This window comes from Eptatretus burgeri, chromosome 13 (genome assembly GCF_056783735.1).
Source record: "Eptatretus burgeri isolate ZD-2024b chromosome 13, Ebu_testis_v1, whole genome shotgun sequence".
Classification (NCBI taxonomy): domain Eukaryota; kingdom Metazoa; phylum Chordata; class Myxini; order Myxiniformes; family Myxinidae; genus Eptatretus; species Eptatretus burgeri.
This window is the reverse complement of record NC_140973.1, coordinates 50,589,451-50,661,539: the sequence shown is the minus strand read 5'-3', so window position 1 is coordinate 50,661,539 and position 72,089 is coordinate 50,589,451. Positions and strand designations below refer to the sequence as shown.

The following is a 72,089-nucleotide window of genomic DNA, read 5'->3' as shown; positions in this document are numbered from 1 at the left end:
CCTGCCCACCGAGACAGACAACAGATACATATTCACCGTTGTTGATGAATATTCAAGGTTCCCTTTCGCGTTTCCGTGCTCGGATATGACCTCGGGCACTGTCGTAAAATGTCTCTCTGACCTCTTCGCTATGTTTGGGAGACCTTCGTACATACATTCAGACAGAGGGCCGTGTTTCATGTCGGCCGGGCTAAAACAATTCCTATTAGAGCACGGCATAGCAACTAGTCGAACGACGGGTTACAACCCACAGGGTGATGGGCAGGTGGAACGATATAATGGAGTTATTTGGAAAGCCGTAACTCTGGCGCTGAAATCGAGAGGACTGGGCCCCGAGCGATGGGAGGTTACTCTTCCCGACGCTCTGAATTCCATACGCTCTTTGCTCTGCACGTCCACCAATGCAACTCCTCACGAACGTATGTTTACTCACCAACGACGTTATGTTGATGGTCAAACGGTGCCCAACTGGCTAACGCATCCCGGAACAGTGTTCATGAAATGCCCGGTCCGACAAAGCAAGTATGAACCCCTGGTGGAGGGGGTCGAACTCATTGACACTAATCCAGAGTATGCTCATGTCAGGCTCCCGGATGGCAGGGAGACCACTGTGTCGGTTCGCCATCTGGCTCCCTCAGGTACTCCTCCCGCAGGTACACCACCTTCTGGCACTCCTCCTTCTGACATTCCCCCCCCAGGAACTCCGCCGGGCGACGGGGCTGCCGCGTTCCACCCGAGAGCGATCGAGGAGTCATCCCCGGCACAAGTCGAGGCTCACCAAGAGGATCGGGAGTCTCCCTCAAGTGAAACTGCCATTTACTCCCGGAGAGGTCGACGAATAATACCCCCTCGACGACTCAATCTGTAAAGGGGATTATCGACATTCTCGCTGCTCATGCTCCTATATGCCCATTATATCATATATCGATGCTCATTTCCATGCTCCTACAACTCAAAATAATCACTGCTTGGCATGTATGCTTCTGTAGATCTATTAGTCCGCGTTGCTTGAAATGTATTCTCCTATAGTGCTAAAGCAATCATGGTGTGTAAGATGGGCCCCTAGTTACATTTTAAAGGTGGGGAGAATGTGGTGAATTAACGTGAATCAAGGGACATGACGCGGGATCACATGTTGTGCGTCTCGCGTATAAGGGGAGGTCTCCGCGGCACGAGTGGATTGTCCCCGGGGCATTGCCATTTACATCGGCTGTCCACTTGATGCTCGTTAACTGAAGGTGCTCATTGACTGGTGAGAATGGAGATTATATCGAACTCCGTGCTTACGCGGATTTAGTCTGCAATGATTAATCGCACATGTATACGTTACTGCTTATGTACTCCTAGCTGAACCTGTATTCCCCGGTGTGCCCGTAGAAGCGGCTCCAATCAAATGGAATAAAGCCTAAACTCTGAAGGTTCTTCTCTTGCTCTCATTTCACTGTGGTCCCTTCTCTGCGTACCGACGAACGTACGTAATAAATTCACGTCTTAATTGTGTTCTTTAAATATATGCAATTTAATTCATATGAAATAATGTTATTATACTCCTCAAAATTTGACTTTATAACCGAGCGAAATGTTTATTTTTTCCACGTTATGGAGAAGTCTGACGCTAATCTTACCGCCATGGTCATCGTACACTGTACAAGCAGTCATTGCGTGATCTTTTGCAGCGTGTTGTTTAATTCATTTGCTGTTGTTACTATTGCATTTCGCTAAGTGTTGACTTCTTTTTAAACACATGGCCGTCAAAGTGTTGGAGCCTCAACAATAAAAACAACTACTTCGTGTGACGAATCTGCGGAGAATAACTCGCTTTGTAAATTTACGATTTATCGCGAGGCATTCGAATCTCTGAACAGGAAAGCATTGATATTGCGTCCTTCTTCATCTGGGTGATAATGAAGAGGTGTTATTGAGCCGGGTTTGTGAAGAGTTTTCCTTCGAACGACGTTTTTGACACCATGTGGTCTCCGTCACGTGTTATTCATTGCTCCACGACCCATGCGGCCTTCAGGTTAAACGATTTTCTCAGTTCTTACTCGGATTCGATTAACTATGAAGCTGTTACGGATAGTGTCCCAGCTTGCACTGAATGTTTAAAAAAAATAACGTTTAATTAAAAAAAAAAAATGCAAGAGCCAAGGCTTTCATGGACTCGATGTAGACGTCTGACGCTAATCTTACCACCATGGACATCGAAAACTGCACAAGCAGGCATGACGTGATCTGTCGCAGTGTGTTGTTGTTTTTCGTTCAATTGATTCAATTACTCTGGTATTTTAACAAGTGTTGACTTGATCTTAAACACATCACTCTCACTGTATCGTAGCGGCGTGCAGTTAAGTTGGCTGTCTTGCGGACTTGCACTCACTTCTGCATGAGTGGAGCATGGGGCTCACCATCTTACTTCATTGAAACACTTGTTGGTGTATAAATAACATTGAATCTTTATGAATGCCTGTTCATAGCTTGGCATTCAGATCAGCCAAGCTACGTAGTCGGTGAAATGATTTGGAGTGATCAATGATCTCAACTGCTACCAAAGCAAGATGTCACCCTAACCCTAACCCCAACTGCTACCAAAGCAAGATGTCACCCTAACCCTAACCCCAACCGCTACCAAAGCAAGATGTCACCCTAACCCTAACCCCAACCGCTACCAAAGCAAGATGTCACCCTAACCCTAACCCCAACCACTACCAAAGCAAGATGTCACCCGAACCCTAACCACTACCAAAGCAAGATGTCACCCTAACCCCAACCGCTACCAAAGCAAGATGTCACCCTAACCCTAACCCCAACCGCTACCAAAGCAAGATGTCACCCTAACCCTAACCACTACCAAAGCAAGATGTCACCCTAACCCTAACCACTACCAAAGCAAGATGTCACCCTAACCCTAACCCCAACCACTACCAAAGCAAGATGTCACCCGAACCCTAACCCCAACCGCTACCAAAGCAAGATGTCACCCTAACCCTAACCCCAACCGCTACCAAAGCAAGATGTCACCCTAACCCTAACCCTAACCACTACCAAAGCAAGATGTCACCCTAACCCTAACCCCAACTGCTACCAAAGCCAGATGTCACCCTAACCCTAACAGCCAACCCTAACCCCAACCCCAACAGCTAATCCTAACCCCAACCTTAAGCCCAAGAGCTAACCCTAACCTTTTGAATGATCAATGAAATGCCGAAGGTGGAACGTACTGCATGTCTCAACTGCTACCAAAGCAAGATGTAACCCTAACACTAACCCCAACAGCTAGCCCCTACAGCTAACCCTAACACTAACACTAACCTTTTGAATGATTAATGAAATGCCTAAGGTGGAACGTACTGTATGTCTCAACTGCTCCCAAAGCAAGATGTCACTCAGATATTAATTTGATGCCATTTTATTGTGCTTCAGGAACTGTAAAGCATCTCAACATGTTGCATGCCATGTTCACATCAAGTTTTGTTCCTTGACAGACTTGGTTTGTCCGGGCAGCCAAAGCCTGGTTTGAGTCTCCTGCGCTACAACTGGTTTCAGCGATGTGGAAGCAATCGGGCTGAGGAGCCGATGCCGCCGAGTGCATCGGTACACAACGTTGAAGTTGACATGGATCTGACTTCCTATGAAAATGTCCTGGCACACCTGGTCAAGCACGTGCTATTTCGTAAAGGTAACCGACGAACAACTGCTGTCCAGTCCTTTAATTCCAAAGTTGAAGTACGAGTCCAGACAATGCTTCAAATAACAAAGGGTACTCTGTGGAATTATCCTTTCATTTGGGGGGGGGGAGGGAGGGAGGGGTGGAGGTGCTTTGCTTTGTTTGTAGGGTGTCGTGCAGGTGATTTTCCAAAGGGAATCCCATCGCTGTTGACATCCATCCATTTGACTCCAGGGAATGGCATTAGAACTTGTACCACGTTGTTCAAAAGACAGATGTTGCCACAGATAGAACTGAACCCTATTTCAATTGTGCCAAATTTACACCATGGCACTGAATTCCTATACTCCACTTCCCTCCAAGATACGTGTCAATGAAAAACTTTGAGTCACATGACCATGCACTCATTAGAAGGACATGCTGACTTAAATTAAAAATATACGAGGTGTGTTCAAAAAGTATCCAACCTTAATTTTTCGTGCCTAAACAAATGAAGCGAGGGAGTCGTGGTTTAGTGCACGAATGTAGGCGATCCTAATCCGTATGCGTGAATATTTTCCCACCTGCAGAAGCTGTCAGTCGCCGACAGACCGCCGATGAGTGAGGAAGTGTAAGTGAGCGCCGTCGGATTTTCGTTTTTGACAAAATGACGGATCACTGTGGTCTCATCGCCAGTGATCACTGTGTTTAAGAAGTTGGGATCGCTGTTCACAGTCTCCAGCATGTCCTGTGCGATCTCCAAACGGAGTTTCTTCTGCTCGATCGTTAGCAGCTTTGGCACGAACTTCGCTGAGATTCTCCTTAAGCCCAAATCCTCAGTCACAATGGAATGAACGGATCCAATGCTGACGCCCGCCTTGTCTGCAAGTTCTCTGATCGTGATTCGACGATCCTGCATCAGCAGGGTCCTCACTTGGTCAATGACGATCTCATTTCGGGATGTTGAGGGCTTACCAGAACATGCTTCACTTTCCACTGATGTGCGACCATCTTTGAAGTGGTTGTACCACTCTTTTATCTGTGTGGTGCCCATTGCTTCGTTCCCGAAGGCCTGTTGAATCTTGCGGATCGTTTCCACTTGGGAATCGCCAAGCTTTACACAAAATTTGATGCAGTAGCATTGTTCAAGTTTTTCCGTCATTTTGTCAAAAACGAAAATCCAACGGCGCTCACTTACACTTCCTCACTCATCGGCGATCTGTCGGCTACTGACAGCTTCAATAGGTGGGAAAATATTCACGCATACGGATTAGGATCGCCTACATTCGTGCACCAAACCACGCCTCCCTCGCTTCATTTGTTTACGCACAAAAAAATTAAGGTTGGATAATTTTTGAACACACCTCGTGTGTGTATATGTATATATATATATTTTTTAAGCATTTGTTCTTCAAACTGTCTGTGGCAGAAAATGTACTTTTTTCTGATTGCTTCAGTCATTTCCTCGTCTGCGCTGAATGAGCATCCAGGTGGGACTTCAAATGTCAAAACCGATAATAATCACCAGTGGCCATGTCTGGGCTCTTCAGAAGTGATCCGGCTGATTGAAGCCACAGCCGTGGGCTTCGTTCAGAGGTCATGGAGTTGTCATGAAGGAGGAGCATGCCTTTGCTCAACATCACTCAGCATTTGTCTTCGATGGCCAGGCAGAATTGAGCTGCTAAGAACCATACCGGGCCATCCCATCTTGGTGGAAATGCTGCACTCGTGTTGTTGCATGCAGTTTTGTGCTCTGCCTGGAACACAGGCATCATCCCAACTGATTGGAAGAGGGGCCTTGTTGTTCCTCTCTGGAAAGGGAAGGGTGATCGCCAAGACTGCAACAACTACCGAGGGGTGACGCTGTTCTCAGTGCCGGGCAAGGTCTTTGCTCGGATAATTCTTGATAGGGTTCGCCACCATCTGCTTGAGCACCAGCGTCCAGAGCAGTCAGGCTTTACACCAAAGAGGTCAACGATTGACCGTATCCTTGCCCTTCGTGTCCTCACCGAACGCAGGCGAGAGTTTTGGCAGGGGCTGCTTGCAGCCGATGTTGATCTCTGCAAAGCGCTCGATTCAGTGAATCGGGATGTCCTCTGGAGGATTCTTGGTCTTCGTGGGGTGCCACCAAAACTGATCGATCTGATGTCTGAACTCTACTCTGGTTCTGAGAGTGCTGTGAAGTGTGGTGGTACCATCTCTGACTTATTTCCAGTTGTTACTGGAGTTCGTCAGGGATGTGTACTTGCCCCCACACTTTTCAGCACTTGTATGGACTGGATTTTAGGGAATATGTCGGAGAGATCAAGCTGCGGTGCATCGTTTGGGAATGTCAAGATCTCGGACCTTGATTTCGCAGATGATACAGTCATCTTTGCGGAGAGTTTAGAACACATCCTTTTGGGGGCCCTCGAGGTGCTGAATGAGGAGTCGGAGCCGCTGGGATTGCGGGTTTCTTGGGTCAAAACTAAGATCCAGGCTTTCAATGACATCTTGGATGCTGCTGTCCTGTCTGTGTCTGTGGTGAGGATGTTGAGGTCGTGGAGAGATTCACTTACCTTGGCAGTGATATTCATGTCTCTGCTGGCTGTGAGTCAGAGGTCAATAGACGTCTGGGTCGGGCCTGGGGAGTCATGGATTCACTGGATCATGGGGTGTGGCGCTGCCGGTACCTGTGCGGGAGGACAAAAGTCCGAGTCTTCAGGTCCTTGGTGCTTCCTTGCTCTATGGATGCGAGACTTGGACTCTGACCAAGGATCTGAGAAGGAGACTTAATTCCGTTGGTACCAGGTCTCTTCGGAGAATCCTTGGCTATCGCTGGTCTGACTTTGTGTCCAACGAGCGGTTGCTGAGAGAGACTCGGATGAGATTTGTTACCTGCATGGTCCGTGAGCGTCAGTTGCGGCTGTATGGACATGTGGCTCGTTTTCCTGATGCTGATCCTGCTCACCAGATTCTCTCAGCGAGGGAGCCTTGTGAGTGGAGGAGGCCAGTGGGCCGACCACATCCCTCGTGGTTGCAGCAGGTTGACCATCTCAAGGAGATGGGGATGGGCCTGGCATCTGCCTGGGGGAAGGCCAGACGGAGGCCCCTGGATTACCGGCGGAAAGTGGACGCAGTGACGTGCTGTTCTGGCACATGCTCCCATACCTGACCTGACCATCTTGGTGTACTTTTGAGAAAAAGCGACTCAAAGTTCTCAGTCTCCTGTGTCTCAATGAGCTAATGACAATAAAAAATACCGAAGGATAAATAACGATAAGTAATGCAGAATTTTATCTGTACATAATTTAAGCAGGAAGCACATGTCCCACATGGAATCATGGGGAAAATGTGGGATGGCCCATTCAGGCTCTGGCAAGTCAGATGCATATTAACAGAGCCAGAGACGTTGTTTGCTTATATCCTTATCATAATATATTCTGATGGGTTGGCCCATTTTGGCCCTGAAAGGTATCAGTTTTGTGCACCTGAAGACGTTCATAACTCAATTTCACTAAAAAGGTGGGATGGCCCGGTATGGATCTTTCGGGCTCAATTGTTATCTTCTGTGGCTGGCGTAGTTATTGCAGGATTGTGAATCATGTAATCAATCAGCAGGATTCACTTCGCATCCGAGAAAATTGAGGCCGATGGCCGGTTGAGGGTCGAGTGCGGAATTTATTAAATGGTGATGATCTATGGCACTTTTGTAGCGTGTCATCCAATTTTGCTCCAGAATCCCAGCTCTGAGGTCACATTTTGATTACATCTGTCAGGAAGGTTGCAACATGAGGCCATCTATTGCTCTCAGTCATGATTGCTGCGATCCTTCTTGCTGATCCCTTGAACCTGCCCAACTATTAGGGTGCCAAGGCATAACTCTCTCCTTAAAACTTTGAATACCCTCGTGTTTTGGTGAGCAGATTGGTAGGTAGTGTATAAGCGTGAGGATTGTTGGTTTGTCTCATCTCCCTCCCCCCCCTCCATATCAAAATGTGTGAGCTCTCTATCTATCTGGCTTGGCATACATAAGAGCCTTTTTATAGTGTGAAGATGTGATTAAACCATAGCTTGGTGGTTGTTGTATTTTTATGGCCACAATTATTCCCACCTTGTAATGGAGTCGGACGTGGAATGTTTGTCCCAATTCTTTCACAAACCGGCTGGTTCAGTCTGACGTTCGAGCAGGAATTTGGCATTTGTTCAGGGAGCTCTTCTACTCTTTGTGAAGGACACCGTTCGATCTTCGACATCCATCAACCAATGCGGGCAGACGGGATGCCCGGTTTCACCGAGGGATGGCACATGCGTTGATGTCTCGCCCTGCCTACGAAAACACGAGGATGACGGTTTATAGTAGGATCAAGATTCGAAGGCCAGCTCGACCCCCTGAGAGGCGAGCGTGCGTTCCTCTGGACTATCCTGCCAGCCATATCAAACCAAAACAACAAGGAAAAATTATTTAATATCAATTATTGTCATTCAGGACACGTTTTTAAAAATCAATTCCCCACTGCCCCCCTTCACTCCTCCCCTTGTGTGTAATGTAAGGGTGGCTCCAAGCCAGAAACGAAGGTTCAATCGGTCTTCTTTACATAATGTTGATCAAAGAAAAGAATCTTAGACTTCAGGATGGGAGTTTGAACTCTCTCTTATAAGGAATGGCTGGCAACAACCAAGTCTTCCTCCGTTTATGACTATACAAAGCCTTCATCGAAACTATCGTGGAATATGGGTCCCGATTCCCATCTTTCCCCCTTGAAGACGCTAAAACGAAGGATTTCCACGTCATTGCTGAATCGCAGCAGGAGGCGTGAGTTTTGGGATTCAGGCTTGTTGTTGGCTTTGTAGTTCGGATTTAGCAGCTCTCATCTGATCTTGGTCATCCTGCCCTGTCATGACTCCGTTGTTCTTTCAGGATGCGTCTTTTCTACCAGAAATTTATTTATTTAGTTTAGACTTGAGAAGGGTAACGGTGGTCATCTCTGTTAAACTCGAGCCTGGTGATGGCTTAATGGTCAAGGTGACTGGCGTAAGATTTTAGGGTCCTGAGTTTAAGCCCATTAACCCGTTGAAATAACACCAGGTGCATTGACTCAGCCCGTCATCCTGAGGTTGGCAAAATGAGTACCAGCTAACTGGGAAGAATTGGCCATTTGAGTGGTGATTCGTGCAGGATTGTGTCCCCAAGCCAAGAAAAATCTGTCTCGGCAGCCGGATGCATCTGAAGATGCAAAAGGAGTGGTCCTCCTCCCTCCTCCTCCTCCTCCTCCTCCTCATCCTCCTTTTCTTCTTCTTCCTCCTCTTCTTCTTTTTCTTCTTAAAACTCCTTTTGTCTTGCCAATTCAATAGAGAGCGAGTCAACCGGGGAACAAGGATAAGAATATTTTAAATGGTGTGATAAATGTTTAATGTGGGCAATGTCAGGAAGAGTATCTATCTGCTGGAGGAATTGTGAAGAAATGGCTCGCATGAGGATTGTCAACAGGATTAAAAAAAACAAAAACATCAAGATACTCTGAGGGAGGTATTGGAATGTGAGAATTTGTAGATAAATGTTGGATACATTTGATGAGTTCGTCTGTTGAGGATGGTGAGAGTGCAGTGGGTGGTGGCAGTGGTGAAGGTCTAGAGATAATAATAATAATATATATATATGTTTTATGTTAATTTATTTGGATACTTAACACCTCCCCTCCCCTCCCTCACTCCCACCCCAGTGAAATGAAGTCGATAGCCTGACAGACTTATTTAATATGGCGCGGGTGGAGTGCAGGCATGATGGGCCGAATAGCCTCCATCTATCCATCCATTGGGGACCATACTCTGCACAGAGTGTTGGTGCTGCCAAAGCGGTCTCCAGAGCTATTGAGCACAATCCTGGAGAGGTCGACACTCTGACAGAAGACACTCAAATGACCCAATCATCCCAGCAAGCTGGTACTCATTTTGCCAACCTCGGAAGGATGACAGGCTGAGTCAACTCGACCTGGTACTAAGTAAACAGCTGAGCAGGATTTGAACTCAGGACCCTGGGACCCTGGGACCCATGCCCACCACCCTAACCATTAAGCCAACACCAGGCATGAAGAACCTCCAGCCTCCTCCTACATCAGAGTTCCTTGATATTCCTTGTTGTACTGTCTGCCTGAGTTTGTTACCTTGACCTCTCCCCTCGTATTTTGATTATTATCAACACATTATATCAGGAACTTTAACTCCCCCCCCATCCCTCCCCCCCCCCAAAAAAATTACTTTCTCAGTTTGTGTGAAGCAAGGTCTGTCTTAAGATTGTTGTTTGTTGAATTTGTTTAACCTCATGTATTTTTTTTTTTAATCTATGATTATTACCCCACAGGTCCGCTGATTGCTTTGAACAAACCTATTGGTTTACCTCTTCATGGTGAGCATTTTGTTTTGAAATTATCCTTTATTAATTTCCACACCTGTCAGCCTGAGTTTGAATTGGGGGATTTCGGATTTCCTATGTTATAATGAAACTGTAAAAGATATCGTGTCCCTGGATATCCTCGAGGTGTAAGCTATAAGAGATATGGTCTCAATGATATTCAGTGCCGAGAGAAAGTGTTCACACCCCTTAACTTTTGTCACATTTTGTTGTGTTTCAGCCTGAATTTAAAATGGATTAAATTTTTATTTTTTTCACCGATCTACACAAAATACCCCATAATGACAAAGTGAAAACATGTCTTTAGAAATTTTTACAAATATATTCAAAATGAAATCCAGAAATGTCTTGTCAATAAGTATTCAACCCCCCCCCCCCCCCTGAGTCGACACTGTAGAAGTGCCCTTGGCAGCGATTACAGCTTCGAGTCTTCTTGGGTATATCTGAATTTGGGGATTTTCTCACATTCTTCCTTGCAGATTTGCTCAAGCTCTGTCAAGTTGGATGGAGAGAGTCGGTGAACAGCAATCTTCAAGTCTTTCCACAGATTCTCAATGAGATTCAAGCCAGTTCTTTGGCTAGGCCACTCAAGGACTTTCTTGTTCTTGTTGTGAAGCAATTCCAGTGTTGCTTTGGCTGTATGCTTGGGGTCATTGTCCTGTTGGAATGTAAATCTTTGCCGTAGTCAAAGGTCTTTTTCACTGTGAAGCAGGTTCTCCTCAAGGATTTGCCTGTATTTGGCTCCATTCATTGTTCCCTTTATCCTTACAAGTCTCCCAGTCCCTGCTGCTGAAAAGCATCCCCATAGCATGATACTGCCTCTGACATGCTTCATGGTAAGGGTGGTGTTAGGTGGGTGATGACCTATGCTCTGTTTCTGCCAGACATGGCGCTTTGCATTTAGGCCAAAGAGTTCTATTTTCATCTCATCAGACCACATAATCTTTTGCCTTATGGTCTCAGAGTCTTTCATGTGCCTTTTTCTCAGGAGTTGCCATTCTCCCATAAAGCCTAGCTTTGTGAAGTGCTGCAGAGATTGCCCTTCTGACATGTTCTCCTTTCTCAGCCAAGGAACTCCGTAGTTCTGTTAGAGTGGTCAATGGGTTCTTGGTCACCTCCCTGACTAAGGTCCTTCTTTCCCGGTTGCTCAGTTTGGTTGGACGGCCAGCTCTAGGAAGAGTCTGTGTAGTTCCATATTCTTTCCATTTCCTAATGATGGAGCTCACTGTGCTTTTGGGAACTTTCAATACTCTAGGAATTGTTTTGTACCCTTCGCCAGATCTATTCTTCCTCACAATTCTATATCAGAGTTCTACGGACAGTTCCTTGGACTTCATGGTCAAGTTTCTGCTTTGACATCCACTGTCAACTGTGGGACCTTTATAGAAAGGTGTGTTTCTGTCTAAATCATGTCCAATCAAGTGAATTGGCCGCAGGTGGACTCCAATCTAGTTGAGCAGACATCTCAAGGATGATCAAAGGAAATTTGATGCACATGAGCTCATTTTGGAGTGTCAGAGCAAAGGGGTTGAATACTTATTGACTCAAGACATTTAAACTTTCCATTTTTAATTAATTTGTAAAAATTTCTTTAAAAAAAATTCCACGTTGATATTATGGGGTATTTAGTGTAGATCAGTGATTTTTTTAAAAAAAAAACTCAATTTATTCCATTTTAACTTTGGGCTGAAACAACAAAATGTGACAAAATTCGAAGGGTGTGAATACTTCCTGAAGGTCCTGTAAATCCAGAACATCTGCTCACCTCCACTCATTTATTCCTCTCTTTCCCCCCCCCCCCACCTGTGGAACCAACTTCCACATCCTCTTCAATCTAATTTTTCCCTCCTGGTCTTCAAACCAGTTGCTCACCACCATCTCAGGTCACCCCCAATCCAAAACCATGATCTTTTCTACCCTCGTTAACCCCCCCAACCCCACCACAATCCCTCCTCCTTCCACTTTTACAATTTTCACAACAGAGTTTCCTTCTGTATCCATCTTCTCCACCCCATGCATCCTCTCTTGCCCCCCCCCCCCATTCCTCCCTACACTCATTGCTTGGCCAATTCTCCCTCTATCTTATCCTTCAACTCTGCTGTTGGTGTTTCCACACTCTCCCTGCTGTCCTTTTGTCTTGTTACGTCCTGATCTATTCAATGTACTGTACTAGCTCTTCCACGAGTCTTAACTCTGTCAGCAAAAAACCCCAAACAGCGAATCCCGGGGTCTTTTATGAGACCCTGAACATGTGACAAGTGTTTGAGGTCCATTCCTTAAGGGAAGGGGAAATAGGAGTTGTGGTGATGAGCAAGGGCAGGTGATGTGGAAGGTATGAGTGATGCAAGGGTGTGGTGTTCAATTACCATGTCTGCATTTACCTCCACTTGTGTCATTGGCTGTGTTGAAAAACAAAATGATAATCTCTATTAAAATGTGTTCCAAACTGGATGTCAAATGCTGTAATGTCCTTGACCATCTTGTTATTTTGTACGTAGGTATGGAGGATGACCAGGTTAATGTGACTTCACTATTGAATGACCTAGCGCACAGGCTGTCGGCTTCCACAGACCTCCACATTGTCAAATCGGCCCCCAAGTATGTCGCCCTTTGTTTCCTGAATACCATTTCTCTTATATATTGCCCATAAATGCTCTGTTTATATCGATTTGTTTTGTGAAGTCATCCTGTTCTTGTCACATATTGATAAATATTCTTGCCTCATAAATGTTCTTTCCGTATCTGCCCTCTTAGTCATTTGTCACTAACAAGCCACACCAGATTGTGCTTTCTGAGCCATCCATACTTTGTTACCCTCGATAACTCTTTATTTCCTCTCTTTTGTTCCTCTCTTATCACGACTGGAATGGTCTGCCTCAGTCTGTCCAATCACCTTCTTTCCACTCTTTTTTTTATTATATATATAATTGAAATGGTGAGCTATCACCATCTTATGATATCTCCTCATCCTATTCATGATCTTTTCTATTCTGAGTAACTTTCCTCTCCAGTCTTCCATCACCCTTTTCTACATTTACCCTATTTGTCATCTCAACCCCACCCATGGGAAGCGAAAAGCGGGGTTACGTAATTTAAATTTCCTTAATTCCTTAATTAAGTTAAATTCCTTAATTTCTGTGTGTACGAACGGCAGTTGATGATTGAGCGACAATTTGCTTTCAATTCGTCAGTTTATGATTGAGGAACAATTTGATTTCAATTCGTCGGTTTATGATTGACGAACAATTTGATTTCAATTCGTCGGTTTATGATCGAGGAACAATTTGATTTCAATTCGTCGGTTTATGAACGAGGAACAATTTGATTTCAATTCGTCGGTTTATGATCGAGGAACAATTTGATTTCAATTCGTCGGTTTATGATCGAGGAACAATTTGATTTCAATTAGTCGGTTTATGATCGAGGAACAATTTGATTTCAATTAATCGGTTTATGATCGAGGAACAATTTGATTTCAATTTGTCGGTTTATGATCGAGGAACAATTTGATTTCAATTCGTCGGTTTATGATCGAGGAACAATTTAATTTCAATTCGTCGGTTTATGATCGAGGAACAATTTGATTTCAATTCGTCGGTTTATGATCGAGGAACAATTTGATTTCAATTCGTCGGTTTATGAACGAGGAACAATTTGATTTCAATTCGTCAGTTTATGATTGAGGAACAATTTGGTTTCAATTCGTCGGTTTATGATCGAGGAACAATTTGATTTCAATTCGTCGGTTTATGATCGAGGAACAATTTGATTTCAATTCGTCGGTTTATGAACGAGGAACAATTTGATTTCAATTCGTCGGTTTATGATCGAGGAACAATTTAATTTCAATTCGTCGGTTTATGAACGAGGAACAATTTGATTTCAATTCGTCGGTTTATGAACGAGGAACAATTTGATTTCAATTCGTCGGTTTATGATCGAGGAACAATTTGATTTCAATTTGTCGGTTTATGAACGAGGAACAATTTGATTTCAATTCGTCAGTTTATGATCGAGGAACAATTTGATTTCAATTTGTCGGTTTATGATCGAGGAACAATTTGATTTCAATTCGTCGGTTTATGATCGAGGAACAATTTAATTTCAATTCGTCGGTTTATGATCGAGGAACAATTTGATTTCAATTCGTCGGTTTATGATCGAGGAACAATTTGATTTCAATTCGTCGGTTTATGAACGAGGAACAATTTGATTTCAATTCGTCAGTTTATGATTGAGGAACAATTTGGTTTCAATTCGTCGGTTTATGATCGAGGAACAATTTGATTTCAATTCGTCGGTTTATGATCGAGGAACAATTTGATTTCAATTCGTCGGTTTATGAACGAGGAACAATTTGATTTCAATTCGTCGGTTTATGATCGAGGAACAATTTAATTTCAATTCGTCGGTTTATGAACGAGGAACAATTTGATTTCAATTCGTCGGTTTATGAACGAGGAACAATTTGATTTCAATTCGTCGGTTTATGAACGAGGAACAATTTGATTTCAATTCGTCGGTTTATGAACGAGGAACAATTTGATTTCAATTCGTCGGTTTATGAACGAGGAACAATTTGATTTCAATTCGTCGGTTTATGATCGAGGAACAATTTGATTTCAATTCGTCAGTTTATGATTGAGTAACAATTTGGTTTCAATTCGTCGGTTTATGATCGAGGAACAATTTGATTTCAATTCGTCGGTTTATGATCGAGGAACAATTTGATTTCAATTCGTCGGTTTATGATCGAGGAACAATTTGATTTCAATTCGTCGGTTTATGATCGAGGAACAATTTGATTTCAATTCGTCGGTTTATGATCGAGGAACAATTTGATTTCAATTCGTCGGTTTATGATCGAGGAACAATTTGATTTCAATTTGTCGGTTTATGATCGAGGAACAATTTGATTTCAATTTGTCGGTTTATGAACGAGGAACAATTTGATTTCAATTCGTCGGTTTATGATCGAGGAACAATTTGATTTCAATTCGTCCGTTTATGATCGAGGAACAATTTGATTTCAATTTGTCGGTTTATGAACGAGGAACAATTTGATTTCAATTCGTCGGTTTATGAACGAGGAACAATTTGATTTCAATTTGTCGGTTTATGATCGAGGAACAATTTGATTTCAATTCGTCCGTTTATGATCGAGGAACAATTTGATTTCAATTCGTCAGTTTATGATCGAGGAACAATTTGGTTTCAATTCGTCGGTTTATGATCGAGGAACAATTTGATTTCAATTCGTCGGTTTATGAACGAGGAACAATTTGATTTCAATTCGTCGGTTTATGAACGAGGAACAATTTGATTTCAATTCGTCGGTTTATGATCGAGGAACAATTTGATTTCAATTCGTCGGTTTATGAACGAGGAACAATTTGATTTCAATTCGTCGGTTTATGATCGAGGAACAATTTGATTTCAATTTGTCGGTTTATGATCGAGGAACAATTTGATTTCAATTCGTCAGTTTATGATTGAGGAACAATTTGGTTTCAATTCGTCAGTTTATGATCGAGGAACAATTTGATTTCAATTCGTCGGTTTATGAACGAGGAACAATTTGATTTCAATTCGTCGGTTTATGAACGAGGAACAATTTGATTTCAATTCGTCAGTTTATGATCGAGGAACAATTTGATTTCAATTAGTCGGTTTATGATCGAGGAACAATTTGATTTCAATTCGTCGGTTTATGATCGAGGAACAATTTGATTTCAATTCGTCGGTTTATGAACGAGGAACAATTTGATTTCAATTCGTCGGTTTATGATTGACGAACAATTTGATTTCAATTCGTCGGTTTATGAACGAGGAACAATTTGATTTCAATTCGTCGGTTTATGAACGAGGAACAATTTGATTTCAATTCGTCAGTTTATGATCGAGGAACAATTTGATTTCAATTAGTCGGTTTATGATCGAGGAACAATTTGATTTCAATTTGTCGGTTTATGAACGAGGAACAATTTGATTTCAATTCGTCAGTTTATGATCGAGGAACAATTTGATTTCAATTAGTCGGTTTATGATCGAGGAACAATTTGATTTCAATTCGTCGGTTTATGATCGAGGAACAATTTGATTTCAATTCGTCAGTTTATGATTGAGGAACAATTTGATTTCAATTCGTCGGTTTATGAACGAGGAACAATTTGATTTCAATTCGTCGGTTTATGAACGAGGAACAATTTGATTTCAATTAGTCGGTTTATGATCGAGGAACAATTTGATTTCAATTAGTCAGTTTATGATCGAGGAACAATTTGATTTCAATTAGTCGGTTTATGATCGAGGAACAATTTGATTTCAATTAATCGGTTTATGATCGAGGAACAATTTGATTTCAATTTGTCGGTTTATGATCGAGGAACAATTTGATTTCAATTCGTCAGTTTATGATCGAGGAACAATTTGATTTCAATTCGTCAGTTTATGATCGAGGAACAATTTGATTTCAATTTGTCGGTTTATGATCGAGGAGCAATTTGATTTCAATTTGTCGGTTTATGATCGAGGAACAATTTGATTTCAATTGAATGTTATATTTTGAACACGAATCGGAGCATGAATTGGAAAACGAACCTGTAGTTTTGCACTACTTTAACACTGAATTAATCTCGATTGAGCATGCGCAGAGAGGAGTGAGATAACCTTATACTCTGCCTGTCTGGGAATTCAAATAATATTGAAAATAATGACAAACAATAAACTTACTCTTTTTAAGGGCATCATAAAGCACACAAACAGCAGATACGAATGCAATGTGCTAAATAAGATGGTGTAAAATTCTCTACATCAGTGGTGGTAAACCTCTGAAATTGTTTTTTTCTACAACCTAGAAAATCTTTATTTTGCTTCAAGTAAATTGTACACTTGAACACTGTGGAACACAAATCGCCTAATTGGCACTTTCAAAAGAATTCCGTTTACCAGAATTTGAACAAAATATTCTGACATTTTACCTCATCACGACCAATCAAACTTGCCCCTCGTAGACTTCGCCCATGTCATTGTTTCTCAAGAAATTGCAGGGTAAGTTGTTCTATAAACCCTCTAGTTTGCCACACATGTTCTGCGAGTAACTTACTTATGGTCAAACTCCATGTTCACGGCTCACCTCCACTAATTTGTTAATCTTTCTCTCATCTGTGGGGCCAACTTCCTCAGTCTGTTCATTCCCATTCATCCCTCCTGGGCTTCAACCTGCCTGTTCACCACCACCACCTCAGGTCACACTCCTCTCATCCATTCTCATAATCTTTTCTCCCCTCATTATTCCTCCCAAAGCCCACCCCTTCCTTTCCAGGTTATCGTGTTTTTTTTTCCCCTCTCCCTAACCCACCTTTTTGTGTTTTTGTTTAATCTTCAGTTTTCCTTTCCTCTTCTTACTTTGTTTGAGCTTTTATTCAAGCTTGTTCACCCTTTGTGCCATCCTCCTCCCTTTGATCTCATCCTTCCCTATGTGCCCTCTTCCTCCATGTGTCCCTCTGCTGTATCCCTCTGTCCTGCTGTCCGTGTTTGTCCCCACTTTCACTATATTCTTTCTCGTCCATTTTTTGTTTGAGCTTTTCCATGAGCCTGGACTTTGTATGCAAAACAAACTTTTTCTCCATCTCTCTTTTGCATTTCCTCACATTGATGTCATTTGTATATGTCCCATGTTGTCAAAATATCAATTTGCAGTTCTGTTCTGATTACTGTAATATATATTTATTTACATTGCCCAAATGTTTATGCCTTCGCTGATGAAGTCGCCGGAGGAATTACGGTTTCAGGTTGTCCGTGTGTCCGTGATAGGTTTTCATTTCTGCGATGACTTATGAATGGCTGAAGGGACCTAAGTCAAACTTGGTACAAGTATGTATCATGATGTAATAATGTGGGTGGAGGCATATCTGTCAATGTTGTGACTTCGAAAAGTGCTGTTCTCATTCATATTGGTAAGCATTTATTTTAACATATTGCAGCAAGCAAGTATTTAACACCTCTTTGTTCAAATTAATTACTCTGAAATTATTGTAAAGTTTATTTGTGTAGTAGAATCAGAAAAGTGTGAGGTTTGTGTGTTCAGTGACGTGTACATTCTGCCCTGAGCTATTCCATTGATAACTGAAATTAATTATTTATTAATTATTTATTTATAAGTTTGCTCCTTATTTTATATTTCCTTTCTTTTATCCTGAACCCTCCTCGCATCAAATCACAGAGAGCAGTCTGGGGTGCTCCTGCTTTCCGAATGTTATGATACTTCTCAGAAACTTGAGGCTGCCTTCAAGCAAGCACGTCAGCAGCGCCAACTACTCCATACATATTGGTAAATATATGAACAAGATTGAGGCTCATGAAAGAGCGAGGTGTTGTTGGGTATGAATTGACAGTACTAGTAGGGCAGTGTGCCAACACATTGATACAACTAGAACGGCACTCGGTAGAGCGCATTCCTCCTCCAGGCTGATCAGTTTACGTTTTGTATCCCATTGATGGGACAGATCTGCATCCAGATCTTAACCAAAATCGAATTGGCTTGTTATTCTCACTGAACCACTCATACACCAACTTTTGTCATAATCCATCCATAACTTTTTTGAGAGATCATGCTGTTTATCATTTTTGGCCGCATCTCTCAATAGTGAAGAATCACTTAAAAAAAATTCAAGGATCCAAATCTGGATCCTCACCAAAATTGAATCAATTAATCCTTGTCACACACCTAGCCTGTCCACAAGTTTCGTCTGTATCCATCCATAACCTTTTGAGGGATTCTGCTCACAGACAAACAGACATACAAACAAACAGGGGTGAACACATTAACCTCCATCCACCTTCAGTGGTGGAGGTAATTTCAGTAGTCTTTGTTATGTACCCATCTGCAAGTGCCGTCACGGCAGAACATTTGCCTCCTATATGCCTTTTGTGCTTGGTAAGCTCACTGTTTCTACTTGGTAAACCTTTTTGTATGAAGGACAAAACTCATGGAAAAGCGAGACCATAAATGCGTCAGGACGCAACAGAACAAAAGGAATAGTGGAAAGGTTGTGGGGGGGGGGGGACACCAACAACATGGTTGAAGGACAAAATAGAGGGAGACTTGGACAAATAATGGGTGAGTGGGTGTGGGGAGGAATGAGGGGTAGGGGAGGATGCATGGGGTGAGCAAAATGAATACAGAAGCAAACTCTCAGGAGGGCACAACTGGAAATTTGGAAGGTGGACTTGTGGGGTGAGGGAGGCTTAATGGGGGAGAAAAGATCATGGTTTTGGATGGAGGATGATCTGAGATGGTGGTGAACAGCTGTTTCGAAGACCTGAAGTGAAAAATGAGATTGAAGAGAATGTGGAAGTTGTTTCTTCAGGTTGGTGGGGGGGGGGGTGAGAGGAACAAACGAGTGCATGTGAACAGTGATTCTGGATTTTGAGAGTTTCAACAGAAGGGGGTTGATGGCAGGCTACGTGCACCCTGCAGAAACCTGGGGGTTGGAGGGGGTTACAATCCCACTCCAGACACCAGTGTTATGATTTTCAGTCGCTCCGGTTGCCCGGTACGAGTCCGATGTGTTGTAGCAACATGACCAAATCCATTGCTTTGGGGTCAAATCCTTTTTGAGGCAATGTTTTTTTTATGGCCGGATGCCCTTCCTAACGCCAACCCTTTAGTCGCCTTTTCCGACATGCAGGGATACGGTGTACCTATTCTCAACCGGGGCACACACCTGGAAAATTGCAGCTCACAGATCTAAGTATAGAATAAATAAACTATCCCCTTACCCACTACCAACATACGCACCCACGGAACCAAACAAACAAACGGGATTCCTTAAATATCCTATACCTTAGGGCCTGATCAAGCTCACCACAGGAGATAAACACATAAGAGGCAGACAAGATAGGAAAGACCCGAGCTGTGTTTGCGTGGCACAGCGAGAACCGAAACAAGTGGCACTTCTGGCACGTCTTTGCAGCAGCTGTGGTCTGTCTGTGAGGAAGATGGGTGTAGCTGGTGGGGTGTGGGCATGGCTCTCCTTCCTCACCCTGCAGACTGATACAGCTTTCTCCTCGGTGGTGCCTGGGTATCTCCTCCACTTCCCCTCAGCACACCCGCCTTTATCACCCTGGGCATGCATGCCGTCAGACGTGCCATGCCCCCTCCCCTCACTCACCATTGGACGAATGGCCCAGTCTGGGGGCAGAGCGACCCTTCACCCTGATCTCCTGAGATGATATGCTGCGGCTGAAGGCATCGATGTCGTTCTCCCGCCAAAACTCATGTCGCAAGGCCGAGCGAGCGCTTTAAAAGAACATACAAGACTAATTCCAAAGCGTAAAACCTCAATAAATAGGTTCAAAAGGGATGCCGGTTTTACACACACACATGTGGAGAGGTTGATGGTGTCTATCTCGACATAAAAGTAACGCTTATGTAATGTCACATTTCATTACTTAATGCTTATGCTAACCATTCACTAAGGAAATATATACACTATATTAAATATCTTTAACCCCGTTTGAGTCGTTTCCACAGCAATATATAGATATACATATTGTTACGTTTGTAGGGGAGGGGGGAGGGTTAGACGTTCCCATAGAACAGATAGAAATGTATAGAATAGCGTGGTCCATGTATGAGTAGTTCGCCAATCTCGATGTGGTAAGTAGGGACACGTCAGCTTAAGGATCGTCTTGTTTGAATGTGCACCATACAGGGGGTGGTGTGTCATAATAATGAATTAGGTACTATGGTTAAGGAATTGTGCATATAACCCCGATGTAAACCTCTACCAGGGGTGCTGGGAGACTTTGCAAGATAGAGGGGCGTAGCTATGGATGCCGTCATGGAGTGGAGCATTGCCCGGGGAGAAAGGGGGGAGCAGATGAGAGTGGGGAGGGATCCAGAGTTCTGAGGAAAAACGGGTGAGAAAGGATCGAGCTCGGAGGAGACCGAGTTGAGAGAAGGAGAACTTTGGTGCTGAGGTGTTGTTGGTGCTGAGAACGAGTTCTGAGGAGATCGTCCTGTTTACCTGCCTTCATGCCGAGCCTGTTCGTCGTCCTACCCATCACTTCCTCATCGCCTGCTCCGCACCTATCCTTCCACCCGCTATCACCAGAGCTGTGTGCCACAGTTTTGTCCCTTTCTCATCTGTGATTGAGTTTGAAGTGAGGTGCCGTCGTTTCTTTAGATTTCTTTTATTCTCATTGTATATAATTATTTATTATCGATTTGGTGTTCCCCCTTTCTTCCCTATCCCAACCCTCCATCATCTCCTCGCAATCACCATTCCCTGATTTATCTCTTTAGTTCGGGAATAAACTCGTTTGTTTTACAGAGTTAAGGTTCTCGTGTCTCTCCTCAGTTCTCGCGTGCACAAACACGCCATTAAGCAAAAGCCGTCTGAGGGAGTAAAAAAGCCTGTTCGGCCCATCCGTCCAGCGTCGGTGTTAATTGACCTGGACACGACAATACCAGCAGATAGCCCGGTTTCACCATGCTGTTCAACAGGAATTGGTTCCCAATAGAGTGTGGAATATTTTGGGAGTTTGACAGGAATGTCCTTTGACAGCATAATGGCAGGGACTCATGGAAATTCCACATCATGTAAAATGTGACCGAGTCCTCAACCCCTTTCTCCTTCGTCTGCGTCCCTCCCCCTCTTCCAACTTCCATTCCGCATCCCTCCACATTTCGCAACTCCAAGTCCGCATCTCCCCCTCCCAACTGCAAGACCGCATCCCTCTCTCCTCCCTCTCATGGATTGGCACACGGACTGATTACCTGTCGCGACGTCGAGCCAATATGAAAGGTATCACTCTGCCTTCCAGTTTTTCATTATTTTCGTCTATTTTGGTTTTCAGTTTTTCATAATTTTCATTCATTTGTTCTCCTCGCACCCCCAATTATTTGGGGGTATTCGTAGAATATGCAAGGCTGGGTGACATCAAGAGCTTTCCCTCGTCAAAGGCCAGGGCACAACCCTCCAGGATTCCACACTCAGTAACATTTCACTTCCGATCATGTCAAATAAATAAATCGAATAGAAAGCTTCTGTTTGATTTGTAATCGTGCCATCTCGTTTTTTGTCACCTCCAACTTGCCATGGATGCATAAGTAAGGAATCTGAGGAGTTTTCAGTTCGGGTGTGAGTTGTCTGGGCACCCACCTTGCAGACACTTTGTGGAACCCCAGCACGTTGTGAATAATATGGTGTGCTGAACCATGGCTAATGTTAAATTGGGAGACCACTTCATCCAGCGTAATGCGACGGTTTTCCCTGAGCACGCGCTTAACTCCTACAACCATTTCTGGTGTGTCGGCTGTGTGAGGCCGGCCCGAGCAAGCAGCATCTGCCACACTCCACTTTTAAACTTCCTTCCCCAGTCGTACACCTGTTGCAGTGATAAACATGCGTCACCATATTGCATTTTCATTCTGTGGTGGATTTCACTGGGATTCACACCCTCACTTCCCAAGAAACATGACAGAGCGTTGCTCCTCCCTGGTGCATGCTTCTAAGGGAGCTGCCATCTTGGAACTGCTCTACTGACGTCGTACACTCAATGTTTCCAGATCTAAAACAGGCAAAACATGACTCTTACCCATCGATATCACATGTCGTCTACAACTACACGTACACACATTACATTCTCAAATTTATATCACCATTTTAAGGTTACTTATTGACTGCCCCTCATATAATAAATACATCATGGTTATATAGATAACACAGATAATTCAAATTGTGAATGAGACTTCTGAAGACATCTTGGGCTGACCAGAAAACCAAAATGGCAGCGCATAATTTTCTTCCTGACAATTGTGGGTGGAGTCAAGCCAGCTCTCCAGTCAATCGGCTTGAAGGCTTGATGCACACGGAGCTTCATTATATTTTTTTAATATGCTGTACTGTCTAAATATTATGCCTGGTGTTGGCTTCGTGGTTAAGGTGGCTGGCTTAGGACCTCAGAGTCCTGAGTCCTGAGTTCAAGCCCCTTTTTAACTATTGAATTAATACCAGGTGGGGTTGACTCGGCCTGTCATCCTTATGAGGTCAGCAAAATGAGTACCAGTGTGCTTTGGTAATAACCATTCGAGGTAACCTGCGTCGGAGTGGCGACCCGTCCAGGACTGTACTCCTTGCCAATGAAACTGCCTCGGCAGCCCTATGTGCCTTTATGGCACGAAAGGAATGGTATTATTATTATATGACTGTATCAGCATACTAGCAAAGTACCCACCCCCTGGGTGGGTCGAGTTTGCACATTACTTGTTGAAAAACAAAAAAAGTAGTCTGTGTTTTGCAAGAAGTCTATAGACGTTTGTGTGGTGTGCACTTAAAAGGTTCCAGATGGTGTGAAGATCGAAAGGGTACGTTCCAATCGTCGTTTCATGTCGAAGGGGTCGAAAGGGTCTCATCTCTCAAGCATGTAAAAAGAGTCTAAAAAGGCCCAAGTGGTCTAAAGCTCTAAATCGTCACTGGTCCAAGCTGTCTAATCTGTCTGAAGGGTGTAAGGGATCTAAATGGTGTTACTATTTTGGGGGTGTAAAGGGACTTTAGGGGTCTAAATGGTGAAGGGATGTTATGGTGTCTGAAGTGTCTTAAATGTAAAAGAGGTCTTGAGGGATTTAAAGGTCTTTAGGGTCTTTGAGTTGTTAAGGGTCTTCATGATCTTGGGGGTTCTTAAGGGTGTTTAGGGGTCTTGGGGGTTTATAAGGGGGTCTTCAAAGGTCTCATCAGTCTAAAGGGTCAAAAGGTTTTAAAGGTACATTCCAATAATACGTAATTTAGACGTACATGTCGTTAAGATGCAACTGACATTCAAATAGTACGTAATTAATAGACATGTAGTCACATGGTGTGATGGATGGATGGAAGGACAAACGGACAGATGGACGGCTTCATGGACAGACCGTGTTTTCGTTTTTATATGTATAGATCTAGTTACCCTCGCCGAAAGAAAGGGTATTGCATTTGGGTCCGTTTGGTAGTTGCAAAATCGAAGATTTTTCAAGTACATTGGTCAGTCAATTCGGTTTGTCTGTCGTGTGCAGGTCACAATTTTAAACCGATCTTCACAAAACTTCACCACATGGTAGAGTTTGTCACAAATCAGAAGCTTATTGTTTTTGAGGTCAAAAGGTCGACATAGGTCAAAGGTCAACAACTTTGGTGGTTTGTCTAAAATCCTCAATTTCCATCCGATTGACTTTAAATTTGAAGAGGAATTATATTTCAGGTCACTGAATTCAACCACCAATTATTTTTGAGGTCAACATCGACCAAAAGGTCAACATAGGCGGAATTACTAAACTTGTCAATGTTCATCCAATTCAATTGAAATTTGAAGAGGATTTGCATATTTGGTCATTTAATTCAACCACAAATTATTTTTGAGGTTAAATTTTGTTTTATGGATTTTGCAAGTATCGTGCTCTGCATGACGTCTTCTTCTTGTTTGTCTGTCTGTCTGTCTGTCTGTTTGTTTGTCTGACAAGCACATGGCAAGCACTCATGGGGAATGTGATTTTTTTATGACATCATAGATGCCCTCGTTATGACGTCATGATTGCATATGTGGAACGCCACATCCGATCAGGATGAACATTTTTGAGGGTCATCTTGGGATAAAATGGTCCACAAAAATTTTTTTCATGGTGTCATCGGTCATGTGATTTGGCAGCCATGCATTTATTATTATTATTATTATTATTTTTTTTTTTTAACCTTAAAAAATCTTCCTCTCTGAAGTGGCTGAACAAATCGAGGCAAAACTTTAGACAAAAGGAACAAAAGATTCACACATATGATATCATTGGTCACATGGTTCGGCAGCCATATTGGATTTACACGAAAACCTACAAAAAATACACCACTCAAAAGAAGTCCTGGCGAGGGTCTGAAATCTCGGATTGCTCTTTTTCTTGTTTTGTTTTTTTTGCAATGACATATCACTCAGTTTTGCTGAAGGAAGTCTCCAGACTCATTTCTGATGGAACTCAAATCTTCAAGAGAATAGCAGTAACTTCTTATTTTGCAAGAAGAAAGCAATGGCTTGTGTACAAAATAAATTAATAAATAACAACTTTGCATGTGGTTTGGTTCATGTTGTGTTCCCAGGGCTGTGGTCATTGGAATTCCAAATCCACCTGAGGGTCACATAAATATTGCCCTCTCTGAGCAGCTCATTGGAAGTCATAGACTGGTGAGATTATAAGGTTCTATTTGCTCACTTAGCAAGGCGTTTACAAAAATATCATGCCATTGTGTGTCATTATTCTGGTAATTTGGCTATACTGGTCAGTCATGTCTTTTTCTGAATAGTCATCAAGTTCAAACCACAACTTGTCAGCATGCGTGTGCACGCGTGTACTCATGAATGGTCGCCTTTGAAAAACAGATGGTTCCAGTGATGAACCCCAGCAGAGGAAGCCTATTCAAGAAGGAGGCTCGGAAGACGCACTCCTCGTACCAAGTGAGGCGAGAAGGAAAGGGATATTGTCTGCTTGAAATGTCTCCACTCACGGGTATGGAAGGGTTGGGTCCTGAACTTGCTAATCCCCTTTTCCTCACAAAATGCACCTTTCTATATTCTCCATTTTAAAAAAAGATATACTATATATATATATATATATATATATATATATATATATATATATATATATATATATATATATATATATATATATATATATATATTTCTCACATCCTCAAACTCTCATTACTTTCTCTTTCCAACCCTGCTCTCAGCACAAAAGCACCAGCTTCAGGTACATGTAACGAAGTTGCTCTGCTCAGTGCTTGGTGATCAGATGTATGGTGGACGTGTCAGGTACATCTTGGGACATCCCACCCCCATCGATCCAGAAATTGCTCTTCAAACACCCCAGGCAAGATGGCCATCACAGCTTATGAGGTCTTTATTGTACCGGTTTATCAACACACTCGTATACTTTTAAAAAGAGGAAAAACCGGGTATAAAATGCAAGTAACATGGTAGAATTGCAACCCATGTGTAAAAATGAAATGTTCCACAATACAGTCAGGTATTGATTTAGCACATTGATTGATTGTCATGGAAGCAATCAAAAAGTGCCACATCTGCAGAGAGAATACAAAAGTACAGGTGGTCAAATCATTGGAGTGTGATGAATACTATGGCTCCTTTGAAGGAAATATTGTTGTGGGGCCGAGTTTCGGTGGCGAGCACGACCGCCAGGTGGAGCAGTAGAGTCGGCTCCACCGAACACCCGGAATTTATAGGTCGTCACCCCGGATAACTCCGGAGCCGACGGGTCCCTTATCAGACCGAAGATCGCCAATAGGTCGACCGCGTGGGTTTGGGTCGATTGCCAATTTCAATTTACCTAAATAACCACGTCGTCCAAACTACCGGGGAAATTCACCCTCGGCAGGATCTGCGTGATCTGGGCCGTTACCAAGCCGGATCCGAGCGGAGAGTACCAGATTCCTGCCGGCTGATTGCATGATTTCGGCAGCAATGAGACCTCCTAGTTCCCGTTCGCAGCGCGGAAAACCAATGATAGAAACACGGAAACAATCTGGAACATTTAACAACAGGGGTATTTATTTACAATAGGGGGAAGGGAACAAACAAGAGTAGAGTTATCCGACTCTAAGAAATACAGTCAATGTACAAGCACTTATGCAGTTGCTACTTAAAGACGGGCCCAAACACAGACACACAGAAATGGACCCCAATGGTCTTTATTTGGCTCGAGAGGGAAGGCGAGCTGAGGACCAGAGCCTGTGCTTGGACCTGTCCACCTCGTGTGGTCTTCGACGATCCGGCTCGGCAGGACCTGAACCCGCAATACAATGCCGCTCCAAGTACCAGGTACCATACTCTCCAACCGGCCACGCACCAATCGACCAAGACCAAGGAGAAGATCAGAGGCGACGATGATCCAGCTCGGCGGGACTCGAACCCACAACACGATGATGATGACCACCACGACCATGACCCTTTACCACCCCCACTCCCAGCCTGGCATTCCTTCTTATTCCTTTTTCCTCTGGGGTGAGCAAATCGCCGTCTGAGGCGCTCTCCGCCCTCATTGGACGGGGCGTCGTGGGAAAGTCACTCTCTGTGGCAATCTCAATCCCATTGGCCGGGGTGCCGTGGGAAAGGTCGCTCTCTGTGGCAATCTCAATCCCATTGGCCGGGGTGCCGTGGGAAAGGTCGCTCTCTATGGCAATCTCAATCCCATTGGCCTGGGTGCCGTGGGAAGGTCGCTTTCTGTGGCGTGATTGGACAAGAGGCATGCCCCTCCCTTCCTGGGCGGAGTCCCGGTCTGAGGTGATGGAAATCTCCGCCTTCGTACGTGGCCGAACGCACGTGGGCCATGGCGTCGGTGTGTGAAGTGAAGTGAAGGAGGTTTGTTGAAAACGAAACTCTGCAGCGCACACATGTAATTCCCGTTAGACACAGGTAGGGGGCCCTAACTACAAACACACACTTACCGATATAACTGTTCTACAAGAACCTGAATGTTGAGTGCAGTAAGCTTCCAAATTCATAACAATATCACATGGCGAGCATAAAGAAATGCAAGTGAAAGATACTAGATGTGGTAGATTTCAGCCTGACTTCATGTTTTGGCAGGACTCGAGGTTTTGCAAAACTGGTAGTGTTAGGAATATAAGCAAACTCCAAAAGTTATGGTAAGTTCTTCAGGATATGTTCTCGACATGATAGATGACAAACTAGTAAAGATCTTCCTGAATGACCTCTCTGTAGGTGTAGGTGTTAATGTGCATCTTACTGTTCTTGAAGAAGCCTTAACGCAAAGTGGGCTCAATGGATGTGTCGGGGTGGACCAATACAAGTATTGGGCTGCACCTCAACCAAGGGTGTCAAAGGTACACAGACTGCCTGCAGGTTCAGGCAGATTCTGATCTATCTTGCCATTCTTTCAGAAATGTGGCTCATCGGGTGGGTATTTACCTTCTATGACAGTAACTCTAAGCATCGAGCTAATGTGGTGAAAACTTGAGAACATAAAAGGGCTGGTAGCACACACGAATGGGCAATGGCCTGTTACCAAGTCCTGATATGAACATCATGGAGGCTATATATGGGGCTATATGGATACTGAGAAAAATCAAATGGCAACCAAACACCTTGGATGAATTTTGGACACACCTACAGGAGATTGCGAACACCATTCCAGACATTGATAAACTGTACGAGGCATGAAAACAAAGTGGCAGTTGCAATTACTTATTATTTCTATATTTCCACATTTCCAAGCTGCTCCAAAGCCAGTTGTCGACTGGGCATCCTCTGTCGTACAAAGTCCTTCCTCGGCACACCTGAGCTTCTGACCACATACAAAGCTTTCGTCCGCAGCCTGATGGAGGACTGCTGTCCCATCTGGGCTGGTGCTCCCAACTCTCACCTTTCTTGGCTTCATGCTCTGGAAAGCAAGGCATGTCGGATCATTGGTATCTCCCGCGAAGAGGCCGGAGTCTTGGGGGGGGAGGGGGGGTCTCTCTCTCACCGCAGGCAGGTCAGTGGTCTTTCTGTCTTCTACCATCTCCTTTCTGGTCTTGCCCCCCCCCCCCAGCTCTGTCCATGATATGTCCCCCCCACCCCCCCCATATTTCCGCAGGGTGCTCAAGGTCCACCAGCAACCCCCTTCCTGTAAAACTACCAAAATCAAGAATCACTGCTCACCTTCACGCTTTCATTCCTTTTTTTTCCCCCACCTTTGAAACGCACTCCCACACTCTCTTCAATCCCACTCTTCCCTCCAGGCCAGCAAAATAACTGTTCACCATCATCCAAAACCTCGATCTTTTGTACCCCCACTAATCTACCCAAACTCACCTCCTTCAAATTATCGGCTTTCCTTCCTGAAAGTCCCTGTGGTGTCCATCATGTTTACCCTATCCCTCTACCTTCCAGATCTCATCTGTTCCCTACTGTTGTGCTTCCCCCTCCCACCCCTCATCTCCTGCTCCCCTTATTATACATTGTGTGTTAGCTCTTATACAAGCCTCGACATTGTATATTTTTAAAAAAATGTTGAAGGGATCCAACATTTTAGTGGTATTTTCTGTATTTCGTACAACAGCGTGTATTAGAATTGTAAAATCTGTCGTTTCCACTCGGTTAGTTTAATTAACAGTGTATTAACTGTTTCCCTGCTGGATTCAGAAAGATGAAAGTGTTTGCTGTATTCTGTAGATTTACATGGCACATTCAAATAGCTCTTGGAATGAGGTACCAAAAGCTGAACTAATCGTTAAAAAAAATAATAATGCATAATATATTTCCTTACTAATTATACAATACCTACACATATTGAACAATAAAATAACATTTCTTTGACCTCCTGAGAACTTTGAAAATGTCTCAACAACCATCGACCTTCTCCCCACAATTTAGAATTCCCCCCCCTGCCCCTCAATCCACAGGATATTCCACCAGCGATGCTTTCACGGCTCACAAAGAGGCCAGGACCCAACCGCCCGCTTCCCTTACATCTGCATCTCCTCTCTCTCCGGCTGCCATCCATTCCAGCACAGCAGAAAGGGCATCACCGAACAGAATATGATGGAGAGATAATCAAGGCACCTCCACCTACATACTTTTTACAAACACTGAGACTTTTGGGACTAGCTAAGGGCATTCCTGAAGTGTAGGGATTGCAAAGAAAAGAGGAATCGAAGAATTGAATTGTCCTGAACAGTTTTGCATCTTTCTCCATGCACGAAACGTGAGGTGTCATTGTGGTCTGAGGGTTGACAGGATAACTCCAAGGTGTTGTACTTGCCTTTGCAATATCCATTCTGCGTTTGACGCGATTCCGCAATACTCATCTGAGCAATGCACAAATATGACACTGCATCATCGATCGTCCATTGTATGGGACATCTGCCAGCATTAAAGGTCAGTGTGTATTGCAAAGCACAGATCACTGTGGCTCACTCTTGTGTGTAGGGTCCTGCCATCAGCAGCACAGTTGCATCTCAGTAATGATGCAACAACCAGCATATATCAAATTCATAACAGATTCCTCATCCGATATGCACTTACACAAACACAGGGAAATGGCCCTGCATTTCTGAAACTTAGAGCAAACATCGATCCTCAAAGAAAAATTTATATATATATATATATATATATATATATATATATATATATATATATATATATATTGCTAAAACTCTCATCTTGTATATATGTATTTGTATGCATATGTGTTCTCGAAAAACAGCCAAAACGGTACACGATAGCACAAAAATTTTAGGGCCACCTTACCCACCATTCGCCTGCGGTGTGCAGTATAAAGTTTCGTTCAAATTGGGAAACGAAAAAAAAATATTAAAAAATCAATTCCTGATTCAGTCAAGAACTCTTCGGGAGAATTTGATCAATGCAAACAACCTCAGCGGTATAGTTTGCTGGAGCTATCTTTTTTTTTTTTCTAGAAATTAGTTATTTTAAAAAGTCTCATTTCATATAGACACTTCATATAGACAAAGAACAATTTATTTTTAAGCATAAAATAAACATCAGCATTTCGATCTAATACTTCCGTGTTCATTAAAAAATGAAATTGTGTTTAGACTCATGCCTCGTTGAACGATGACCCCTTGAGGTAAATGCTCAAATTTTCTTCAAGTTAAAGTTTGACCACTAAATGATATTAAAATTGTGTTTTTTTTGTTTTGTTTTTGTTTTCCATCAACCGCTGTCACAATGGGAACCCGAGTTCACGGGTCGTCTAGTATATATGTATATATGTATGTATATATATATATATATATATATATATATATATATATATATATATATATATATGTATATATGTATGTATATATATATATATATATATATATATATATATATATATATATATATATATATGAAGACCACAAGGGGGAAACCAGAGATGTCAGGATAAGTCAATTTTGAGGAAACTGAAAAACAAAGTTTCAAGACTTTGGTGGACTGTTTAATAACTGTCATATAGATTTCTTTTCCAGTAAAAGGAAGAGTGATCATTGGCCGATCAAATTAAGCATGTAGCATTTGCCAAGCTTCTGTGTTATTTAATTTAAGAGCAAAGAACGAATCAATGTTGCAAACTGACATCACTGGTTATTCCCTTGTTTAATAATTGCCATGCAATTTTAACCCAGGATGTGTAGCAAATTCAGGCTTGTTGGTTATTAGCATACATTACATGACTTTGGTGATCACAGATTTTTTTTTCAACATTAAACGGTCATTGTTTTTTTGTTTGATTGGTGTTCAATGCCATACTCAAGGGTATTTCGCTTATATGACGACGGATTCTCCATTTCTTACTCCGTACTACTTGATATGATGGAAAACCAGGAGGAAACCAAGGATAAACCACCCCCACGATAGCCGAAGCCACCTCATCTGATTCCCTCATATACTTAAGCAGGTTGATTGGGCTGTGGGTACATCGAATGAGGATGGGTACTCAGACACGCTAACCATTAAGCCACGGCGTGGGTCCCATAAAAGTCACAATAAAGGTTTGACCAGGCTTGAATCACGATATGCGCCAACTACGGAACCCGTGATATAACCAAATCAGCCATTGTAGTCCTCAGAGTTTATGCTGTGAAAGTTTTACAACCTTTCATTTTTTTAGTTTCTCAACTCTGAATATTATGGTGGAACAGTTAACATGAATGAAAGGGAGATAACCAGGAGTAAAGTACTGACAACTCTGGGTTTCTACTTGTTCAGCTTTGACAACACTTGTTTTTTCATTGCACAGCTAAACTTTATACCATATAAATTATGTGACACCCCTGGTTATTTGTTAAAGTAATATTGTGAGAGGAAACCTTATGTTGCCAACTATTGGCAGGTGCAATAACCCTGAAATTTATAAAAAGTGACATCTCTGGTTTTCCCTTTGTGGTCTTAATTTTTTATGTCTGTATATATGTATATATATATATATATATATATATATATATATATATATGTATATATGTATATATATATATGTATATATGTATATATGTATATATATTTATATGTATATATGTATATATATATGTATATATGTATATATATGTATATGTATATATGTATATATATATGTATATGTATATATGTATATATATATATATATATATATATATATATATATTGTTACGGTTGTGGAAATTCACAGAACACCATTCAGGTTCCCCAGAGATCAGTTATGTTGATAAGTGCGTGTCCAGGTTAGATTTCCCCACCAATGTCTCCAGGGCGTTATTCGTGTGCCGGGCTGTGAATCTTGAGGTAGTATTATTCTTTTCTATCTTTATTTTGAACAACATCTCCTCTCCATCATCTCCACGGCGCCACCATCTTTTCGCCGGCAACGGCGTCCACGGACGAGTGGCATCTCCACTGACAAACACGACGGCTTCCTTGTTGGAGCGAAAGCCGGTGATTCCTGCCACGTCCGTGTTTGACAGCAAGATCGGATCAGAATGACAAAAGGGGCGGAGCCAGCTGGGGGTGAAGGGTCAAAGGTAAAAGACCAAACACCACCCCCGAACCCGATAAAAGGCCGGGCTGAAACGCCGAGAAACCAGTAGAGTACGGAGTTCTGGAGTTCGGAGTTGAGTCTGCAGTTCGGATTGAAGCTCGGTTGTTGAGTGGAGCTCGGTCGTTGGAGTCCGGTGGAGTTTGGAGCCTGTGATCAGGCCCCGGGACGGTCCAAGCAACGCTGAGAAGTGAGCGGGCTTTTAAAAGAGTATCAACTCCAAAAGAGCAAGGCCCGTTCGCTCCTCTGAGGCGTCGTCGACCAGGCCCGATCGACCAGGCCTGAACCAACCGAGCTGCCATTACACCAGCTGCCGTATTGACGACGAGACATACGGAGGGTCGCCGACCGAAATACCCATCAAGTCGTCTCCAGGGCGATAAGGTAGCCTGCTCGGTCTCCCGGAGTCCCTTCGGTCATCCCGGCTCAGAGCAAATATTAAAGGCTTACGAGCCCGGGCCTTTTCTTTTCTGGGGTTTTGCATGGAAGACTGTGGTGCCTTGTCCCTTAAGTAGAGAAGTGTTTTAAGTGCATGTAAATGATAATAGACTACGGCTGTAGGTCTTTTTGCTCGTGTCTTGTCCCTTACCCCCATTCATTGCTTTGCTTGCATATGTGCATGTACAAATAAATGTCCGCATTGTTTGAATATTCACCTGCTCGTTGAGTCCCTTCCTCCATTGAACTGCCATAATTGCGTTCGGAATAAATCGCTGGTTTTTAACACCGATAAGCTAATCGGGTCCAATGGGGCCTGGCGATATAAAAAACCGCTTGGCAATCGCAACTGAGCAAGCTGCTTAAGCGGCTTGTTTCCAAGCAGGTCCCGTTGAGGTACAACCTCTCGGTAGTCTGTCCGCGCAAATAATTAGGTGAACCGACAATTCAGCGATCGGCCCTGTAGCGCGGGCAGAGCATTGACAAGGTTGTGGTGTGTTTAAAAACACACCCGTAGCTGGATTTCGGCGTTGATCCGGAAGCTACGACTGGATTTCCACGGTCGGTGGGCGCGCGGCCACAATTAGCTAAAAGCGGTCGCCCGCACGCCGGAGTGGCGGAGATCCACAACAATATATATATATATATATATATATATACATATATATATATATATATATATATATATATATATACATATATATATATATATATGTATTGTTACGAATTTGGGAATTTGATTGCACCCAACATACAGGTTCCTTGAGTCAGCTATGTCGATATGTACTTGTTCCTAAGATAGCTCACCTTTCATTGTTTAAATGTTCAGAAATCGATTAGATGTGCTGCAGATTGATTTAATAGTTGGGGAACAAACAATGGAGACATCCCTCCCCCTCTTCTGCGAAGAGGAAGAACCCTGCCGTCCCGTGACTCATGATGTCAACAACTCCCTCCCACCCGTGGTTGAGTGGGGGGATGGATCATGAGGGCATGAGTCACGCCGGGCGTGGAGGAGGGGGGGGGGCGGAGAAGGATAAGAGGAGATCTTTTTCTTTTGTTCAGGGGCAGAGTTGGAAGGGCAGAATTGGAGAAGGGACTTGAGCGGAGTCGTTCAGCAGACCGTCGGGTCCTGCTTGGCTTGCGTTAGGGTTGAGGCCTTCGGAAGCTTTTTGCTTCGGCTGGCTCAGTGAGCTTCGGCTGAGGCCTGACTCGGGAGGAGGCTTTCTGGAGGCTCTTTGCTTTGACGGTTCCGTGAGCTTCGGCTTCTGCTTGGCTCGGGAGAGCTTTTTGCTTCAAGCTGCCCTGTTTGGAAGGAAGTTAATCCGGTCGCTCGGCTCGAGCTGCGAGTGGTGGCTTCTTCTTCTTGGTTCGTGGAGCTCTTTGTTCTCCATTTTGGTTCCCGGCTTGGTGCGACTCATCGACCTCCTCATGGAGGTAATTCCTCGGGGAAACGACGCATCAACGGGAAGGTTCGGTGCCTCGTCTCACCAGCACGTGTTGAGAAGCGCGGGAGGATTCGCGGGAGCTCGGGAAGGATCGCAGCTCGTCGATTGGATCCAGCTCGCTCTCGCTGGACCCGGGTCCGAACAACTTGAAGACCACACGAGGTAGAGAGGTTCGAGATAGGCTCTGGGTTTCAGCTCACCTGTCCTCCAAGCTGGAGCTCGTTATGAAAGACCTCTGCCACCATTTCTTGGGTGTGTGTGTGTGTGCGTACGTGTGTTTGTGGGCCAGTCTAAGAAGTAGGAACTGCTGTTAAGTGCAAGTGACTGTACATAATAAGTAGACGGTTGTAGTTCTTTTGTCATGCCTTTGTTGCTTGTATAATTGCATACATGTTTTGCCTTGTTTAATTGCATACGTGTTTTATTGTAATAAATGTCCTTGTGTGAATGTAAACCTGTTCGGTGCGTCCATTCCCTCATTGAACTGCCCCATCTTGCACTCGGAATATAGTTGGTTTTTAAATAACCGGTAAAGTGATCGGGTCCAACGGGACTGCGCGATACCACCCCGCTTGATTATCCCAAAAGGAAGCGAGCTGCTTAAGCGGCTCGTTTCCAAGCGGTCCCGTTGAGGTACAATCTCTCGGTAACCTACTTGCACGAATACTTAGGTAGATCGAAGATTTGGCGATCGGACCCTGTAGCGCGGGTAGAGTGCGGACAAGGTTGTGGTGGGATTGAAAACCCACCCGTGACTGGTTTCTGGCGTTGTTCCAGAAAGTCACGACTGGATTGTCCGTTCGGTGGGCGATGCGACCGCTATTGGTTAGACGCGGTCGTTCGCACGCCGGCGGGCGGGAATTCTATAACACTGGTGTCGAGGAGCGGGAAAACAAACTCTCCCGCCTCCAACAAAATTAATGGAACCGGATCAAGGGTGTGCGAGGCGACCCTCCGGTTCCATTAAAAAAAAAACGAGCTTTCAAATTATTTCCGTTAAGCAAGATGGCGGTTCAAAGCGAACGGGAGCAGGGGGTAATGAATTTAGAAATGTTAGAAATCATGGCTCAGGGCGAAATGACCGTGCAGAACATGTCCATTATGCAGGTTGAACACCCCCCACAAACAAATGCAGAGTCCGCAATGGGTGCAGCGGCGGTGGCCGCGGTGTATGACACCCCCCCTCCCCTCCTCCGTCAAAATCCCTCCTCAGTCCCCGGCGGATCCACGCCCGATAATGGCAAACCGACTGCCACGTGGTTATTTGACGTAAGAGACATGTTTGAGGCGTTGATGGGAAAAATGGAAAACGAAATGTAAGAAATACGGGGTGAAATGCAGCGCGTGGGGCGAAACCTCCAGGAAGGGCAGAAGGCAATAAGGACGGGCATAAGAGGAATCATGGCGACGCCACGTGCTGGAGCGAGCGAGTTGAGGGGGAGTGTGGACTGTGTCGGCCCCGCAGTGGAGGACAAAATAATACGGGAGACGTGTTGGACGAGACTCGTAACGACAGAGAGAGTGACGGTGACAGAGAGGGAAAAATTAAAAGGGGAGACCGAAACGTGTAAGACGAGACACGAGGTGACGACGGCAGAAATAATAGTGGAGATGAAGGAAACGAACAAGGTGACGGAAACGCAAATAGTCATGGAAACAGAGACACGGGAGATAGAGGATGAATTGGACGGGGTGGAAGAAACTAAAAACGAACACACACACACACACAGAGGTAGTGGAGGACAATGGGGGTGAGCTGGTGGAATGTGTTGGGACCCGATGCAAGCAGCAGGATGGCCACCTTCAGGAACGAGGGGAGAGACTGCCCCCTTGAGGCGGATCGCGACGAGGAGAGTCCGGTCGAGCCTTGCAAGGTCGAGGGGGAAAGTGCTGCGAACGGGTGCACGTGGAGCTTGGGGGTTATGGAAACCTCGGGATCCCTTGTGGTGGTGCTAATTCCCAGCGTGGTTGTTCCGGTGTGTGTGTGGTGTCGAAATGTGTGTTTGTGAGTGTGCCGAAATGCGTGCTTTCCAGCACGCATGGTGTGGATGATGCACCGCGTGTGGATGATGCACCGCGTGTGGATGATGCACCGCGTGTGGATGAAGCACCGCGTGTGGATGAAGCACCGCGTGTGGATGAAGCACCACGTGTGGATTAAACACCGTGTGTGTGAGTAGTTTGGTGTGTGTGAGAGAGACCACGTGTGTGAGGTGGCGGTATGAGAGGGAGATGGCGGTTAGCATGCGGGAGACCGCAACCGCATGTCCTAGTGTAATGGTGAGGTGTGTGAGCGGTGTGACACGTGGAAGTTTGTGCATGAGAGTGCGACAACGACGGTGCCTGAAGGTGGACAAAGGCCGAGTAGCGGCCGTAGCTATTTTGGGAACCGTGCCGGGTTTGCACAGCAGCGTGCGTGGGGTCCGTGCTGTGTAACGCACGAGGCCGCCACGTGCACGCTTGCGGGAGTGAAGCCCGGTCCGTAAACGCATGCGGTGGATTTGCCGATCCCGTGGACGGACAGAAGGTAGGCTGGATTGTGAATTTGGAATGGACGGGTTTTCCAGGCGAGCGTGTGTGTGAAGCTCCGACGAGCAGAGCACATGTGCTCACGTGGGGAACCCCTCGGACGTGGGGCTTGCTTTGGGATGCGCAGTGACGTCGTGGCTGCATGGTTGAAATCCGGCAGAAGGGATTCCCTGCCGGATGTTACCGTCCAAGAAGGGACGAGGTGCGCGAAGCGCGAGCAGCTGCCATGACGTCACGGAAAGGAGCGCAGGTTGCGAGTTGCCGCGCTGATGCACGCATGACAAAAAAAAAGCAAGCCTCGCTTCGGGTGAACAGGATTCCCTGGGCAAGGGTTGGAAGACCCCCCTGTCTAGGGGGCACAGGAACTACTAGTTAGGGGGATGGGTTAGCGATAGTTAGACCAGCTTCATGGGGCAGGGACAAGGCCTCATGGAGCCCGTGGAATGGATTAGTTAGAGGGATTTTAGTTCAGATTTAGGAAATGGGAATTTTTGGGGATTTTTGGAGACATGGACAGACATGGAAATGTGTAGAGGGGACATGCATGAGTTTTAAGGGATGACGAGGGAGCACGAGTTAGTCAGGGGATTTAATTAGGAAGGATGGCAGTGTGGAGTGTTGGTGTGAGTTGCGAAATGGAAAGTGTGTGAGGAAAGAGTGTGGGACAGTGGGCGCAAGTGTGCGAGTGGAGCGAATGTGGTATGCATGGTGCGAATGACTGGTTGGGGGGAGGAGTGATTCCCACCCAAGTGACCCTGGGGTCAGTTTAATGTTAGCTAATGGGTTATTCAAATTTACTAACAGGAGGTCGTTTTGTTGTTGTGTCGAGAGAAGGCACGAAACCCGTTTGGAGGGGTGCAAGAGTTCATGGACCGGCTGGGAGTGTGGCTGTGGAAAGTTGAGTATTTCTTTAGTGGGCACCCCAGGCACCGGACTAGTCGGTCAGAGTAGGCCAAGGGCCCAAGAGGGGCCGGGATAGTGTAGTGGGCACGGGCGACCCGTCGGAAACGGGACCCGTAGCGCCAGAATGCCACGGGGGCAGTGTAGTGGGCACAGGCGACCCTTGGAAAGGGACCCGGGGCATCAACACGCCACGTGGGCATCAGAGGGGGGGCAATACCAGAGAGGGCAACCCCCCGCGTTGTAGGGAGCAGCTCGGCTCGGAGGCAGCCTGCGGGCCTGGGGGTGCCATGGTTAGAGTTTGGCAGAGGGGGAGTTCCTGACAGTTGAGCCACGCTGCCCAGCCAGGAAATTGTGCGAGGGCATGAATGAAAATTTGAGGGCAATGCCCAAATTTATAATGGACACCAACACAGGCGATGGGAATCCTGGCTTTTAGAACCGATGGTTTAAAAGAGTGAGCCGTTTTTGAAAGCCCCGGGGTAGTTTCAGGTTAATAAATGTTAGGGTAGATAGGAGATGTACCCCTTCACACCATCCATCCCTTCGCTCGTTGTAGGCCGCTGGACCCACCTTGGTAGATCGCTGAACTCTGAGGAGGCCATTCTGAGGCTTCATTGGGCCTCGAGACAGGACGCTAGTCTCTCCCTATTCCGCTCCAGAGAGAGAACGTAGGGGTTGGGAGTAGGCTAGGTGGACATGATAGGTTAGCCGGACAATGACGATAAAGGGGGTTAGGGAGACAATTATAAAAGGGAAATAAAAATAAAGAGGTGATAAATTTTGTTGTGTTGTGTGGCAAATTAAGGGAGTGGGTATGGACAGAGACAGGCAAAGGCGATAGAGTGGGGGGAGACAGTAGGCTCGGTCTGAGCCCGCCTTCAGAGCGGCCGGCACCACCACACTCCCTCCAGACCTGATGGAACCACACCAGAGGCTGGCCAGCTTCATTGCCGGCCTGTTGTGCTGCAGCCGCCTGTTCTGCATGGACTTGCCTTGCCATGCCTCGTTTGCCTGCCTCTGCCATGACCCCATGCCTGCGAGCCCTTGTTTGCGTTTGCCCCTGTGTCCATCCATCCCCATGTGCGCCAGGACCATCCAGTTTTGCAGGGACTGCCCTGCAGGCAGCCCGTGCATCCATAATGCTCATTTGTGTTTTGTGACCATCTCCATCCATTCCCCTGCATCAATGTACTTTGAAACGACTTTTACCTTCTCCCCTTTCACAGATCACAAGTCCTGGGTCATGGTTAAGTAATGGTTAAGTTGAGTGGAAATTGTAAATACATGGAACCCAACCTGCATGTTTGTTTTAGTGCCAGCAATTTTAGTTAAGATGTCCGAATGAGTCTGAGAGTTTGTTTAGTTAGTTACGCAGCGCATTAGATTATTTATTTTTGGGACACATATAAAGAAATGTCGCACTCAGGGATCCGAAGGTAGAACGTACTCGGGGAAAACTTATACATGCTGGTCACATGAAAATTTGACGACTCGGGACAAGTCTGTAAAAAGGGGAGGGGATAGTGTTACGAATTTGGGAATTCGATTCCAACGACATGCAGGTTCCTTTCGTCAGCTATGTCGATAAGTGCTTGTTCCCGAGATAGCTCACCTTTCATTGTTTAAATGTTCAGAAATCGATTAGATGCACTGCGGATCGATTTAATAGTTAGGGAACGAACAATGGAGACATCCCTCCCCCTCTTCTGTGAAGAGGAAGAACCCTGCCGTCCCATGACTCATGATGTCAACAACTCACTCCCACCTGTGGTTGAGTGGGGGGATGGATCACGAGGGCATGAGTCACGCCGGGCGTGGAGGAGGGGGGGAGGGCGGAGAAGGATAAGAGGAGATCTTTTTCTTTTGTTCAGGGGCAGGGTTGGAAGGGCAGAGTTGGAGAAGGGCCTTGAGGGGAGTCGTTCAGCAGACCGTCGGGTCCTGCTTGGCTTGCGTTAGGGTTGAGGCCTTCGGAAGCTTTTTACTTCGGCTGGCTCAATGAGCTTCGGCTGAGGCCTGACTCGGGAGGAGGCTTTTTGGAGGCTCTTTGCTTTGACGGTTCTGTAAGCTTCGGCTTCTGCTTGGCTCGGGAGAGCTTTTTGCTTCAAGCTGCCCTGTTTGGAAGGAAGTTAAGCCGGTCGCTCGGCTCGAGCTGCGAGTGGTGGCTTCTTCTTCTTGGTTCGTGGAGCTCTTTGTTCTCCATTTTGGTTCCCGGCTTGGTGCGACTCATCGACCTCTTCGTGGAGGTGGTTCCTTTTGGGAAATGACGCATCGACAGGAAGGTTCGGCGCCTCGTCTCACCAGCACGTATTGAGAAGCGCGGGAGGATTCGCGGGAGCTCGGGAAGGATCACGGCTCGGCGATTGGATCCAGCTCGCTCTCGCTGGAGCCCTGGTCCGAACAACTTGAAGACCACACGAGGTGGAGAGGTTCGAGATAGGCTCTGGGTTTCAGCTCACCTGTCCTCCGAGCTGGAGCTTGTTATTAAAGGCCTCTACCACCATTTCTTGGGTGTGTGTGTGTGTGTGCGTACGTGTGTCCGTGGGCCCGTCTAAGAAGTAGGAACTGCTGTTAAGTGCAAGTGACTGTACATAATAAGTAGACGGTTGTAGTTCTTTTGTCGTGCTTTTGTTGCTTGTATAATTGCATACGTGGTTTGCCTTGTTTAATTGCATACGTGCTTTATTATAATAAATGTCCTTGTGGGAATGTAAACCTGTTCGTTGCGTCCATTCCCTCATTGAACTGCCTCATCTTGCACTCGGAATATAGTTGGTTTTTAAATAGCCGGTAAAGTGATTGGGTCCAACGGGACTGCGTGATTATACCCCGCTCGGTTATCCCAAAAGGAAGCGAGCTGCTTAAGCGGCTCGTTTCCAAGCGGTCCCGTTGAGGTACAATCTCTCGGTAACCTACCTGCGTGAATACTTAGGTAGATCGAAGATTTGGCGATCGGACCCTGTAGCGCGGGTAGAGTGCGGACAAGGTTGTGGTGGGATTGAAAACCCACCCGTGACTGGTTTCTGGCGTTGTTCCAGAAAGTCACGACTGGATTGTCCGTTCGGTGGACGAAGTGACCGCTATTGGTTAGATGCGGTCGTTCGCACGCCGGCGGGTGGAAATTCTATAACTATATATATATTGACAGAGAGAGAGAGATATATATAAAAAAAACATTATCCTGATTACCTTTGATCATTTGGGATTTTTAACCATTTGTGGGGGGATTTTTAACCATAAAAATAAAATGGATAATCAAACTTTACAATCTCTCAATTTATCCGTAGATACGAGAGTAAAACCATTTGGCCTCAGTAACCAAATCGTTTAACTATGATTAGAGTTAGTTTGATGAAATGAAGCAGTCAAAGTGTTATCAACATCCTTTAATTGGTCAAAAGCAAAACAAAAAGTCATGTTTGTGTTTTTGTTTGTTTTTTAAAAATTATTAATTTGCAACATTTTCAAAAAGCTCAATACAAGCTAAACTATTGACCTTTCCATTTCATAGATTACATGGAGTACCAATGATAAGACCCAACAACAAAAAAACCATATCAAATAAGAATCACTTGGAGAAATCAAAATGCCTCCCTTCTTCTATTTCCAACAAGCAAGACTAGTTTCCAATGCCCCAATGTGCACTGCAGGTGTGGATGCGGTGCTTGATGTGGCTGTTCGACTTCAGGTATGCTGGGATGTTCTTCAGTTCCTATGAGACACATTCACAAGCACAACACAACCTTCCAAGTACACCGGTGGAGGTTTTGTCATACTCTTACTTGCGTACTCTTACTCGTATACAGGTGTTCCCAATTATACACCTGCAGATCGATTTACGGTTTCTGCCCAAAGATCAAAATGCACCACTAAAGCATAGAACTTTTGACAATGTGGGATCGTGGCCGAAATTGACCGTCAATTTTGTTGAAAAGTTTGCCTGCTAGAACACTGACAGAAGTACAAATTATGTTTCATGTTTAACTGCAATAAACATTATATTCTCACACTGCGGAAATAGCTCATCTTTTTCCAGAAGTGGATGCCAAAGCAAGGTGCACATTAAACAAAATAGCCAGAGCAATGCAAAGTGACAACAGGTTTTGGAAGATGTGATCCAGACTAGATCCTGAGGGATTTATTTGGAGAATCCAATCTGGTTCTTGGATGGAAACCAAGCATTAACACTTCGTAACTTGTATGCAGCACAAGGCCACGAAATAGCATTGTTGGCCGAGGGCACAGCTGTACCACTAATCCAATGCCCTCTGCAGGTTAGGGCAGGAATTTGGAAAGGTCAATCGCCATGGTGCCAGCGATACCTCGCTTGCTCTTCACGAAGGACAACATGGGCTCTAACGTCTGCCAATGAATGCTGGCAGACGGGACATCCATTTAACGTCTATCCCAGGGATGCCACATACATTATTGAATCACCCTGCTTGTGAAACACCAGGATTACAGTTTAGAGCTGGGTCAGGATTCACACCCAGGTGAGACAGCTTAGAACTGAGTAGGCGTACCTCTAGGCTATCCTGTCAGCCCAGCACCATCATATGGTCTCACCTCAAAGTGCTGATGGTATTGTTTAAGTGTCGGAACGTTGTCAAGACAGGACGGTGAAAACATCAGCTGTTGGTCCAGATATTCGTACATGATGAAGTCAACAAAAGTCAGCTGGAAGAAACATTTGTGGCAATATTAAGTGACATTAGCGTTGCCAGATGGAGATGTCTGAAGGCAGCACTGTTGCTTGCACAACGTGACCTGCGTAATATGGAAACACAACTGCTTATATGCAGTATATCTGCCCTGGGTTTTATTTAACAATGATGATGCTAAAAAAAATGATAATAATTTAATTCTACCTATGCTCCTGTAATGACAGAAATGAAGGAATAATCTTAACATGTAACTGCCTGTGGTGTAACTTCACCGTCTTTGTCTTCTACCGTCTCCTCTCTGGTCTCATGCCCCCCCCCCCTCCCACTCTGTCTGCGATTAAATCCCACCCATATTTCCGCAGGGCATTCAAGTTCCGCCAGCAACCCCCTTCTGGTAAAACTACCAAATTCACGAATCGCTGATCACCTTCACCCTTTTTCCCGCCTTTGGAACAAACTCCTAAACTCTCTTCCCTCCAGGTCTTCAAATCAGTTGTTCACCACCCTCTCTTATCTTCCCCCATCCAAAATCATGATCTTTTCTATCCCCGTTAATCCACCCCAAACTCACCTCCTTCAAATTCCCTGCTTTCCTTCCTGAAAGTCCCTGTAATGTCCATCTTGTATACCCCGTGATCCCCGCACCATCCCTCTCCCTTTCACAGATCTCCTAATGTCTCTGTTCCCAACTGTTTTGTCCTTCTCTCTCGTCTCCTGCCCCTCTTGTTGTGCGTTTGCTCTCATACGAGCCTCGACAATGTATACAAAAACAAACAAACAAACCAAAAAAAAACATTCAACACAGAAAACGTCATTTTTTAAAAACACCAATCTGAGGATCATGGTGAAGCTAACTTGAACACAAATCACATGCAGGACAAACATGAGTAGAGTACTTTTTACACCTATCACATGGTTATTAGATGGCAACAGACAAATGTACTTGGGGATTTGAACTGGCCTTCCTAGCATCACGAGGCAAGAGTTCAGATGGGAAGGCTAAACAGTAAACAGGCCACCAGGAAAGGTTTGTTCAAAACTTTAGGAAAGCGTTCCATAGACAGTGGAACAAGCAGCTCACCTTATCACCTGCAAACCATTTCCCTTTACCCAGGAAGGCTGCCAGTTGTTTCATTTCACCAGGTAAGGCATCCAAATAGCCCTGCCGGAGTTTCTCCTGTACACAGGACAGCAGTAATCAGTATGGGTGACTGTTTTGCCAATGATGCTTTCAAAATTTCCACAAGTAGATTTAGGTGCGGTTTTAATGTGGGCTTGTACTCCCTGTGTTGGAATACAATGATCCAATGTTCAGGACCTGCACTCCCTGTGCTCGAACACACTGATGATCCAACATGCTCGGCCTACACTTATACTTATATGTGCTTATAATGAAAATTATTAATTAATCTTCTCCATGTTCTCATCATAAAACTGTTGAAAATTTGATGACAAAAGCTGAAATGGTTAAAAAAAAAAGTTACAGCCCAGAGAGAGACAGGCACACACAGAAGTGAATGCAAAATCCCGTCTAACGCTGTGCGGGGGACGAGCTAAAAATTGAGAAAGGCAGCAAAATCAGTTAGAATGATTGCTGTTGCTTTTGTTTTAACGCAATAACAATCAGTGTTGGAATGACTGGAGAAAGTTATGGGACACTTACAAAGTCAGGGGAGAAGCAAATTGTGCAAAATTTTATGCGCAGATCATAAGCATGATCTTCCAGGTAGTCCACCCTCTGCCAGCCAACCTCATCGTCTGGGCCTAACAAACATTGTCCAAAGGTTAGTAAATCACCCAATGGCACACATGGCCCATCACTCTAACAACCCCTCTTAGTCCCATGATATAATACTTGTTTAAATTATTCTCACATTTCTGACCCATCCCTCTCACCCTCCCCTCCCCCCCCCATCTCCCCCTCTCCTCACACAGGCCATGCTTCCGACCAAGATAACGCATAATCGCTCCGCTCTGTGCAATCTTCAACGAGCCGTCAATGAGGTAAGGAAGCTGCAGGGGGGGGAAATAAATAAATAAATAAATAAATAAAAGCAGTGGAAACTTAAGACAAAAAGGTTTCATTTATTCTACACTAAACACTGAAAAAGTATCTTCCTGAAAGTAACAACCCAAACCGATTTTTAAAACTATGGAAGATCTTAGTAAAAAGTTCTTTAAAGAGCCTTCACCTCCAACGAAGGATAAACTTTAATAAGTAAATACATTAACTGGCAATAAGAACATTTCACTTAACTACACCACAATGACAAAAAGCATTTTGATCATTAAATTGAATTCTACTTTTCACTGTTCACTAGAGTTCAAATTGATCAAAATGAGGTTGTGTCGTGTGTATCAAAATGGGGATAATTTGTTTATAGTGTGGGATCTGCATGCCCAAACAACAATCACAATCTGCGAAGCCTGGTCGCGAGGGACATCCAAGACAACCAGACCACTGGCTACAACAGTTTTAAGCAGAAATTTGTAATTTATCCAGGGCGCTGGAGATAACTCGCCAACTCTTTGCATAAACACACCGTGGGATCTTCAACCTCTACCAGCGACCAGTCTTCTGGCTCACCGTCCTTCTGATGGATGGTGCACACATTGAGAAACACCACGGTGACAGTTTATAGCTGGGCTGACATTCAAACCCAGGATAGACATATCAGAGGTGAGTGTTGCATTTACAGTTAAATACACATTTCAGAAACCGATACAGTTCAGGCATAGATTGTGAAATGTGAAATGGCAGAAGGAGTAGTAATGCCACACGTATGCTTTTCAAAACTTTAGACAGACTTCTTATTCTCCTCAAATTGCACTCGTTTCATCAAAATAGTTGATGCAATTAAATTTCATGGTACACCAAACAAACCAGAACAACTTAAAGCTGGGATTGATTTTGGCTGCTCAGACTTGCAGGCCTTCCACAGACCATTTTTCAGCGAGTATGAAAGTAATAAAAAGGAAACCTGTACACATTTGGCAAATCTTTCCTGTGCCCTATCTACACCACAGTGCTTCCAAGAACTGTAATTAGGGATAATTAGGTAACCACCCTCAAGCAGATTATCAACATGGCACTGGCACACGATGGCCTGCTCTTTAGGGTCTACAATACGTGTAAACAGCACAGTTAGCTGTATACCTATCTTAAGGATGGCATGCTCCAATCGGCAATGTACTCTGCTGGGACTGTACTCGAACATTTGTTTGTTAAATTCAACTGTGTTGGAAGTCAAATCAAACTGACAGGTCAGTGGTGAAGTCAACCAGCTTGGCTATCTTTCCATTTCCTCTGTCCAAGCGTATTTAGCACGTGGCTGCTCGTTGCATCATCTCTGAGGTACGAGGATGTGCCACTCATGCAGTGGCCCTGTGGATGAAAGCAGGAATTTGGGGGTTCTTGGACCACATGCTGGAGATAACTCGCATATTTCACTGCAAAGACAGTGGGATCTTTTAGTATCCACAAGCTAGTGTTGGAAGACGGGTCTCCTTGTTTCACATCTGGCTGACGGATGGCGCACTCATTGATGAATCGTCTGCAAATACACCAGGGCAACAGTTTACAGTTGGGTTTATTAAATTTTATATCCATAGTCGAGGCTCGTGGAAGAGCCATCACAGTGAAAGGAGACATAACAGACCAAAACAGGACACAAAACACATGCGGGGGTGGATAAATGGATACAGAAGGAAACTCCAAGTCGGAAAAACTGGAAAATGGAAGTAGGAGGGATTTGGGTGGGATTAATGAGGGTAGAGAAGATCATGTTTTTGGATTGGAGACGATCTGATATGGTGGTAAACAGCTGCCTTGAAGACCTGCAGGGAAAATGAGATTGAAGATGTGGAAGTTGATTCCACAGGTGTTGTAAAAATTTTTTTTAAAAGAACGAATGAGTGGAGGTGAGCAGTGATCCTGGATTTCGCTAGTTTCATCAGAAGAGGGTTGATGATGGACCGTGTGAGCCCTGCAGGGGAGGGGGGGGGAGGGTAAGCACAGACAGAGCAGAGGGTGCAAGACCGCAAAGGAGGCAGTAGAGTAGAAGATAGAGACCACTGACCTGTCTGTGATAGAGCCATAAGACTCAGCTTCAGCGCTGGTTGGGAATCAAACCCGATGAAACAGCTAAAAGCTAAGTCCGCCAACTCTGTTACATCATGCCAGCCTTACGCCATCCCACCTTTCCTTTGACACAATACCCGCTACACCATCCCACCTTTCCTTTGACACAATACCCGCTACACCATCCCACCTTTCCTTTGACACAATGCCCGCTACCTCCAGGAGCAAAATATTGTGACGGTTCTGGGAACCGAGACTCCAAGGTAATGGTACACAACATATAGCGGCTCCAGAAGTAATTATTTCATTCTTACTTGTTCCAGATAGGGTCCTCTTGGGTCCAATGGGTTACAAAGAGAATATATATTGAGGGATTAGTTAGATTTTTATCCATTTTCTCCTATAGACATGAACCTATCTTCACATGACAGAGCACACAATGCTCACAGCCTAATTTGCATATGCATGCCAAAACCTTGTTTGAACATGTGCACCACAACCAAACTGCCATAATCTCCCACATGGCAGCGATAACCACCCTGCCTGATTCAGATACAAACTGGACTTAATTTCATTCAACACCATCATTCAAGCTCACCTTTCCATTCTTCCTCCATAATCCACATCGCTATCACCCAACGACGACACTTCAACTATACATCAACCTCATTCATTTTACCACGACTCACCACTTTCATGCACCTCGGGGACCATCATCTCGCTTTGTCCACAGATACCTGTGGTTCATGCCCGGACCCAAGCCCAGCACCGTTACAAACTGAGCCTTTTACACCAGGCACAAATGTGCGCTTCACATTGCTCCCTCAGTGAGGATCGCCCTGCTAGCCAGCAAGCATGGCATGGTCAGAGGAAAACTGAAGGCGATTCCAGCCAAGCAACCTCGTGGGGAGGGTGACATCACCAAGGAGCATGTCTGAACCAATGATCACTTGGAGGAAAGAGGGAAGCACGTGGCCCATGCTCCCAGGAACCCCAAGAGGTTGGGAGGGGGGGGGATTCACCCTTGATTCTTCCAAGCTCCACCCCCCCCCCTTAGGGACCCTGAAGTATCGACACCGGTCGCTGGAGTGAGTGCTTGTGTCTGGAGAGAGCTTTTGCAACGAGAGCTGGTGGTGGTTGCTGCGGGGTTCATGATGCATGCTGCCAAAAGGAACGGAATGCTGAGGAAGCGGACCAAGCACCAAGCAGTCCAGGCACAGTATTAAGCGAGAGGTGAAATCAGCAACCATAGGTAGTTCTGAGTCTGTCTGTCTGTCATGCGTCGACATTAGACATCAGCAAGGGCAAAGCCCGAACAACTGCTCTTTTTAGAGCGACCATTAAAACACCCTGTCTTTCCTACTCTGTGTATCCGGCACCACATCTTACTCACACCTTTTTATCAGGCATCCCCCCCCCATGCACTTCATCACCCCACCCTGACCTTCCCTGCACTTTGGACGAGTACGTGCCGGGTAAGCCGGAGGCCGCCAACGTCTCAGCTCTCCTTATCTCTCTTACTTATCGACCCTTCTACAGAGTGATTCTGCTGGCACCTGTCATGTCAACTCAAGTAAGACTGCAAGATAGATAGCTCAGGTTAGATCTGCTCCTTGTATGTGCTGCATGAATGTGCATCAGTGTATATCTTTTGCCACACTACACGAATACTGTATGTCCCTGCTGTACAAATATCTCATGAATAAACCATTCGTCTTCCCTGTGCCACATGCTTCCTTCTAAATAAACCCATGTCAATTTCTCAGTTCAACCTGCTCGGAGCATCCTTTCCTCCAATGGTCCAGCACAGTCCGCAGTATTGTTAGATAGGAAGTTTCACCCCATATAATTCTCTCTCGTTAGCCAGCATGCACTCGCTATTACTCAGCAGCAGTCCAAGTGTGTGCTGAGGGTACGAACCTCAGTTAATCTAGTCAGCTCCTCAGTTTATCAGTGTTAGGTGGGTAACCCTGTTAGAGTTGATGAAGTTAATTGACGTTCATGGCTGCTTAGCAACCCGCCAGACCGTGGAATTATCCTTGGCACATCAGCCTACAGGGCCGGGTGTTTGGGAGGAACCAGAGTGCTTTCCCTCGTGGTAATCCCCGAACTCAAGTTCCGTAACAATATGGTGTTCGTAAATCACCTGCACTATGTTGTCACATATAGTGCATGTGTTGTCATTTACCCACCTTCAATGCCCCCTCCCTCCAGCAGGGGTTTCTGGTTAAGCTACTTGTATGGTGCCACGTGTACAGGTGAAAATTTCAAATATTCACCCACTCTCACAGGGTAGAGGGTAAGAGGTATTTTGTACCCATGACCTGACCCTGGGTACCCCAAGCATAGATTTTAAAATAAATAAATAAAAATGTGGTTTTTATTGAGCCTTAGAGAATCAAATGGCTTGGCCTAAGGCATACAAAGAATTGCCAAATTTTCATACGATGTGGCCATTCGAGTTGTATTGTTGCGGGGCTGGACGTCGGCCGCGAGCACGACCGCTCGATGGAGCTGCAGAGTCGGCTCGACCGATCGCCCGGAATTCAGATCGTACTTCTTCAGAAAAGTCTGAAGAGTACGGGTCCCTTTCGGACCGTGAAGTGTCAATATTTCAGCCACGTGGTACAGGGTTATTTGCCAAATCTTCAAAATACCTCGAGGCCACGTGGCGATCTACCGAGTCCTCACACCCTCGACGGCTCCCGTACGGAATGAGTCGCCTAGCGCACTCGACCAGTGTGCGATCCGAGTGGTTTAATCGCCGAGATCCGCCGGTCCAAGCATCCCCTTACAGCCGTAACCGCTTTTACTACTTCTCCAACAAGTAGCACGCTCAGCCAACGAAGGAATGGACACGAACGAGCCGAAACATTGAACAAATGGGATTTATTTATACAATAATGGGGGGGGGGGGGGGACTATGGAAGCACGCAAGAGGCAGAACTAAACCGAATATTAATAAGCACGTATGCAAAGTATATACAGCAATAGCACTTATACGATTTACTACTTGGCAGACGGGCCCACGGACACACACACACCCAAGATGACCAGACCAAATGGTCTTTATTGAGGCCTATCTCAGACCTGTCTGCCTCATGCGGTCTTCATGCTGACTCGGTCCACGGAGAGGCGAGCCGAACCCGGACACCGGCGGGCGACCCTTGCGGTTCCTGCGGGGACTGGCGTCGCTCGAGGTCTCGGTCATGGTGAGGAAGTCAAGGACGACGTCGACCAAGACTGGCCAGACAGGCTCCCTGAGACGAGCGCTCCACCAAGATGAACGCTCCAACGAGATGAGCGCTCCAGCAAGACGAACGCTCCAGCAAGATGAGCGCTCCAGCAAGATGAGATGTCCAGGTCAGGAGATGCTCTTCCTCTGACCAGCTTCTGCCTCCCCTTTTATGCGCCCCGCCGGCTCGACCCCTCCCCCACTCGGCCCGCGGAGAATCCCGGAGCAGAGGGTTGTCCTTGTTCTCTGCAGAACTGTTGTAACGGTTGTTTTTGTTGTCATTGCCGATTTGTTTTCCAATAAAAATCCAAACTATAAAAATAAATCACAGCGCATGAACATTTAATAACCCATTAGACAAGGGAAAGGGAGCTATCTAGAAAACACATACTTACTGAAATGACTAATCTATAGGACCTGAATGTTGTGTGCGATAAGTTTCCAAATTCGTAACAGTATTTGCACCGCAGTCTGCCACACCAACTTTGGAGGCAGGTCGAATGCACAATGCAGTCATTTTTGACACATTACCAAATTAAATGGGATGCATGTTTTAAAATTGTATCGAAACTCAATCCAGAAAAAAAACTTCTTGGTGGATGCCGGCAACCAGTACTCATTTAAGACAAGACTGCCATCAAACAAAAACGGCTTACATTCGGGAAGGCCAATCCCAGAGTAAACTTCTCATTTAGCCAGCAGCTTCGGTCATAGTCAGGGCCTGAAACACAAGCACAATGGCAGATGTCAAACAATCTTAGGATACAGCAATTTACGAGGACATTCATAATTAGTTACAAATTGTTTACTTGTGTCTGTTAGGCGGTGTGCATGTCTGCAAATCAATACGCAACAAATTGTTTGTTATACAGTAACCCCAATAAGGATTCGAACAGTGATGTAAAATTTGTCATTATCGCTGTATGCTCAAGAAATTTGACAGAGAGACAGAAACAGGTCACTCACGTACGGCCACACACGTACCGCCACGCACGTACCCCACGCACGTACCCCACGCACGTACGGGCCTGCACTAGTGTATACTAAAAAAGGAAGCTTGGTCAGGAGGACATGGTGTTTCCTGGCAAATGAAATAGTTGTCTCACCGTCTCCACGGACGTAAAACTTGTCTTCATATTTTTCACCAACGTGTTCCAAGAGAAGACGAATTGGCTGGCAAAGCTGTTGAAAAATACAGATAACATTAGAAGGTTTAACATACAAAATGCTTGAAAAAAGAAAATTGCAACATGTCTAGGTCCCAACGGACCTCTGAACTACTCGTCAAAGTGAAATACATAAAGTCACCCATCAAAACTGGTTACAGGCCTGTGGTGAGGGAGAACAGTGAGGAAGTACAAACCCTAACCCTAACTTGATCAGCCCACAAAGCACCAGAAATCTTGCCCTAAAATGCAACCAAGCGATCTGATTAGCGTAAACATTTTAATCAGTTCCCCTCGTAATCAACTCCTTTCAAAAATAAATAGATCCATCTCCCTGAACCACTTCTCAGAGCTGAGTGTATCCAACCCTGGAATAAATCTGGTACCTCTTCACTGAACGCTCTCTATGGCAGATGTCCTTCTTCAGATGTGGTGACCAAAACTTCATCCTCAGATGTGGTGACAATATTCGAGGTAAGACTCAACTAAATTCCTCTAGTAATATTTCTCAGTTCAACCTTCTTGATGTACAAACTTAATACAACTTCTTGATGTACAAACAATTCTTCTCCAAAATAATCTAAAAATCCTATCATCTACCGGGACTCTGATATCAGCCTGGCACTGGACTGAAAACTTAAACTCCATATTCACAACCCCTGAGATTATGTATCCAAGGTTATAAAACTGCCCCTTGAATTTTGTACTCCACATTTCTACGATTTCTGCCCAACACTACATATCCTAAGATTGAACTGCATATACTATTTTGCCCATTTGAGGGCATATAGATTTTCATGTTTATAGGCAACAAAGACCCGTACAAATTGCTGAGTACAGCAAGGTCCAGAAGAGAATTGAACTTTCCAACCATTTTATATCCAGATATAGTGAATTATCTTATATTTATTATTTACCAAACAGTTTTATGCCTTGGAAGATGTGAAGGCATGGAAAAGTTTGGATGCCTACAACCAGTTGACATCTGACTGGATCATTGATGTGGCTGTTGTTGTGGGGAATGGCCATCACGTTGTACGAGGAAAGGCAGACCTATAACACATCAATGACAGACTCGTGTTGGCAGAGCAGATATGTATGATATTATACTTGTTCACATAATGCTCATCTGCTCCGCCATCTTCCATACTCTCGGATGTTTATCCGACTCCAAAGCTTTGCCTTCTTTCGCTAGCTCGAAGAAAAACATCAACTGCATAATCTGTGGAACCTCTCTCGATCTCACACTATGTGGCCTCTCTATGCCTCTTTTACAGTTACTATAATGGAAGATGCTCAAAGGGCTTTTCACTACTTGTCCCTTCTTTACATACTTTCACATGCTCTACATGTTTGGCAGCCTCTGCACACTCCCACACTCAGGTTAATGTAGTGTGATATTCCTCCAGTTTTGAATGTTTATTTTCACGTACTGCCAAACTCTGGAATTCCCTTCCTGAATCCTGTTTCCCAGCAACATACAACCTTTCAGAGAGAGAGAGAGACAGAGAGATATGTGAATAGGTATTTCCTTTCCCAGAAATTCCCGCTTTTTTTGTAGACCCCAGCTTTGAGTGGCCTTAATGGCCTTGTGATGGGCGAACTCACTAAAACATTATAGCGAACGCAGTGAGCTTCATACTTAACGCGTGCACGTGAGAGAATAGGAAACAACAACACAATACCCCTGGCTATTTGGAATCCGTGTCGTTGGATATGACCTTTTGCTTCCGGTTGTTTTTAAACGCTGTGCGGTGTATAAACACGATTGGGTTTTATTTCTATCTTGTGAATATTACTTAATGCGTGCACATGAGAAAATAGGAAACAACAGAAACAACACAATACCCTAGCAATTGTGAATCTGTGTCATTGGCTATGACCCTTTTGTTTCCGTTTTTGTTTTGTTTCTGTTTTTTTTTTGTTTCCGGTTTTTGTCATGGGGAATGATGCATGCTGGGAGATCATGACCGGAAGTGTTTATTTATTTATTCAATTATTTTTTTTCCAAAGTTAATTTTATACTTCCGAAAGTGATTTTTTCATGACAGGAAGTGTTTCTTTTGTATTTAACATTACCAGGAGTGATTTTGAAACTCTTTCCGGAACTTATAGTGAACGCAGTGAGCGTCATACTTAACGCGTGGCACGTGAGAGAATAGGAAACAACAACAACAACAACACAAACCCCCTGGCTATTTGGAATCCGTGTCGTTGGATATGTTCTTTTGCTTCCAGTTGTTTTTAAACGCTGTGCGGTGTATAAACACAATTGGGTTTTATTTCTATCTTGTGAATATTACTTAATGTGTGCACATGGGAGAATAGGAAACAACAAAAACAACACAATACCCTGGCAATTGTGAATCCGTGTCGTTGCCCTTGACCCTTTTGCTTCCGTTTTTTTTTTTTTGCTTCCGGGTTTTGTCATGGGGAATGATGCATGCCGGGAAATAAAGGCATCGTCAGAGACATGAAATACCCAAATAATATCAGACATGGTGTATATTTCCTCCACTGATTTTAATAAAGATATCTCCCGCATCATAAAAAAATAATTTTTTATCGTGATTTATGTAATTTGATCGCTGATCCCGAATCCAAGCCGAAGTAACCGGAAATTGCGTATGCAGTTGTGAACAAGTTGTAGGTAAAGTCAGAAGCGAATGTAAGAAGAATACTACGTTCACTTCTAGTATCTATTTTTTTAGATGAGATCCTGTTCTCGGCAGTGTAGTTGTCGTTGTGAAGGTAATGTTGAGGAAATTTTTTTTTTTCAGATGAGATCCTGTTCTAGGCGGTGTAGTTGTTGTTGTGAAGGCAATGTTGAGGTAATATTTATTTTTGCAGATGAGATCCTGTTCTAGGTGGTGTAATTGTTGTGAAGGTAATGTTAAAGTAATATTTATTTTTTTCATAGCAAAAAGACTGTTTAATTTGATATATGTAAGAAGAATTCTACGTTTGCTTCTTGCCTTTGCCTATTCCATATTATGTGTGTGTGTGTATATATATATATATATATATATATATATATATATATATATATATATATATATATATATATATATATATATATATATATATATATATATATATATATATATATATATATATATATATATGGGCATGGCTTACAAAGTGGGTATGCTGTGGTATGTTTGTGGGAAATTCCACATAAAACTATTATCAGGTACTTTGACAAACCATCAATGGTCAGAAATTAAAGTGGACATCTTGGGGAACCTGTAGAAACCGGCAATATCATACTCTCCATTTCCCTGTTTTATTAAAGCAACAGAATATGGGTTTTATAACCTTACAAATGTTAGTTTGATTGGTAAAAATTTTAATTTACTGTACGTTTCTTATGTGACAGTTATTTTGAGTGTGGTGACTCAGAATGTGAACTTTGGTGTCTTTTATGTTTTGATGATGTTCTGTCTCCCTACTCAGGTTTTCTGGTATCTACCCTATCTGATGAAATAATGGATTCGTACATAACGCTTCGTGTCCACTGCATCGAGAAAAATAAGGAATCCAGTGTTGATAATGTTTCTACTGATTTTTATTCCAAATCTCCCTTAATTTCTTGGAAATATGACAAGAGTCTAACGGCAGAAAAATATAGATCAAAATTGTGATCAGAAAAATAAATTTCGGACCGCAAGTAATCCCGTCTTGATTTTTGTGTCAGACCCTTTATGTACGAATCATCATCTCTCGTCGGACGCAAATAACGCTAGCATTAGAAAATCTTGCCGTCTTGCAGACTTCCCTGATTGATGGATATAATAGGCACTTGCAAGCGTGTCAGCACATTTCCATTCGCCGTCGAGCGCAGCGTTTGTCTTCGTGTCCGTGTCTTTACGAGAGCCATAACGTGCAAATCCAGCGTGAGGACGCCGAGCCAAACGAGGTGACTCGCATTTGTCTGATAATTCTTCATTTTAATCAATGCTAGAATTTTTTTGGTGCTTCCTGAGGATCCGAGAAGTAAGAATTATGTTTTTCTTTTCATGTTTAAAGTGATTATTTTCAAAAGTTCGAAAGAAATAGATTCGATTTTAACGTTATTTTCCCCTTACAAATGTGCCTTTCTTTGCAACTGAACTCGTCTGTGTTTTCTTCGTAATTTATAACATCGGACTCTCTCAAAATGTGGTTTTTTATCCCCCGCCGCATGGCGGAAGGGGGATATTGTTGTCACCCAGGTCGTCCGGCTGTCCATCCGTCCGTCAATATTTATAGCTGTGAGTGCGATAACTCATAAACTGTTCGCCATATTGATTATAAATTTGGGTCACACATGTACCACCTGAAAAGCCTGGTGTTGGCGCAGTGGTTAGGGCAGCGGCTTGGGATCCAAAAGGTCCTGAGTTCAAGCCCCGTTGGGCCACTGAATTAATACACCAGGGGGTTGACTCAGCCTGTCATCCTTCCGAGGTCGGCGAAGTGAATACCAGTGTACTGGGCCGGTGGATACCCCGGTTAAAATAGGTGTACCATATCCCTGTGTCGTAAGAGGCGACCAGGGTTGCGTCAGGAAGGGCATCTGGCGTAAAACATGTGCCAAATCACTATGCGGATCATAAGGATGATCCGCTGTGGCGACCCCTAACGGGAGCAGCCGAAAGAAGAAGAAGAAGAAGAAGAAGATGTACCACCTGAAAAGGAAGAACCCTATTGATTTTGGGCATGGCCAGATCCAAGATGGCCGACTGGGGCGGCCATCCTGAAAAGAAATGTTTTTTCGCCATATCGATTTGAAATTTGAGTCACACATGTACCACCTGAAAAGGAAGAACCCTATTGATTTTGGGCGTGGCCGGATCCAAGATGGCCGACTGGGGTGGCCATCTTGAAAAAAATGTTTTTTGTAATAAATGGAAAACTGCTTATCTGATTTCAATTATTTTTGGTTACTACGTTCCTCACCCCTGGGGAACTTTTTCGAGATGATGACCAAATGGTGTCTTGTTTCCAATTCACCTCCCTCATTATCTGGAATATGTCTGACCTTTTTCATTCAATGGCGGGGTATTCCCCATCTCTGATGGTATATTTTCTTTTTCCTGTCACATATTGAGCCTGTTTAAAAAGGCAGAGTAAAAATTATCTGTTTCTTATCCCAAAATATAATATTTACGTTGTTTTTTTCATCTGATTCAGTACATAACGCTGACGCCAAGCTCGAAATTCGAACGTGTATTTACAGTGTTGTATATATTCAGTGGTAACTTTAAAACCGGACGTGCTGCAGGTCTAAAAATTTAGATTTAGCTTTTTGAATACATGCAGATTAACATAATGGGTTGCATTTCATGTTTCCCTCAATTTTGTTTTTTTTCCCTTTGTGTAACAGTATGTGTTCCCAGTTCGTGAGCCATGCACACATATATATATATATATATATATATATATATATATATATATATATATATATATATATATATATATATATATATATATATATATATATATATATATATATATATTGGTTGGGTCGCCGATATAGGTGACCCTTATTGTCAGTAATTCTGTCTGTTTGTTTGTTCGTTTGTCATCAGCATAATTGGTAGTAAATGTGGGCCGATTTTGACCAAACTCGGGTGGTAGGTACATCTTATGACCTAGTGCTTTGGAAATTGCGATGGTTGCTCGGGACGCTTTGGTTCTCTAGCAACAGCCAAAAAACCTTCAAAATCGGTACCGTTAACGCGAAATCAATTCCGAAAGCCAATATCCCACATAGGCTTATGAAATTTGGCATGCATCATCTGCAGGTGATGCTCTATCAAATATATTCCGGTTTTTGTGATATATGGAATAGTTTACCCGCAGCACCCCCTACAAATGGGGTATGCCCAAAAATTGGCAAAAATTGAAGGCCCCCTAGCAACCAGGTGAGTGCATCGATCCGAATGAAACTTTGCAGGTTAATAGCACGCAATGAGTACTACAACTTTGCCTCAGGACATATTGACCGATATTGCTTAGGTCAGGGGTCAAAGGGCAAAATCGATAATATGCGAGAGCTGGAGGTGCCTTCGCGCCAAATGCTACTCCTCCTAGCGTTATGGTCAGATGGTCATGAAAATTCACACTAATCATCTGGAATGCATCGTGCACAAACGATCAAGCCAGATTTTCAATTTATATCTTTGTTCACCCACAGCACCCCCTCGAACTTTGGGGATTTCCGATATCAAACCGCATTTTCGGTACTTTTCATTCAAATTGATACCGAGTAGTTATCGGTAGATGGAACTCTGAGATTTGGTATGCATAATCTTAAGGTGATTCTCTATCCGCTATATGACATCCATTTTTTTTCTATATCTCATAGTTTCTAAATGGTAACCCTCTCAACTTGGGTGTCTGAGGGCCATTGAGCATTCCCGCTGAAAATTCAAAGTACACTAGCTCCAAGACGGTTGAACCGAATCGAATGAATCTTTACATGCTTCTAGACCGTAATGAGTACTACAACTTTGCTCATTTGCATAATGACCTATCTCAAATAGGTCAGGGGTCAAAGGTCAATAAGTGCATTTTTCAGGCGAAATTACCGTTCAAGGCACTCTTGCTCTTACACGGATTAACCGATACGAATGAAAGTTCATAGGTACATAGTACTCAATGATTACTACAACTTTGCTTCAGGACATATTGAGCTATCTCGGCTATGTCAGGGGTCAAAGGTCAATGAGTGCATTGTTCGGGCAAAACAACCATTCAAAACCCCCTTGCTCATACACGGGTTAACCGATTAGATTGCAATTTCGTAAGTACTTAGTACTAGATTAACTCAGATCAGTGGTCAAAGGACATTGGATACTCGGCGACCCATGGCTGCCTACCGGCTTGTATATATTATATGGAAGAGCTGGAAGTTAGGATGAATGGTGAAGGATGTGACAGTTGCTGCAAATGAGACGCCAGCTGTGAGCAATCCAACTGGGGGCTGAGAATTCAAGCCTACATGGTTTATAGGTGTAATGGGAAAGAAAAATGGAGTTGGTGTGGCAATCTGGGTGAAAGACAATATTATATGGAGAGAATGGCATGGTATTAATGAGAGAATTTATTGGGAAGATCGTGTGGATAGAGATTCATGATTGCAAGAATAGCAAGATACTTGTAGAATGGCTCAAGCCAATAATGTTGTTAACCAGCGTATTCATCACACTTGCCAGTAAATAGGGACTTTCACTCACAGAATTTAATCGCTGATCACAGTTTCGTGATTTAGGATATGAGGGGAGTCGCTGTTAGAACCAGGGCACACTTACATGAACTTCATTCACCCGATGATTGCGCCAATTGGAAGGCAGGATAGATACTAGACCAAAACCTGCAAGCTCTCAAGCAACATCCGAACTGTGACCACAAATCAATATAGAGATGACTCCATATGGGCTACTTTCATTAATGTAGTGGGGTCAGCTCACATACGATATGTCCTGGAAAACAAAACTTTGGACCTCCAAACCACTTTTGACCCACTCTTGCAATAACATCTGCTACTTTGCCGAGTTAACTATCAAAAGCTATTGTGAAAGTGTAGATAAACAGACTGTCAGCTAAAGCATTGATAGATGATGGAAGATCTGAAAGCTTTGTGACTAAATGAAAAATGCTTTCCATGAACTGGTAAAAGCTCACAAATGGAAGCTGTTCCCTGCAGACACTGGAGTTTCCATAGCCTCTACTTCACTGTATTAAAATGTTCAAAGATATTGCATTGTTAAGCTTGTTTTATCGGAATGCACCAACAGTGATATTGGGGGTGTCAGTTCTCCAAGATTTGTGTGCCGACGTCATCCTGTGTCTCGACTTTCTGAAGCAGCATACAAGTTTAAAGATTACCTTCGATGGAACCATGCCATCTCAAACAATTTGTCATCTTGCCACTACAACATTCTCTCCACCTTCATAGTTTGCCAAATTAACCACCGATTGTAAGCCAAGAGCTGTGAAATCCAGTTGACATACTAACGCAGATACCAAGTTTATTGAATATGAAACGGAGGGTTATTGATGGTGGAATCGTCAAACCGAGCGAATCTCCATGGCATACACCAGTGTGACAACCAATGGTGACAACCAATGAAAACCATAAAATTTTTGATGGTTCGTGATTATTCACGAACAATCAACTGTTTCACTATACTTGATGGCTTATTCATGATACTATATGCCTGGTGTTGGCTCAGTGGTTAGGGTGGCGGCTTGGGATCCTAGGGTCGTGAGTTTAAGCCTCGTTTCCCACTGAATTAATTCACCAGGTGGGGTTGACTCAGCCTGCCATCCTTCCGAGGTCAGCAAAATAAGTACCAGCTTGCTGGGATGACTGAGTCATTCGAGTATCCTGCGTCGGAGTGATGACCCGTCCAGGATTGTACCCAATAGCCAAGGAGACTGCTTCGGCAGCACCGACACTCTGTACAGAGTATGGTCCCAATGGATGGATGATGGCTATCCGTAGCCGTGAATGGATGAAATGATAGGAAATGTAGCTCAATATCAGATATTTCGTTTGCTTGATTTGCGCAGCGCTTATAATTAAATCCCCATCAAAGCACCAGACAGATCATATATATATATATATATATATATATATATATATATATATATATATATATATATATATATATATATATATATATATATACACAAGAGTTTGAATAGGAAAACTTAAAGGATACGTTTGCTTATGTGGACAATGTGAAAGTGTGCATGGATAACAAAGCAGAGCACCATGAAAACCTGAATACATTTTTAAATGCCCAAAAGAAATAATCAGACATTCAACAATGACAAAGTGTATTCTCTGTTAAATATCTGTTCACCTCTAACTACATGATTGCAAACAGAACAATCAAATCCGAAACAAAGCGCATCGACTACTTCAGGATCTCCCACCCGCTCACGATATGCCTTTGTTACGTTGAGTAATGAGAATGTTCATGCATTATTCACGATTGATTGCTTGGTTTTTCAGCAAAATCCATCCCCTAGTCGTGTCAAAGCTTGACACCATCTTTAGCTGCTGTTTGTAGCTTTTGAAAGTCTCAAGAAAGACATAGCCAACTCTGTTGTAATGGCTGAAGACACAGTTCCTTTCATAATTTAAACCGATGTTTCCAATCATGCCATTGCCGCAATGCTCTTGATCAGTCGAGAAGGCCTGTTGCATTCCTCAATAACTCTTTCTGGAAGTGAACAGAGGCATTCGGCAGTAGAGTAGGAAGCATATGCGATTGTGAAAGCACTGCACAAACTAAGGCATTATCTGCTGGGAAATCACTTTCAGCAGGTTACTGACCAAAGGTCCAATCTTCATCAATGTTCGATAACAAGCAAGCTGGAAAAAAAAATAAAACCAAGAATGAGATTATGAAGTGGCACATACAGGATCAATGAGAAGGTGGTGGGGGGGGGAGAGGATGGGGTGGTCTGTCGAGGGGCCCCGAGCCCCCCTTTTCTCAAATTCCACTTAATTCTGTTTTTAGCAGTAAAGTGAAAACCATAGTCTTCACTTCCTCATCGTTGCACGACACGACATGTGTTAAATACACGACTGAGATCAACAATGTGTGAAAATCAAATGAGGAGTTTGGGAACACTGGCAGTGGAGGCACTTCGAGCGAGGAAATTGGGTTTTGATGCCGGTGAACACGTTTGGTGTGTGACAAGGAAGAATTGATTAAATGTTTCGGTGAAGATCCGAATAAGAGAATTTTTTTTAATTTTTGAAGTGATTCTTCACCATTGAGAGATGGGCCCAAAAAATGATCTATAGCATGATATTTCACAAATTTATTGGGCCTGATATGTTCCACTGGATCAGGCATTGCATGGCAGAGGTACACGCTCCACTGAGTGCCCTTCTCGTTGATACTTTGTTTACACTTATACTGTGAGCTAACACAGCAGTTGCTGTGATTTTGTTTTTTTATGAGCTCACTGCTGTCTTAATTTAAGATCTTCTTTTTAGATAGGTCGTTAAAGGTCAGGTCAGGTATGGGAGCATGTGCCAGAACAGCACGTCGCTGCGTCCACTTTCCGCCGGTACTCCAGGGGCCTCCGTCTGGCCATCCCCCAGGCAGATGCCAGGCCCATCCCCATCTCCTTGAGATGATGGTCAACCTGTTGCAACCATGAGGCACGTGGTCGACCCACTGGCCTCCTCCACTCATGAGACTCCCTCGCTGAGAGAATCTGGTGAGCAGGATCAGAGTCAGGAAAACGAGCCACATGTCCATACAGCCGCAACTGACGCTCACGGACTATGCAGGTAACAAATCTCATCCGAGTCTCTCTCAGAAACCGCTCGTTGGACACAAAATCCGACCAGCGATAGCCAAGGATTCTCCGAAGAGACCTGGTACCAAAGGAATTGAGTCTCCATCTCAGATCCTTGGTCAGAGTCCAAGTCTCGCACCCATAGAGCAAGACTGGAAGTACCAAGGACCTGAAGACTCGGACTTTCGTCCTCCCGCACAGGTACCGGCAGCGCCACACCCCATGATCCAGTGAATCCATGACTCCCCAGGCCCGACCCAGACGTCTATTGACCTCTGACTCGCAGCCAGCAGAGACATGAATATCACTGCCAAGGTAAGTGAATCTCTCCACGACCTCAACATCCTCACCACAAACAGACACAGAGAGGACAGCAGCATCCAAGATGTCACCGAAAGCCTGGATCTTAGTTTTGACCCAAGAAACCCGTAATCCCAGCGGCTCCGACTCCTCATTCAGCACCTCGTGGGCCCCCAAAAGGAAATCTAAAGTCTCCGCAAAGATGACTGCATCATCTGCAAAGTCAAGGTCCGAGATCTTGACATTCCCAAATGACGCACCGCAACTTGATCTCTCCGACATCCTCCCTAGAATCCAGTCCATACTAGTGCTGAAAAGTGTGGGGGCAAGTACACATCCCTGACGAACTCCAGTAACAACTGGAAATAAGTCAGAGATGGTACCACCGCACTTCACAGCACTCTCCGTACCAGAGTAGAGTTCAGACATCAGATCGATCAGTTTTGGTGGCACCCCACGAAGACCAAGAATCCTCCAGAGGACATCCCGATTCACTGAATCGAACGCTTTACAGAGATCAACATAGGCTGCAAGCAGCCCCTGCCGAAACTCTCGTCTGCGTTCGGTGAGGACATGAAGTACAAGGATACGGTCAATCGTTGACCTCTTTGGTGTAAAGCCTGACTGCTCTGGACGCTGGTGCTCAAGCAGATGGTGGCGAACCCTATCGAGAATTATCCGAGCAAAGACCTTGCCCGGCACTGAGAGCAGCGTCACCCCTCGGTAGTTGTTGCAGTCTTGGCGATCACCCTTCTCTTTCCAGAGAGGGACAACAAGGCCCCTCTTCCAGTCAGTTGGGATGATGCCTGTGTTCCAGGCAGAGCACAAAACTGCATGCAACGACACGAGTGCAGCATTTCCACCAGCCTTGAGAAGTTCGGCATGGATGCCACAGATCCCTGGAGCTTTGCCCCGTTTCAACTGGTTCACCGCAGCCCGTGTTTCCACAAGCGTAGGTGGACCACAGTTGATTCGAGGGTCAGCAACAGGGATTGTAACACCCTTGACGTCCAACTTGACAGTTGGGGGATCAGCCTGGTACAACCGCTCAAAGTAACCGGCCCAGCGGGCCTTCACTTCAGACTCCTCTGTCAAGAGCCTACCACTCTCTGCTCGAACTGTAGTGCTCCGAGGGATGGGCTTGGATGAACGTAATGCGCGAATTCCCCTGTAAGCGGGACGAGAATCACCTGTCCACAGGTGATGCTCTACCCCCTCACAGATTCCTCGCACATAGGCCTCCTTGTCCACCCTCAGTGCACGTACAGTTTTACGCCTCAGCTCCCTGAACAGCTCAGCTCTGCCATTCAGCCTGGCCCTGCGACTCTGGTCAATGGTATCCAGTGTCCCTTGAGAGACAAAATTCTTCTTTGCCCTGCGGTGAGCTCCAAGGCATCCACCGGCAACATCAAGGACGGTGGTCTTGAAGGTGCTCCACAACTCTTCAGGACCCCCCAAAGCACCCAGACCCCCCAAGTGTCCACTCAGCCTGTTCGCAAACTCCTTGGTCGTTAACAGCTTGGTCGTTAAAAAGTTATTAAAAAGGGGAAATTGATGGGTGGGGGGCGAAGTTGTTTACCGTGCTGCTCGAGAGAGGATGGGGTAGTCTGTTGAGGGGCCCCGAGCCCCCCCTTTCTCAAATCCCACTTAATCCTGTTTTTAACAGTAAAGTGAAAACCCTAGTCTTCACTTCCTCATCGTTGCACGACACGACATGCATTAAATACAGGACTGAGGTTAACAATGTGTAAAAATCAAACGAGGAGTTTGCCATGAAAGGCACTTCGAGCGAGGTAATTGGGTTTTGATGCCAGTGAAGACGTTTGGTGTGTGACAAGGATTAATTCATTAAATGTTTCGGTGAAGATCCAAATACGAGAACTTTTTTTAATTTTATAGTGATTCTTCACCATTGAGAGATGGGGCCAAAAAAACAATATATAGCATGATATTTTTAATTAGGTCGTTAAAAAGTAATTAAAAAGAGGGAAAAGATGGGGGGGGCAAAGTTGTTTACCCGTGCTGCTCTTGACACCCCTGGACGCATCGAGATATGTCACAGATATGACATTTATTGCCCCGGGAAAGAAAAGTCTGCTGAATTGGCTGCAAAACGTGCAAGATCTCCATAACTCATATTTTGCCATCCCATCCTTGCCAACATTGCGAGCCAAAAAAAAATCAAGAGGATGGTGTGGTATAAAATGTAATTATATTCATGTACTCTCAATTATAATTGTTGCTGGTACTTTATAAATTTACTTTTTATGCTGCAAGTCGAATTGGCTGTCAGTTATGTTTCCCTTTAGCCAAGAGTCTTTTGACCTAAATATTGATAAAAGGAATGTCTTCCGATGAAACAAGGTGACCTGGTTGATAACGCTGCAACTTTTGCCATGATTATGTCATTATCTTTCACCTCGTGGACATGTATTGCAGTTGGAGTTCTTTTGCCTCATGCTTTTCAGCCCCCTCCACTCCCACAAAAGCATATAAATGCCAGGAAACGTAATCTTAGCTTCGTGCAAATCATTGTGGATGTTTACCATCTCAGTGTTTTGGACTCCGTGGTACCAAGTTAATAAATGTTCTCTGATAAAATGTACTTTTTCTTGTGGACAGTGAATTGTTTCTTACAAGTTGAGTAACAGGATTTACACAAGGTCGGTTAATAGAACAAATCAGAAAATTCCACAACAATGGAAAGGATCCATGGTGTGAGAGAACGTGAAGCGACTGAGGTTGGGGGGGGGGAGGGGGCATGTTTAATAAGTTACATTTAACCTCCTGAGCAGTTAAATTTTGTAATTGGTTTACGAGTGCCAGCCAGAGTGACCACTATATTCGTTATGTCTGTGTGTCTGTCTGTGCAGAGCATAACTCCGTGGACTTTAATCCTATCTTGATGAAACTTGGTTATGTGTTCGATATCAATCTCTAGTTGTGTTTTCCTGGATGAGGGCAGAGCCACACCCAAAAAATAGCCATTTTTAGGGGGTAGTTGGATTTAAAAAATTTATCTTCTCCCATGGAATTGACTGAATGGAATGGGTTCTTCGGTATTTGAATAGCAAAATGAATAATCTAAAACTTGTCGTTGTCCGATTTTTCATTTTCGTCCCAATGTCAAGGTCACAAGGTCAAAACTTAGAAAATTTCAAATTTTGACATAAAAATCATACGACCGCCCAAACTTTGAGAGCTAGGATGACAATATTTTTTATGCATAATGTTGAGGTCATTCCCCACCTAAACTCTTGAAACCATTTTGCTCTATCCCGAACACCTTGCCCGTGGCGCCCCCTTCAAGTTTGTTTTTACGCTGATTTCAATAAAGTATGGATAATCCGAGGATTGCGAAAGCTATATAGCCTATATGATGTTATATTGTTCCTGAAATGTTCCAGAGGAAGTTTTGCATCAAAGGTCATAATCCTTGACCTTTGATCTTTAAAGGCCACGAAGGTCAAATTTTCAAAGTTGTGGGAATCGAACCAGGTTTTCGACCTTCTTCGACGAACTAACTCCAATAAGCTATAGCACGTATCCTGTCTCCTTATTTTAATGTCCACAACATTGTTTTGTGACCTTTAAAGGTTATGCAAAGGTCAAATTTTGAAAGTTGTTGAACGAAACCGGGTTTTCGACATTTTGCAGCTAATAACCTGTCACCCGCACCACATAATGTTCATTTTTATAACTTGGTCAAAAATTATCACATTGTCTCATCCTTGACTTCTGAAACAATCTACATCGTCAAATACTGCTCGTGAACCATTGAGGTCTTCAGACTTGTTTTAACCTTATATTTGTACATGCCAAGACACTTTTATGCAAAATTTAAGTGAAATAATCATGTTTTCCTCCTGAATTTAAGTGGTGACATGAAAATGTATCAAAAAAATTCAATGCGACGTATTATTTAGTGAAAATGATATTTGCATGCCTGGTGCTGGCTTAATAGTTGGGGTGGCGGATTTGGGATCCTCGGGACCCCGAGTTCAAATCCCGCTCAGCCATTGAATTATCACCAGGTGGGGTTGACTCAGCCTGTCATTCTTCTGAGGACAGCAAAATGAGTATCGGCTAATGCTGGGATGATTCGAGTATCGTGCTTCAGCAGCACCGACGCTCCCCACAGATTATGGTCCCAATGGGTGGATGGTATTTTCATTATCGGCAAGAAAAGTGGTCGAGTTAGCAACCATCCCCATCCCATCCAGCTGTGACAAAGATGGCCACCTTTGTCTGCAGTCGAAAATCCACAATTTTCCATTAAAGGTATTAAACATAACACTTCTTGCCCAATCTACACCAAAATCAAACTGAGATGGTATTTGGGATTCCTCGAGTAAACTGATCAAACAAGCTCAAATGAGCTAAGATCCCCGTCCTCTTAATGATGACATCATAAAACGAATATGAAGTCATTGTGATGTATCAGGTTTGCAATAAATTATCTGTGCTGATGCCGGGCTTGATTCCCACAAACAAAAGTCAAACAGCTTGCCTAGTTTCGGATATAATGGTATAGGCGATTTTCATTAGCGGCGATATTATGACGTCAACTTTTTTCTTGGAAGAATTTCCAAAATCGGAGATGGTTACTGCCTGCGTGTGCGCTTTCTGCATATACATGGCAAGTTTCACGAAGATCCGATGAAAACTCTGGGTTGTGAAACAAAAAAATGTCAAAAATAGGAATGACGTCATAAAAATGTCAAAAAATAAGAATGATGTCATAAAAATTGATATGACGTCATAGTAATGTATCATATGTGCGGTAATTCATCTCTGCTAATGCCTTGTTCGATTCCCGCAAACAGAATTCAAAAATCATGCCAAGTTTCGGAGATAATTTTTTAGGTGATTCCCATTAGCGGAGATATTTTGACGTCATAACTTTTTTTCTGGGAGGAATTTTCAAAATCGGAGATGGTTACTGTCTGCGCAGGGTATTTATACATATATATGCCAAGTTTCAGGAAGTTTCGATGAAAACTGTAGGCTGTGAAACAAAAAAAAGTCCACAAGAACAACAACGTGAGGAAGACAGAGATCCTCCACGAGGATCTAAAAAGCGACATTTCCCTTCAACAGGATAAAACATCGATTTTAAAACGACCTCCACCCTCTCGGTCTTATCTGTAACTTTGTGAACAAGCCGTCGCTTTTATACTTCGATTTTATCAAAATCTGCCTCAAGTCCGCTCGTTGTATTCCCATGAACTCGTCCACGTTTCGTGCGACCAGAAACACTCACCCCGCGCACGTCCCAGTAACCAAGCACGAGCGGCATGTTCGGTCCTTCCTCCTCCTCAACGAAACAAGCAACAAAAGAAAACTCCTTTCGACTCAAGTGAAGTCGTCGTCACTGAAGTGCATCCTGCGCATGCGCGTCCTTCAATTCCGGAGAAGGTCATTTGACCCGTCGTGCCTTCGCTGCATCAACAACGGGTGAATCCAATCAGTCCGTTTATCCACTGCTGCACCCTAGCCAGACTACCACAGTTGAGATACAGATCTCACTTCAGCAGCGTCACCGCACTTCAGCAGCGATGCAACCAGCGGACCAGATTAATACTCGAATCTGTACAATATAAATACATTATACACATACAGCTTTTCTGAACACGTGTTTCATGAGTTATATTTAATTACCTTTGCAAACTTCGTTTGACGAAGGTATTGTATTGACCCCTGTGTGTTTATTTATTGGTAAATATGTGTGCGGACAACATTGCGCAAAAACTGCTGGACAGATTTGCATGAAATTTTCAGAGATGATGTGCAGTTACTCAAGGACGCCAGGCGAAGCTTTTGGGAGCAATCGGATTAAAGGTCAAGGTCACGGTCACGAAAAGGTCAGAATCGTTTTTGAGTCATAACGCGGTCAATTTTTATCCGAACGAGATAAAACCAACACCAAAATGTTTATTACTCAATTCTACATTCTAGGCTATGCCACATGATAGTGTGGCGTAATTACCCTAGGTAGCGGTTTGGGGTCAAAGGTCAAGTGGGTCACCACAAAGCATTTTTCATTGGGCAGTGTCGTGGACAACATTACGCAAAAACCACTTAGCATATTGTCATGAAATTTTGTGGACTTGTTTGACATCATGATAGGACAAATCAATTCGATTTTGGGAGCGATCGGATCAAAGGTCAAGGTCAAGGTCACAAAAAGGTCAAAATCGTTTTTTTGCGATTAAAGTGTCAATTCTGTTCCGATTTACATCAAATTAAGTCCAAAATGTTCAGTATTCAAATGCCGATCCACTGATATAGCGTAGGGTATAGTGTTTGCAACCCTAGTTAGTCTGTGGAAGTCAAAGGTCAAGGGGGTCACCAAAATGGAGTTTTTGATTGGGAAGCGTTGTGGACAACATAACACAAAAACCACTTCGCAGATTGTCATGAAATTTTGTGGATGTGTTTGGCATCACGAGAGGCCAAATCGATTTGATTTTGGAAGCGATCGGATCAAAGGTTAAGGTCAAGGTCACAAAAAGGTAAAAATCGTTTTTTCGCGATTAAATTGTCAATTTTGTTTTGATTTACAGCAAATTAACTCCAAAATGTTCAAAATTAAATTCCCCATCATCTAATTTGACACATGGTATAGTACTTTTGTCACCCAAGGCAGCGGTTGGGGGTCAAAGGTCAAGGGGGTCACACAAATTCACATTTATATCGGAAAGCGTTGTGGACAACTTAACGCAAAAAAAATAAAAAACGCAGAGAGGCTTTAATTGTTTTGGATTTGTTTGGCATCATGAAAGGACAAATCCATTAGATTTTGGGAGTGATCCGATCAAAGGTCAAGGTCACAAAAAGGTCAACATCGTTTTTTCATGATGAAAACGGTTAAGATGTTTCCGATTTACATCAAATTAACTCCAAATTGTTCTGTGTTCAATTCCCCATCTTCTGAAATGACACAAGGTATAGTACTATTGTCACCCTAGGTAGCGGTTGTGGGTCAAAGGTCATGGGGGTCACGAAATGCATATTTGTATTGAGATGTGTTGTGGACAACTTAATACAAAGGTAATAACTAGAATATATCTCTGTCTCTAAACTGTGTGTCTGTTGATGCAACAAGGGCCATAAGGGCCCTACCAAACTTAGTTACTAAGTAAAATACAACAAATTTTCATTAAGGAGACTTGGTATAGTTTGATATGCACATAGCTTCGCTCATGATTTAGTAAAAGGAGTTTTACTTTCTTGTTTAATTAGACGCCAATTAAAATGACGTTTTTGTCCTCGCTCGGATTTGAAAACATGATCTACTTGATCCAGGTCGTGTCTGCGTGGTCAGTGACATTCGACCGAATTCGACCCTACATGCTACAGAGTTCGGCACTCGGGACACCGAATCACCTAAAATTGTCATAATCGTAATAGTTCTAATAACAAAATCCTTTCACAAAATCCGGATCATGGACTTTAAATTTGCGAAATTCCCGAGAAGATTTAGTGGAATTTTATTTCCTCATTTCACTCTCATGCCATATTCAAACTAGTGGCTGTGGTGAAGGTATGCGCTCTACGAGTGCCCGTTGTAGTTTGACCCAGTTTTCCTCATGAAAATCGAATCAGGATGAATTTACACTGGTTTACAAAGAAATTTCGGCATGCATGAAAATAGGTGTTCTAACCTAATTTTGGGGTGCTGATTTCAGATACGAAATGCATTTTCACTCATCACCTCTAGTTTTTGAGATATACATGTATACATGTACGTACATGTATACATATAGCCCTAGACCCAAAAAATCTAAATATTTCAGTAATACACTGCATAAATAGGTGTTTTGGACTAATTTAGGGATGCTGAACTCAAATTAACACTTTGGCAACCGATGACACTATTTGCGTCATCCAAAAAAACTCTGTAGGTCAAACATGTGCATTGTGCGGCTGGGAACGCCAGTGGCTTACTGGTGGTGAGAGAGGGTGGTTAGTGCTGCTCTACAATTTTTTTATATAAAGTAGCTGGGTATTTAATTTTCATTTTATACTATAGAAGAATCATTTCATGGGAATGCTGGGGTATTTATTCCCATTGGCCACTCAGTTCATTTGAAGGAGTCGTATGACAATGTGGAGCTCCTTCTGGAAGCTGTCAAGTACCAGCAGCACCAGTGGAGCCTCTGTGTGGACCTCAAGGTCATTGGGGTCCTTATGGGTATGCAGGCGGGCTTCACGAAGTACTGCTGCTTTCTCTGTCTCTGGGACAGTTGGGCTGTGTGCAAGCACTACACGCAGAAGGACTGGGGGTCAAGGAGCACTTTCGTGCCTGGGGAATACAGTATCCAAGAAAATCCTCTGGTGGACATGAACAAGGTGCTTCTTCCCCCTCTTCATTTTTAGCTTGGCCTCCTGAAGAATTTCGTGAAGGCCATGGGCAAGGATGACACTGCCTTCCAACACCTGTGCACTCTGTTCCCAGGTCTCAGTTCTGCTACCTCAAGGAGGGCATCTTCGTCGGACCTCAGATCAGGAGGTGCTGAAGGATGAGGTACAGTATTCAAGGAGAAGCTCACCTTGAAGAAACTGAGAGCATGGGAAGCATTTAAGTCAGTCTGCCATGGCTTCCTTGGTAACACACAGGTACTAGATTAACAAATGCGTGTCGAGAAGTTGTTGCAGGCTTATCAGGATATGGGGTGCCGAATGTCTCTCAAGATTCACTTTCCCCACTCCCACCTCAACTTCTTCCCCCCGAACCTTGGAGCAGTAAGTAACGAACATGGGGAAAGGTTCCACCAATATATTACTAAGATGGACAGCAACTACCAAGACAAGTGGAACCCCAGCATGATGGGGGGCTTCTTCTGGATGCTCCTGCGTGACATCCCGAAGGCAAAGTACACCAGATCCTCCAAAAAAACTCACTTCTGACTGTCTGTAGTACTATGATGTGTATATATGCTTATATCCAAGTAATAGTAACATTTAGTTCTGTCAGTGTTCTGTGTCTATGTTTTGTTTCGTTCTGTAATATGCCATTTGAATATATCAAATAAACACATTATATTATAATTATATCCATTATGATAAAAAAAATGGGATATGTGAAAGCAAAAAAACTAGAGGTGATAGAGAAAACTGTTTAGAAATTTGAATTCAGCATATCAAAATTAGTCAGAAACACCTATTCACATGCTTGCCTGAGAATGTTTTTTTTTTTTGTAAACCAGTGTTATCTTTGTCTGTAAAATGAGGGGGGGGGGGAATAAATAAATTAATCTTGCCAGTTTCTCTCAATGAAGTTTAAAACATTGAAACATATTAAATGTTTAAAACATTCACGAAGGAGGCAAATTATGATGAGGGTGAATTTTCATATCATATATATATGGACAAGGCTGAAGTGTTTCCCTTGTAAATGTGAATGTATTAAACTTGGGCCTTGTTTTTGTTTTTTAGTGTTCCATTTGTATAGTAATACTGGAATTGGAAACGGACCTCTGTGTCTTGGAGGTAAAGTTCGTTTCCTCTGGTATGTTGCAGACAAGTCAGAACAAGCGGCCTCGCAGAGGTATGAGGAAACAAGTGTTGCTCTTTGTCCCCATGCTTACAGTCTTCCATCGGCCATCTGTCCAATTCGGACTCGTACATCTTCGTGTTCCTGCACTCAGCTGACTTTTAATACTGGAGAAGAAGCGACTGTACCATGCCGGTTCACAATACGACGAAGATGACGCACCGTACCATCAAATACATCCTCTTTTTTATCTCATTCTTCCTCTGGGTAAGTGGTGTGCATGGGGTACGTGGGATACGTGGGGTACGTGGTGTGCATGGGATACGTGGGGTGCGTGGTGTGCATGGGGATGTTTGACGGTCTACGTACAGGTGCAAATTGCACGCGCCTTTAATAAGGAATAACAAGGAAATCCAACAAGTGGAGGCCATTCAGCCCATCATTCCTGCGCGAACACCACGCCAACCCATCTACACAAGATCCAAGGAAGAAAATGCAAAAAATGTTTTTAATTAATGAAATAAAAAAAAATAGTTTTTGTTTTTTGGTAGTTTTTGTAGGGTTTTTTTTTGTTTCCCCCCCCCCTCTTCCCCCCTCATTTAATTATTACCACCAGGCAATAGATGCCAGCAGCAAAGCGTCCTTCTCTTGAGCAGCAGAGCAGTTTCATTTAAACATTGGAAACAATATTTGGAAATATATTTCAATGGGATAAAGCACATTAAAGATTTGGTAAGACACCATTTTTTCTTGCTTGTATATCATCGACATCACTCTGGAGATCAAAAGACTGTAAAAAGAGATTTTACTGGCAGTCAATTTGATTCCAGTACAAAAGTAACAACTTATTCTATACTGTTCAAAACAAAGGATAACGAAATTTATGAAACATGAATGTAATTAATTTTATTTCTTCCACAATG

The 72,089-nt window shown here is 43.9% G+C and overlaps 2 protein-coding genes across 6 annotated transcripts; one reads left to right on the top strand and one right to left on the bottom strand.

The window, feature by feature from the left end:
- Positions 1-1,134: 1,134 nt before the first annotated feature.
- RPUSD3 (RNA pseudouridine synthase D3) lies at positions 1,135-30,747 on the top strand. 4 transcript variants are annotated; one of them, XM_085852406.1, is made up of 10 exons: positions 1,135-1,252; positions 1,378-1,471; positions 3,483-3,676; positions 9,984-10,028; positions 12,533-12,632; positions 18,259-18,366; positions 25,160-25,244; positions 25,440-25,566; positions 25,790-25,929; positions 29,483-30,747. In XM_085852406.1, the coding sequence occupies exons 3-10, from the start codon at positions 3,574-3,576 to the stop codon at positions 29,708-29,710; spliced, it is 936 nt and encodes a 311-aa protein (XP_085708532.1). In that variant the 5' UTR covers positions 1,135-1,252; positions 1,378-1,471; positions 3,483-3,573; the 3' UTR covers positions 29,711-30,747. The 4 variants fall into 4 exon arrangements, with proteins under 4 accessions (XP_085708532.1, XP_085708530.1, XP_085708529.1 ...); XM_085852404.1 differs by lacking the exons at positions 1,135-1,252; positions 1,378-1,471 and adding an exon at positions 1,786-2,020 and having other exon boundaries at positions 25,790-25,955; XM_085852403.1 differs by lacking the exons at positions 1,135-1,252; positions 1,378-1,471 and adding an exon at positions 1,790-2,020.
- A 10,606-nt stretch (positions 30,748-41,353) lies between these two features.
- LOC147014449 (glutathione S-transferase Mu 4-like) lies at positions 41,354-67,200 on the bottom strand. Of its 2 annotated transcripts, XM_085852398.1 has the most exons (9): positions 66,931-67,083; positions 60,388-60,426; positions 50,997-51,072; positions 50,547-50,611; positions 44,506-44,587; positions 44,238-44,338; positions 43,656-43,751; positions 42,477-42,587; positions 41,354-41,622 (listed from the first exon to the last, which is right to left on the bottom strand). In XM_085852398.1, the coding sequence occupies exons 1-9, from the start codon at positions 66,964-66,966 to the stop codon at positions 41,530-41,532; spliced, it is 699 nt and encodes a 232-aa protein (XP_085708524.1). In that variant the 5' UTR covers positions 66,967-67,083; the 3' UTR covers positions 41,354-41,529. The 2 variants fall into 2 exon arrangements, with proteins under 2 accessions (XP_085708524.1, XP_085708525.1); XM_085852399.1 differs by lacking the exon at positions 60,388-60,426 and having other exon boundaries at positions 66,931-67,200.
- Positions 67,201-72,089: the final 4,889 nt, after the last annotated feature.

Coding starts and splice junctions, on each gene's coding strand:
- RPUSD3 (XM_085852403.1), top strand. CDS start 1,968: ATGTGGTCTCCGTCACGTGTTATTCATTGCTCCACGACCCATGCGGCC. Junction 12,633..18,258: donor ATTGTCAAATCGGCCCCCAA/GTATGTCGCCCT, acceptor ATCAAATCACAG/AGAGCAGTCTGGGGTGCTCC. Junction 25,567..25,789: donor TGAAATGTCTCCACTCACGG/GTATGGAAGGGT, acceptor CCCTGCTCTCAG/CACAAAAGCACCAGCTTCAG.
- LOC147014449 (XM_085852398.1), bottom strand. CDS start 66,966: ATGCCGCTCGTGCTTGGTTACTGGGACGTGCGCGGG. Junction 60,427..66,930: donor GTTACTGGGACGTGCGCGGG/GTGAGTGTTTCT, acceptor TTTTTTTTCCAG/CTTGCTTGTTATCGAACATT. Junction 44,588..50,546: donor TGGGATTGGCCTTCCCGAAT/GTAAGCCGTTTT, acceptor CCCCCCCTGCAG/CTTCCTTACCTCATTGACGG.